This window comes from Lolium rigidum, unplaced genomic scaffold, assembly GCF_022539505.1.
Source record: "Lolium rigidum isolate FL_2022 unplaced genomic scaffold, APGP_CSIRO_Lrig_0.1 contig_30137_1, whole genome shotgun sequence".
Lineage (NCBI taxonomy): Eukaryota > Viridiplantae > Streptophyta > Magnoliopsida > Poales > Poaceae > Lolium > Lolium rigidum.
In genome coordinates, this window is record NW_025900129.1 from 10,832 (window position 1) to 82,920 (window position 72,089).

The 72,089-nt window shown below is 43.2% G+C and overlaps 4 protein-coding genes across 4 annotated transcripts; 1 reads left to right on the forward strand and 3 right to left on the reverse strand.

Moving 5' to 3' along the window:
* Positions 1-11,161: 11,161 nt before the first annotated feature.
* Positions 11,162-15,167, reverse strand: LOC124680873 (cell cycle checkpoint control protein RAD9A). The gene is made up of 9 exons (XM_047215907.1): positions 15,059-15,167; positions 14,677-14,938; positions 14,210-14,461; positions 13,996-14,111; positions 13,551-13,615; positions 13,227-13,468; positions 12,679-12,826; positions 11,901-11,941; positions 11,162-11,800 (listed from the first exon to the last, which is right to left on the reverse strand). Exons 1-9 carry the CDS (start codon positions 15,161-15,163, stop codon positions 11,676-11,678), a joined length of 1,356 nt encoding a protein of 451 aa, XP_047071863.1. The 5' UTR covers positions 15,164-15,167; the 3' UTR covers positions 11,162-11,675.
* Positions 15,168-15,379: 212 nt separating this feature from the next.
* On the forward strand, positions 15,380-17,017 carry LOC124680872 (40S ribosomal protein S21). The gene is made up of 4 exons (XM_047215906.1): positions 15,380-15,474; positions 15,952-16,034; positions 16,121-16,253; positions 16,750-17,017. The coding sequence occupies exons 2-4, from the start codon at positions 15,985-15,987 to the stop codon at positions 16,810-16,812; spliced, it is 246 nt and encodes an 81-aa protein (XP_047071862.1). The 5' UTR covers positions 15,380-15,474; positions 15,952-15,984; the 3' UTR covers positions 16,813-17,017.
* A 2,960-nt stretch (positions 17,018-19,977) lies between these two features.
* LOC124680874 (desiccation-related protein PCC13-62-like) lies at positions 19,978-21,535 on the reverse strand. Its single transcript, XM_047215908.1, has 3 exons — positions 21,080-21,535; positions 20,639-20,864; positions 19,978-20,563 (listed from the first exon to the last, which is right to left on the reverse strand). Exons 1-3 carry the CDS (start codon positions 21,499-21,501, stop codon positions 20,165-20,167), a joined length of 1,047 nt encoding a protein of 348 aa, XP_047071864.1. The 5' UTR covers positions 21,502-21,535; the 3' UTR covers positions 19,978-20,164.
* Positions 21,536-47,494: 25,959 nt separating this feature from the next.
* LOC124680875 (heavy metal-associated isoprenylated plant protein 35-like) lies at positions 47,495-49,247 on the reverse strand. Its single transcript, XM_047215910.1, has 3 exons — positions 49,037-49,247; positions 48,839-48,914; positions 47,495-48,726 (listed from the first exon to the last, which is right to left on the reverse strand). Exons 1-3 carry the CDS (start codon positions 49,061-49,063, stop codon positions 47,765-47,767), a joined length of 1,065 nt encoding a protein of 354 aa, XP_047071866.1. The 5' UTR covers positions 49,064-49,247; the 3' UTR covers positions 47,495-47,764.
* Positions 49,248-72,089: the final 22,842 nt, after the last annotated feature.

Here is a 72,089-nt window from a genome sequence, read left to right on the forward strand (position 1 = left end):
AAGATGATTAGACGAAGACAATGGGGTATGAGGAGCCGAGGACTAGAGAGCTGCTGCTGCTTGTCGTATATGAGAAAAGAATATCGTAACTGCTACTGCATTTCATAGGGAGAAGAAAAATCCTAGCTGCTGCTTCGACGGTAGGAAGTAAAATCGAGATATGTCCACAGGAATTGGAATTTTCGTAGGAACTCCGACTAATCCTGTTTCCTTTGATCTACGGAACGATGCTGATACGAGCCATATCGCTTGTACATTCACCGCCACCAACATCAGAATCAGGAGTAGTAAAAAGGAACAAAACATCTCTCCAATAGCAAAACCACGCGCAAACACGTACATGAGGTCCCAAACTAAGAACAAATCGACGGAGCAGATCTGCAACAGGAGAGAAAGTGGCGGCGCAGCGCCGGCTAGCTAGCCGCGGCACTGCGTGATGGCGGAGCAGCCGCGCGAGTAGGGGTTGGCGTCGCCGCCCGGCTCGCAGTTGTAGTAGGACGCGCCCTGTATGGAGCACGGCACCGAGTTCCTCATCAGCGCGGCGTAGCTGATGTACTGCGGCTGCGTCGAGTAGCCGCCGTCACCGCCCTCCTCCTCCTCGTAGTAGTTAAGGCGCCGCCTCAGCCCGAACCCGCCGCCGTACTCGCGAAGGCACTCCTCCTCCGTGCCCCCGCAGGAGCTGGGTTCCGGACGCATCCACCCCGCCGCGTCCGCCGTGCGCCCGTGGACGACGAGCTCCGCCGCCGCCGTGGCTGAGACGGCGAGCGTGAGTACGAGCAGGAGTGGTGTGCGCCGTCCCAATGCCATGGTAGAGGCGGGACTGAAAATGGATGTGTGAGCTGGTCGCCGGCCGGTGGACGAACAGAGGAAGGGGGAAGCTTTTTAAACGCGAGGTTGTGGGAGTGGGACTGAGCTCTTATCTGGAATTACAGGATTGTGCCACTTATGTTGACCCTACGTGTGTTTGTAACATTTTGTTGTTTCTCTCCATTTCCTGCAGCGTGAGCGTCGTTAGCATGAGCTTACAGGTTTAATATCAGTCATATATGCTCTGTAGTTACTATTTAATCCGTTTTAGAAGTAATAAATAAGGCTTATATGCGAAGACCAAACCGGTACGTACGGGACTCATGCAGAAGGCGATCGAGAGGCGACCAAGCAAACCGGTGATGCCGTTGGTCCGCTTTGCTTCTAGTGGCCTTAGAGCCTTGAAGGTGTGATGTATCACGGCCTCTCACTGGCGGGAGGGTTTCTGTCCTTTGTTAGGTCTTTTATCTTCTTTGGAATGGTGGTGGCGACTACATCCTGCAGTCAGAATAAGGTCATCCTCGCCCCATCCTTGCTCCGGTGGTGCGTCTAGCATCAACGGAGGGTGCGTGGAGTCGTGTGTCCGACGGATCTCCTGAGATCTGGTCCATTTTCATATTCATTGGTGTGGTTTTAGGTCAGTCTCCTATCGAAAGGCTCCGGTAGTAGAGCTCAATTCGGAATGTTGATATAAAAAAGGGCAGATACAGAGAGTTAAGGAACAGATGTGGGCGCTCGTCCACCAAGCGCTTCTTCTTTGGCCATGTGCTGCTCCTGTGCCCCATTTTGAAGCTGGAGAAAGCAAGTGCGTGCAACAACCTTGAAGGCATCTTTGCCCTTCCGATCTATGGTTATCATTGTTGGTGACCATTGCTACTCTTTGGGGCCTTAGCACAACGACTTTCTGTTTTTCTAGTACAACAAGCTCTACTACGACAAGATTTACTCGGCTCCGATGATGAGGGGGGGGAATGGCGGTGCACCTTCGGCTCACGTCGATGTTTGTAGTCGTCACTAGCTGGTCCAAAGATCTACTTGTATTTTTTATTACTTTTGAATCTGTTTGTACTGCTACTGATGATTATTAATAGATTGGTCGAATTTTCACAAAAAAGGCTTATATTTTAAACCATGTAAATCTTGACCAAGTTTTTTTTTACATAAACATATTAATATGTAAAATATAAAATCAATATCATTAGATACAAATATAATATCTATGGTATATTATATTTGTTGATAGCTTTTTCTAAAGATTTGATCAAACTTTACATGGTTTGATTTTTTGAAAAAAGTATAAATATGGAGTAATATATACTCCCTCCGTCCCACGAAAGTTATCAGAGATTTTGTTAAAATTTAAATATATCTAGATGCTATTGAGTGTCTAGATACATCCAAATTTCAACAAATCTAAGACAACCTTAGTGAGATGGAGAAGTACTACTCGTGTGCGTATATGTGTGTGTGTGTGTGGGTGTTGTAACCTAAAAAATCTCAAAGATTAACCAATAAAAAGCAAGGAAAAGAAACGGAAATCCATTTTGATCTAAGGGTGCATATGCTCCTATTAGAAAACCCGTACATGTCGATATTCTATATGCGCAGTTTCGCGAAATATCGACATTTTTTATGTGCTACGTAAAAAAGATAAGAACATGTCCTTGTGAAGAGTTTTTTTAGCACCAAAATTTATCATTACACATGACACAAAAATATCAATTTTTGTTTGAAACAACTTTGCGAGCACATAGAACATTAAGATATACGTGTGATATTTTTTATCTTTTTTTTCAATATTTTAAAATATATTTAAAAGTTATTTTAAAAATCAGGAGCGGTCCTGGGAGCAAAAACGCCACATCAAAAAAGAAGGGCCGTCTCCAGTCTGCAACTCTGCATCGGACACCGACCAAGGCGACGATTCTAAACGAGCTGGGCTGCAACATTGACAATCGTACAATATGGCCGCGATTGTGGCTGCAGGTTGACCTAGGAATCTCCCCCCTATGTACTCTTTTCTATTCTAAACCGATGCGCGCTGGGTTGCCATTGCTTTGCTCAGAGCGAAAGCCGGTGCGATGCAGACCTTCTATAGCACATTCTGGTTACAGCAACAAAGACGAAGCCATGTTCGTACAAGTTCTTCCTGCAGCATACCGGCTTATCACCACCTTGGTAGATATGTAAGCGAGCAGTGCCAAGAGTCACAAACAGCAATTGCCTTACGTTCATCCGTCTAATTGGAAAAAAAAGGGAACTAGACCGATTAGAAATAAGGTACAGTACCGCAAACTCCAATGACAACAAGTGAGCTGCTTCAGCATGGCAGGATACATCTTACCCTTTAAAAAACAAGCAGGATACAGCATACTCGGAAGAAGCAAAACCTCAGTAAAAGAAAACCTCCAATAGTAAAAGGAAGCAATTTCCATGCCGGATCTCACTTTCGATTACCATCTCCCAAGGCCTAAAAGTAAAAGCACCATGCATGTGGAGCATGTGGCTCAAACATAAAGGCTACAGCCACAGTAGCAAACAAACCATACAGCCACGCATATGTAACATAATATCATCATGAAATACACTGATGAAATTGTAGACGTGACAAGTACTGACGAACTCATTCGCAAAAAAAAAGTACTGACGAAATCATGAAAAGAACAGAGAGTCCAGGCGATGTGCGAAATTTGTCGCCATAGAATTCAAGATTTCTGCAATGCGACAATTGAACTCACAGAACCCGCATCTTTACATGCACATCGTATTTATTTAGAGATGCAAACAAACAAATAGATAGATATATGGTATTACGGTTGCACACCCGAAAAAACACTGGGACTGCAGACATACTAGTATTCCAGCACGGTGAGCGCACGCCTCGACTGAAACAGATTAAACGAAACATATTGCAAGCATAACAAATTTAGAGAACACATTAGACATATTATTATGACACATCAATAAATAGAGAGGTCTCTGGAAATTATGATAAACTGCGTAATACAAAATTCCCACATTACACAATTTTATGTCAAAACTTCCATGAAAATAGCATGACAACAATGCACTACACTTGGGCGTATGAGATCGTGTAACCCAAGAGAATAAAAAAGAGAAGAAAGGTTAGGAGTGACTAAATCGAATCAACCAAGAAATAGATTTGGGAGCCCATATCTGAAAACAAAAGGATTAGAGCATCTCCAGTCGCGTCCCCCAAACCGTCCTCCAAAGCGATTTGGGGCGCGCCGGACAAAAAAAGCGTTCCAGCCGCGTCCCCCAAAGCCCTGTTTTGTCCGGCGCGCCCCTATATGGTGTCCGGCGCCCCGAGCCCGTCCCCGTCCCACAGGGGACGCACCGGGGACGCCGGACACAACGAAAAGCGAGGCGGGGAGTGGCGGGGCCGACCCGTCGGCCGGCACAATTAATTTAAACCTAACCGTTGCCTACCTCGCGACGGAAGTTATTGGCGCGCAGCGACGGTGCGGTTCCCGCGAGAGGGCGCAGCCGACGCGTCCCGTCGCGCCTAGCTCTGCGTGCCGGCGTTAATGAGCGCCACCGCTCCTCCGCCTCCCTCCGGCCTATAAAAAGGGGCGCCTCTCATCGTCCCTCTCACACACAAACCCTAGCGCCTCTCTCCCAAACCCTAGCCGCCACCATCTCTCAACAAGACTCGACGCTATGTCTGGTAGAGGCGGAGGCCGACCTCGCGGCCGCGGCCGTGGTCGTGGTCGTGGTCGTGGCCGTGGCACAGCTGAACGCTCGCCGTCGCCTCCCACGCCGTCGTCTTCATCGTCGGAGATGGACGTGGAGCCGGACGTCCTGTTCGAGGTTCGTCCACGTCCTCAAGGGCGACCCGCGCGGCATCCGGAGGCTGCCGGACTCCTTCGCCGAGTACGTCGGCGGCGTACGCCCGCGCACGATGCATCCGCGGGAGCATTCGTGCGGCTACGCCGGTGGATCGTCAAGGCGATCTACGACGCGCGCGGCAAGATGTACCTCAACATCGGCTGGGAGAAGTTCGCGCGCCACCACAGCCTCGAAGCCGGCTTCATCCTCGTGTTCTCCTACTTCGGCAACAGGGACATGAGCGTCAAGGTCTTCGACGAGAGGCGCTGCCTCCGGGACTACCACGTCGACGGGGACGACGACAGCACCGACGAGGAGGACGACCGAATGAGTGTTGTTTCTTCGCAGCGAATACGTGCACGGAGGTTTCGCCTGTTCGCCTCATCGGTAGAACCAACAAGGGCACCATCCTCCCGCTGGATTTTCCAGTTTAGGTGATCGGGTGTGCCCTCGAGTGTTCTTTCTTAGCAGCGAACACACGAAACCTTCGATGCACGGCCTAGTTAGGTTTAGTTTCTTTGCAATATTTTATATTTGTGTCCACCATGGTTCAAACTATGTATTAGTTTGTGGAAAACCATGTTCCAAACTGTGTTTTCGTGTAAACCACGTTCCAAATTATGTATTAGTTTGTGGAAATTGAAATAAAAATGCCGAGAAAAATTATTTTAAATGTTTGGGGGCGGCGTTTGGGGGACGCGGCTGGGGAGCGACGTCCCCCAAACGCGGCACGAACGAAACACGTCCCCCAAACGCTCGATCCGGCGCGGTTTGGGGGACGGTTTGGGGGACGCGACTGGAGATGCTCTTACATTGCTTCATTTTTTTCTTCTGTAATCAAAAAATGAAATAGTTTATGTTATTCGAGCTTTGTAATGGATCCGGTGTCTCAGATGAAAGACTGTCCTTACATACAATGTGTAAACATTGAAGAAAGTTCGCAGAAAAATAAAAAAATCAATTCATGTATTTTGCTACAACAATTGTTTTGGCGACTTCCTGCCAGGAAAACCACGCGCAGTAGAAACACTCACATGATTTGTACACTTAAGAAAAAAAAAAGTTATTCCTTCAAGGCATTATATAGGCAACCGGAGATGATTATTTATCCCATGCACAATACATGGAATATATAATCATGAAATGGTGGCATGTTTTTGCTACACATCTTATAAAGCCCTGTCATTCAATTGTTTTTAGTATCCCATGTAGAAGATTGTAATTTTACCCAAGCATCAAATTAGCTAAAGCCCAAAGCTTACTTCCAGCAAAGCTCTACATACATATCCTATTTATGAGCTACAACTCAATTTCCCCCAATAAACCCAGGATAACTGCAATCTAAGTGTGAGCATAGTTTCTTTAGCCACCATACTATGGAAGTGTCAAATAATACCAATGGTGGGTGAGTTGGCTAAATGAGTAGTAAAAACCAGTGAATGTGGTATGCACTATTGAAACGTCTAACAATTGGATTAAGCAGCCATAAGGCAAGAGAAAAGTTATGCATTTGTTCATCCTAAAATTTCTCATGATTAAAGAGGCATTTAGATAACCAACCAAAACGGAAGTAAGACAGTCACATGCCACAACAATAGGCTAAAGAACCTAGATAGAACAAAGTTTATGTGAGCATGAAATAAAATCGGTAGTTGTCAGAATGAAAGATGATGCAATTAGCCAGGAGAGATAAAACATATCTGTATCAGGAAAACCTCCAAATGTAAGAATGCAAATTTAACAAAAACGATGTAAGCAATAATAGTTGCTTTTACTTTGAAAATGCACCCAGCATACCAGTCCAAACTGAAATACGTTACGCAAAATTCATCATCAGACTACCGCATGCTGACACCACCTTGATCTCTACACCGACGCCAGATTCCACTATTCCCTGGTAAAACCTGCATGCCGGCTCTGCCATCACCTGAAGCTATCATCACTTTAATACTGAGTTTCACCATTGACAATTTGCTCCTAACAATATTGGACCGGCCATTTTACACTAGACCCAGCTGTACCCTCTCCCGCTCTTTGGAAGGAGTTGGGATTCGGGAATGGCAGAAGTAGGGTTTCAGTAACAGTCGAACCAACAATCTACCAGAGAGCCTTTTACATTGCACAAAATTGTCCATTTCCTCTTCGTAGTAACAAGCTAAGTAAAAGCTTGTGAAGATGGTCTTAGGGTGCAATCAAAGTTGAACTGGCCAAATACCAGCACATTACAACGGAATAAAAATAATTATATCAGCATATTGATTTATTTTTTTAAAAAATAGGTTGCTTCTTTCCTACAAAGCAAAAACCAAATCACAGCTTTCCTTTTGTTTTTCGCAATCTGAGATAAATTCAACTTCTTTTATTTTTTGCCTTTCTTTCAGTACTGAGATGGGATGAGTTTTTTGTTTGCCAGAAGGGGTGGTGCATGGGGAGGTGGGATGAATGGCTGGTGTCAGATTAGATCTAACGGAGCATAATAAGTTTGGGTATTATAAAGAGGGGATGGAAAGTGGGATGAACAACTGTGACCAACTCCCCTTTAATAGTAAAGTTTTGCAAGAGAAATCGCGAGTCTTCAGGTTCTGGTCGGATGAATTACATCAACCGACGGATGAAGCGGATCTATCGGCCAGGTCCTCTGGAGGCACGCTTCCATTCCCCTTGTTTGTCCACACCTCCCTACATCATTTTTCTCCACAACTTCTTTTCATCTATTGCTTCTCATGCACAACACAATCTCCCTCTGCTCATTCGTGACCCACCTCCTTCATCTATGTTATTCCTCCACCTCTGGCCCAACTCCTTCAATGCTACCTCCCGTCTGGCTGAAAGTCGCCAAACTTACTGCCATGAATGAACCCATGGGCCATGACAGACAGAGGTCGAGTTAGAGCGCGAAAAAGGGACTTCCCCACATGCCATCATGCTCGAGGAAGATGGTCATGGGGTTTCAAAATCCAGCTCTGGCGGGGCTTCAACAAGCCAGATTCATGCCTAGCGAGCCTGAATCGGCAAGGTCGGTGCCTCCACTAATGATGGTGAGAGGTCAGTTATTTTTGAACAAAAATGCAAAGTGTTTTGCCGCGCCATAGTGATCCTAGATGTAAGCTGCAATGATTCTAGATGTCAGCAGTGAAGTTGCAACAACGCACTTTTCAACAGGTCTCTTGTAATAAATGGGAATTAGTTGCATACCCTAGTTTGTTTGCGGGTTTGCAGCATGGACGTATTTGAAATGCTGAAACATTTTTTTAATAATGATCTTACCAAAAAAAATGCCGATAACTAATATAGAGGATCACTTTTCTGTACCATGAAATACATATAATGAATATAGAGGAAGACATACGTAAACTCAGTGTTGCAATATCAGATACTTGTAATTCCCTTGTGACATCAGTAAGTTCGTCCTCCGGCTTAGACAACCTAGTTCAAACAGCAATTTTTGTCGTAACAACAGATCTCTTACCAAACAGAAATTTTTACAAAAGGTCTCTTGTGACAACAGGTCTCTTACCAAACAGAAATTTGGAATTAACTTTTCATCAGCATGCCTTTGCTTGCTGCCATGGTAGGATGAACATTGGTAATGTTGTTTGGTTCATTCTGAGCACATATATTCATGATATCTTTACAAAAGCTAGATGCCTGAGTCACAAGAAAGCTAAAATGAAATAGTTCCGTATGGAAAGTTACTACTCCTCCATCTAGCCTACCAGAATTATAATCATCACTACCAAAACTATATGAAACACTAGTTAATGTGTGGAGAGTAATGCACCATAGGAATATTTCTAAGGCTTATCTACTGAATGTGAACTAGTGTTGTACTACTTGTAGCATAGATTAAATTTCATGAATAACGTGATCTAGTTGTTCAAAATTCCAGATGGAATCTAAGAAGTGAGTATATGTGAAACATCCCCAATTAAATTTTAGAATGCCCACCACATTCTCAGCAAGGGTCAAATATTCGGCGCCGCCACTCTTTTGCCGTGGATGCTAGAATAGTGTCAATGGCGACCAAAACGAATTGTCTGATGAAATAATCATTAGGAATTGTGGAGGTTATGATCAACTGCTCAAGGGTATTCAACATAAATTTGTTACCAGTTTGATAAGCATTAAACAATTCATTGTTTTTTTGCTTACGGTGTACGGATATTTATATCATCCCCTTGTATGTGAAGAACCATAGCAATAGACACATCCATTGGAGTGATAAAATAATATTTGCCACCGATGTGAAAAATTGCGTCTTGGTGATATAGCACTTGGCAAGCCTCACCAGCATTATAAGTCCTCCAAAGCTAACTTTTTATTTGGTGACTTTATTTGCTCAAAAACTGGTTTTGGAGGATCATACAAATGTATACAATGTCTCTACGACGTAGTCTTGTGAAGTGCTATATCACCAAAAATAATCTTTTGGCCTTGATGATAAAGAATTCCTATCACTCCAATGAATGTGTCCCATATAATGGACCTTCTGACACAAAAGGTATGATATAAATATCCGTACAAAAAAAAGCAAAAGAAAATGAATTGTTCAATACTTACCAAACTAACAACAAACTTATGATTACCCTTGACAGGATGATTATAATCTCCACATACACTGACAATTTGTTGTATTCGCTATCGCCACCCACAGCAAAAAAGTATGTCCACACCAAATATTTGACCGTTGTTGAAAACATGGTGGATATCCTTAAATTTAACTAGGATGTTTCGAATTGAATCTTCCAACCGGAACTTTTAGCAACTACTAGATGAAGGTACTATTCAGAAAAAAATTACCTTTGCTACAAGTCCTACAACAATAGTTCACATCACTAGATAAATCCAAGAAATATTCCTTTAGTGCATTACTCTCTACATTAACTAATGTTTCACATAGTTTTTGTACTCGGAGGACGCCCTTGATAGGTCGGTTCCCTATTCTCCTAGACCCCGTTCGTCGATGGCATGATGATCCAACAAAGATAGACATGCACATGAAAATTTTAGCTATAAAGCACAATCACGAGATTGGATTATGAGTAACCAACAAGATCATCAAAGAAATATCAAGGTTAATACCACATAAAGGTCGCATTGACCCTTAATCATTTAGCTTCATACATAATTGGGTTGCTATTTATGTCAGAGATAACATGATAATGCAAACTATCACCAAGAATCTTCAAGAACTAGGCAAAAAGTTAAGCAGACAAAATTGCTTCCAGAATTCTTGCCCTAAACAAGAAGTTTGGAGAAACTAGGACAGAAACTGCTGCTCAAACTTGTGACTTGTGAGGATAAACTTACCGATACCGAAAGGGAATTACAAGTATCTAATATTGCAACGTTGATTTTACGTACATCTTCCTCTATATTCATTATTTGTCATGTTTTTTTATCTCTACAACGTTGCCACAGCCCCTTGAGTTATTCTGTTGTCACACTTGTTTACATTTGTAAATAAAACGACCATGAATATATAGAAAATATAGCCACGTAGAATTCCAAAAACATTAAAGTTTTCGCTTCACATAATTCAAATGAACATATATCAAATTTGTTTAGAACACTTACATTTTCAAAGATGCCACTAACGTGTTATATGGAAGCTGCTCAAATTTGGTCCAAGAGCATAAAGTGCTACAGACTTTCTTGTAGACTATGTTCTGCGTGGCCATTACTAAGGGCTCCGTCTTTTACGCTTCTTTGAATTCTTGATCTGGTCCTTTCCTTGTCCTTGATGGAGAATATCTTGATGTTGCTCTTTGCGGTGGCTTGGGACAATGTAACGTAGTGCTGACAATGAGAGAATGTCGGTCCCGGTAAGTACACGCCAGCAATCAGGATGGCCTGCCCTTACGCCTTATTGATCATCATGGCAAAGCTGGGCCTGTTGGGAATTGTTTCCTACAGAATCTAGACAACGTCGCTGTAATAAACATGCATATGATTGAGTGTTTTCTAGACGAAAATTAGATCTACCATAGCTTTGACAGTGCAATGGACAATCCACATGACTTGCTACCTTGCCAAGTTTCTGAACTAGCTGACTCCTATCGGATAGTCCCGCACACCCTTGAAACGAAGATAAACTACCATGTCATACCCTGAGGAACATTGACCTAACTAATGGGTTGTGTAATGGCACGAGGCTTGTGGTTCTTGGGTTACAAAGGAACAGCATCAATGCGGAGATCGTGATAGGGTAGCACGCTTGGTGGAGGGTGTTCTTCCTCGGATACCTCTCCGCCCCTCCGATGATGGCATGTTCCGGTTCAGATTCAAGAGGAAGCAGTTCCTAGTCAGGCTCAACTTTACCATGAGAATCAACAAGGCACAAGGGCAGACTATTTCGATTGTTGGTGCTTACCTATCAGGATTCAGGACCGGTATTCTCTCATGACCAGCTCTACATTGCGTTGTCCCGAGCCACCGCAAAGAGAAACACCACCATCAACGCCATCAAACACAAGGCGAAGGACTAGATCAAGATTTCGAAGAAGCAAAAAAGACAAACTTAAAAAAACCATTTATGACGTGGCCATTATCATTATGACTTGCTAGGGGATCTGGGGAATTCAAATGCTTAAGTTTTAAGAACAAAACTCCTATCCAAGGATGGAACCGTTTGTGCAAACAAGAACTCACCATGGTTATCCATCAGGCAAAGCTGCCTGGATAGATCTATAATTGCAACATATTGTCTTTTTTTCCCTTTTTGCACGTAAATATTTTTTTTATAATATATATACAGTAGGACACTCTCTTGTTTCGTTGGGAAAAAAGCAGAGAAAGAAAAGACCACGTATGCAAACTAGAACAGGTTGCATTTAGTATTCTCCATATTGTGCAACAATGAAATAGCCACACCTGAGTACAGACTAGGTACGGGGTAAATAATGAACTAATGTTGTTAACTCCATTCATGAAATACAAGGTTCATTATATAATTCCTAGCTCATCCATGATGTACTTGGTTGGAATGTACCTAAATTTTTTGGAATCAGCATCGATCCTTAGTCCATGTAGTGAGGTGTTGTTTGGACAAAAAGTTCCTCATCTTCTTCGTCATCATCATCTTCATCGGCCCCTACCCAGTTGCTTGGGTGATGCTGCGAACGAGGGTTATCACTCACAACATCTGTGGCAAAAGAAAACCAGTTAGCTAGACATTCAGTTGCAACATAAATACATCAGTAAATAATGATTGATATGTATTGGTTTTTGCTCAGATAATTAACCAGGAGGCTCTTCCAAGTGATCCTTTTGCACAGGCTGCACTCTGTAGTACAAATTAGTTAAAGAAGCAAGTTTCGGAAGTAGGAGAGCAGACATACTTAATAAAAACATCTATGACTCACATAGAATGAAAAATCTACATTAACATCATATATATTGGCACAATTGGCTAATTACTTGAGTAGGATTTAACAAATGGTTAGTATAGTGACCTAATTGCCATAGCAAGATGTGTTTGATTACTTCATCAGTAACCATTCCTCACTGAGTGTCTACAAGATGATTCTTTTGTGGACTCCAACATTTTGTATCAGATAGTCATCAGTCATTAAATCGGAGCAGTGTATTTATCAGCATATCCCCTTCAAGTAGAAGAATACCAGGTATGACTGTGATTTCACACCCTATCAGAAGTTGGAATTATATGGTTTGAACTAGCTGAAATGGAGTGGATACCCAAAAACTCCGAGGAAGATAGGTAAGTGAGGCAAGGGTTTGGTCTGCCTAGTTCTACAACATGTGGGGCGGAAAGATGCCATGTTGTGGGATGCTGCTATAGTGGCATTATAATCCCACCTTAAGCACATGTCAATTATACTGGCCCAATTTCCTAGAGAGGACAGGGAAAATGTGTTCTGTTATGGCGCCAGATTAGCTAAGTTGACAGCCAAGAGATACGCCAGATAATTATATAGCTGCAAGTCCTGACGTTTATGGTACCAATTTATATCACCTAAATAAATTATCAAAAATAATAAGTGAAGCAACTTAAAAGGATACATATAGTTTGCGTTATCTGTGACTGGCAGCTTGCAGGGAGCATTGCTAATAGGCGGCATTGACGTGTCATTCAGTACTCGATCTCTTCCATTTCTTTCCTTCTGGGCACGTGTTTCGGCGTTCGCCTCATGGCTTTTGGGAGTAACACCTGTTCAAGAAAGCTTGCTTACCTTTAGCTAGCTTTGGTGATAAATAAACAGGATAATGCTAGGATTCAGAGATGAAAGAATTTTTTCAGTCATAGATGATGGTGGTTTTCAGGCAAAAGAAAACCAGTAAGTTCTAAGTACACCTAGGCATGTGGAAGACCATGCACTATGGTCTGACATTGACCTGACAAAAGTGGCCAAGATGTTTCCTACATGCGTTTTGGCCGTGCATAGGTTCTCATCAGACCACAATGGTGCACAGTTTGATATATGTATGCATGTCTCAAGTGTGACCATATCAATGGCTAGCAAGAACAACAACAACATCAAAGCCTTTTTCCCAAGCAAGTTGGGGTAGGCTAATGGCTAACAAGAACAATTTGCCAAAAAGATACACACCTGAAAGCTCTGACCATACTCTTGTGTGGTTTGAGAAATTTTCCGGAGCTGGTGATGGTACACCAGCAGCAGCAGCAGCAGCAGCTCTTGGTTCTTCTGCATGATGTGCCGAAGTAGGTGGTTGCTGAGGAACATTGCCATCATTCAGTTGTGAAACAAGCATAGTGGCTAGAACTAGAGTTGCATCGAAATCAGAACTTGATCCATCATCCAATCCAAATCTTGGGGCCAACAGCACAGGTCTGCAGTTCAAATGAAGCCTCACATGTCACGAGTGAGAAGCAGTCCAAAAACATATCAAGATTCGATCAGTAAATTGCTTACTCGCCAGCCTTCTCGTAGAATAGGAGAATATCAGCCTCACATCCTTCACAAAATGTTAACAGTGCCTAGATCGAAATAAACAGACAAAAACATATCTCTCAAGAGTCAACACTTGTGCGAAGAAAGGTATAAGAGCAAAAGACAGAACCATTATCTTCAACTTCAATCTTCAACTTCAATAAATTGCCAAACCCTTCTTGTATATTGTTCTAAAAGTAGAAATGATATAGTGTTGCTTGCATTCTGAGCTTGACTACAAGTGTGGACACATAAACAATTATTTCCTGAAAGTGAAACCACTACTGCTTTTACACAGAAATATTTCTGGATTCATATAAAAGCGAATAGGTTCCAATTTATTTCCCATTTCAAAGGAGTAATTCTCTTAGTTCTTATATGCTCATGTCCTAAATCTTTTCTTAGAAGAGAAAAGGGCTAGAACCACCTTCAATTCCTTCACCCCAAAAGTGACATCTACCGGATCACCGGCATGCACATACTCCAAGAACTCCTCTGCTGGGTCGATCCACAGCTGCGTGTGCAGCCTACTGTCGTAGTCATCTGCAACCCAAAAACCACATCACAGTTCACAACCCAGTCACCGGCAGAATTCAAGGCAAATTTCACCACCACGCCAGCCACATAAAAAGGAATGGCACCTTTGGTTGGGTCGATGTAGCTTAGCAGCTCGACTGCCTTCCCCCCGATGTCATCATCCACGCAGGGCAACCCCGCAGCAGGCTCGGTGGCGATGATGGTGAGCTCCTGCAGGGAGGACTGGAAATTGGAGAGCAGGCGCGTGAGGTCCCGCGGCCGTATGGCGAGGCGGCTGGGGAAGCGGCCGCGGTCGAGCGCCAGAGTCTGCACCTCGGACTCCGCGGTGCACGAGATCCGGTACGTCTTCTTCAACCCTTTGACAACACAGCGCGCCAAAAGGCGTCAGACTCCTTCAGAGTCGCACGGAAATTTTGGGGAAAGAGCGCCCGCGCCAAACGGCGAAACTGGCGGGAAAACGGGGGAAAATGCGCGCCGATGCGAAACTGGGAGCAGTAGAGTGTCACCAATGGCGGAACCCTAGAGTGGGGTAGGGCGTAGGGGGGCATGGGGCTAGGGAGTATGTATGTACCGTTGAGGCAGTGGATGACGAACTCGAGCTTGGAGGCGTCGTGGTGCGGGAGCGAGGCGTTGATGCGGTCGATCGCGGCGGTCGGCGTGCGGAGCACGGCCAGGACGGACTTGAGGAGGACGCTGCACTGGAGCGGCGTGGACGACGCCGCCGCCGCGGCGGTGGTGCCGTCGGTGGGGAGGTGGAAGTGGTCGAAGAAGTCGCGCTTGAGGGAGACGGACGCGAACGCCGACCTCGAGCTGTTGAGCGTGTGCAGCTCCAGCTGGAAACCGAACGAAAAAGCATCAGATTAAGAAATCAACAGAAGCGCAACAAAATCGCGCGCGCGCGCGCGCCGGCGAGGAACTGGGGTTGCGGGGAGCTGCGATAGACGACGGCGGACCTTGTCGGGGTAGGCCTGGAAGACGAGCTCGGAGCCGATGCGGGCGAGGCAGGTGACGCACCGGCTGAACGTCCGCAGCGCGCCGCCGCTCATCGACAGCTCCATGGCCGGCGTCTGGTTTGGGTTTGGGGAAGTTCTGGAGGAGCAGGAGGGAAAAGGGGAAAAGGGGCCGGTTACCAAAAGACGTGGGCTTCGGTTTAATGGGCCGGGCCTCAGCAAATACCTCGCTACGGCCCAAGATGAGCCGTGCGTTCCAAACGGCGTCTCGCTGCCATGTGGGCCCACGACAGGATACTAGGGTTTACGAAGCCATCCTCCCCCGTCTCCTGCTATAAAGTCCTTGGCCTCTCACACCCTTGCGCCGCCGCCGCACCAGCTCCTCTTCGTCCTCCCGCAGCCGCCTTCGAGAGATCAAGGTGCGTCCGTCCCTGCATCCTGCGCCCCCCTCCTTTCTGTAATCTCTCGCTCGATCTGCTATTCCACCGTTTCGCCCGTTCTCCGGTTCGTTGATTCCATGGCGTATGTTAGGGACGAACTGTTTAGTTATTTGGGGTTTGTTTTGGAGGATCTATGATTAGTGTAGCACGATGCTTTCCCTGGTCCGCAAGATGGACTAACTCCATAGTGAATATCTGGATGTAGCAACTATACTATGGAATTGCTAGTTAAGCAGGGAGCTTGCATACCAGATCTTGTTTGTCTTGTATTTTACACAGCAATCGATTCCCATGATTTTGTTAGAGCCAGACTTGATAATATCCTTTGCGTGGATACGAGTTTCGTATTGCTGTCGCTAGTTCAATGAATCGATAACTCTGAAGATTTCCTAATTAACGGACAAAAGTCGATTTCCTGCGAGCCTTTGTCTAACTGTTGTCTTCTCCCTTCTGCAGTAGCTGTTGTGGTCTTCCCCTCCAGCCGCCACCATGCAGAACGAGGAGGGTACGATGGTGGACCTCTACGTCCCCAGGAAGTGGTAGGCTTGATTGATGCTCACTCCCAGCGAAATGGTCTATGTCTTGCTTTGAGGAATGGTTGACAATCCCTTGCTTGTTCTTGCAGCTCGGCCACCAACAGGATCATCACGGCCAAGGACCACGCCTCTGTCCAGATCAACATCGGACATGTCGATGAGAATGGGCTCTACGATGGCCGCTTCACCACCTTCGCTCTCTCTGGATTCGTCCGTGCTCAGGTAGTTATCTTTGTCTACCTGATTCTGCTTGCTGAAATGCGTTTGAGGTGTAATGTTCCCTAGTCATCAGATTAGTATCTACCTATGTGAATTAGATTTTGTTGTGGACCCTGATTTATGATGCCCTGACATGGAATTCGAATTCAGTTTATGCTTTTAAATTCAATATTCAAACATGCTTGCAATGTGTAGACTCAATGACTCGTCTTATCTATTGCTCTGTAAACATTGTGCTGGCAGTTTACCTAAATGATGGCAATTGTGTTGTCTTTTATGTCTTGCACTGAGGCAACCTGTATTGCTGTTCTTCTATTGCAGCATCTTAACTTTTGAAAAGCACATTTTTGACATTAGCTTCTTGCATTAGTCTTACACTGAGTCCAATTTCTCAGATGTGCCCTAATAAGCTTCATTTCAGATTGAGGTGTTTATTGCACCATGTTTTATCTGATTGTAGTCATGCAGCATCAGTACTAATGATATTTCATTGTTGCAGGGTGATGCTGATGGCTCTCTGGACAGGCTGTGGCAGAAGAGGAAGGCTGAGATCAAGCAGTGAGATCAACCAGCTCTAGATCTCGCTCCTAGTTTCACCAGGAACTCGTTTCAGTTTAATGTCTATCTAGCTCTTGCGTACAATGTCTGTGGTTTCAGTTGTTACTATGGAATCTAAGAATTGATGTCACTTGGCTCGTTTTCATCTGAGCATGTTATGTTTAATTCTGTGTTGAATGATTGATATATGCTGCTGCCAATTCTTACAAGTTGTCCCTTTCCCGATACAAACAGATATTTAGTGTAGGACTGGTGTCCTGCATCTGAATCATCTATGTGTTTTACCATCTCTGTATTTGTATGTCTGTGATGCATAGCCCTTTCTGCGATGTCGGAAATGCCTATCTTTTGTTCTATTTTTGGTTTCACTGTCTCAGCCCTGTTGTGCTGTCTTGTGGCAAGCAGCATCCGAAGCCTGTTGATTGATGCCTGCTATCGTAGTCTGTTAATTTGCAGGCAGCTGCATGTGGGGCGAAGCTTAGATGAGAAGCATCGTGCGTTGCAAACGAGCTCTGTTCCAGTTTGTTGCATATGAGCCCAGTTTTATGCTTACCACTTATTCACAAAGCTTGGCACCACACTGGTGCGGCGTGTTGCTTGGAAAGACTACCATACACTTGTTGGCGGTGGCCAAGGTGGTTTTCGCTATCTACATACAAGATACGCAATATAACTAGGAACACCTTTCAAAATACCACACATGAGTTTGATGCTATTTGATATTTTAGTAAACGAGAATCAACAAATTTGACTCTGCCTATTTGATATTTTAGTATACACCTACATGGTTGCCATCATGCTTTTGCCAACGGCGGTGGCAACGAAGGTTACCGCCATGCCACCGCTTACTGTGGCTACAACGGCTATTACCATTGATTACTTCCTCTCACATACCACAATCATTACCACGCCGCTGAGCTATATGGAAGGGTTAGCATGGCGACACGTGGAAATACCACCATGATGTCGACGATGCTGACGGTGGCTGCCGCCATGGATTACCACCTCTTACCTACCATGACAATGTTGCTGTCCACGAAGTCGGGCACAAGATCTACCACGATAAAACCTGGACGACGACGGTGGTACCAACATGGATTAAGCTCTCTCACCTCTTACGTCATACACGAAGTTGGGCACAATGCATACCACGACGGCGCATGGAAATACCACCATACCGGCGAGGGTGGTTACCACCATGAATCGATGAACAAGATGATCAGGAAGACAAGTGGAATTTGAAGCAACAGGTTACATTACACGTGAACTACCCAGTTGTTTATCTATCTTCCCATGTCGATCGAAACGATAAACTTACAACAAGAGAGTTGTGCGTAATGGTGAGGTGAACCTACTCGTCGAAGGAAATTCATACGCTCGATTGTGTGCGACGAATTTGGCGAAATTCAATCAAAAAAGCTGTGCACATGAACATGAAATTTGCGATTTACGGCTAACGAAACTCGAAACCGATTGTCATAATGGACTCATATCATCGGCGTACATCTTTGTCATGTACATCTTATTTTAATTCAAATCATGGTTGTGTTGATTCAAAGGAAGGAGGTGAAGGAGTTTAAGTAGGGTGAGCCCAAACAACTCATGTTTGCTTAGGTTTCATCAGGTGCAAGCTAGCGCAATAGCGAAGGCTTTAGGGAAATGGCCGATTCGACTGTTCCTTTGGAGCCTGGACCAAGGCCGGTTTTGGTGCCTTAAGAACCACGCTGGCCACAATGTGGAGTCCAACCAGGCAACCAATCAAACTATTTTTTGCTTCACCCAATCTAGCCTATGTCCAGTCGACCTCAGTATTGGTTGGTGGCTATCACCATATCATAGTTTTAAAAACCGGACCAGTGATCGAACCGGTAAGGTCGTTGGTTCAGGTTTTTACCGGTCGGACCATCGGTTCACCGGTTCACTGTCTGGTTTTTTAAGCTATAAAATAATATATGATTACTAATAAATGTTACGATAAATAGTAAAATATGTATGAAAAATATGATCGTGTGTCTAGACTGAGAATCTATATGAATAGTAATTCATATAACACGTTGTGGTATACTGTTTTGTACGAATACAATATATTCTAGAGCCTAGTTTGGAGAACGCACCACCACCATAGTTCTGAAACATGATAGTCACGTCTAACATGTTATGGGAATAGTCTATTTTGGAAGCGTCACAAAACTTATCAGAGACACGACCATATAGTATAAAAAATCCATGTAGAGTAGAGTAGTAAACTGCAAAAAGAAGCGTGCAGAACGATAATAAAATGATCCCATCTCTCTAACTGACAAGAAATGTTCACAGTTGAGCTGGTTATCTTCTTTCAAGAGCCGCACTAGGTGCGCGGATCGAATCCCACACAGCGCACCATCTTTTTAAGATACTACTGTACGGGGGAGCTGAGCCGGCGGTTAAACCAGTTTTGGTTAATGTCTAAAACCGGTGGTTGGAGCGCGGTTTGTCCGGTTTATTCCGGCTCACTGGCGCATGCGGTCCAGTGCGCTTAAATAACCGGTGGAGACGCTGGTTCTGGTTTTTCCCGGTTCAACCGGCGATCCGGTCCGGTTTTTAAAACTATGCACCATATGCACCCTGCGCCATAAATTGACACTGCTACAAAATTCGTTGTTAATAAATCAAGTTCCTGCACACATACACACATGGAGCGGTAGCCCACCACACAAAATGAAAGCTTTTCGATAGCTGGAAATGGCTTCTTTCTATCTTTCAATTGGCATCTTTTTTCCTTACTGAGGCTTTCTCAGTAGAGAACAATAGTGCCATTTTCATTGGGGCCAAAAACCTCTAAAACGCTAACAGAGGGGAGAGGACTGCCCCAAATCTTAGGTTGTAAATGAACATTTCTTAACTCTAAAACCCTAAATAAAGGATGCTACAATGTTTGAAATTATCAACTTCTGTGATCTTTAGGCTATAGAACATGGAGCGGACAGAGAGATGATAGAACGCCTTCTCATGCTTGCTTGATCCAATCTATTCACATTTAGAATGGCTGAGCTATCTTTTTTTCTTCTTCTGACGAAAACATATTTTACTATTTTATGGAAACGGACGTGTGTGCACACGTACTTTTCACGGGCATAATCTTGTTATATCCTCTGAGGTGAAGTAGTTCTAACTACGACTACGACACGAATTATAGAACAGAGGAAATAGGGATTAAAAACAACACAAACTTGTTTTGCGGCCTACACTTGGCTTTCAATATCTTAGACCTTCAACGCTGAAGGGTCGACTGTGTTATTGCAGTCATAATCCATTCACCTTTTAGTTATTCACTCTGATGATAGATGCCGCTATGGGCTATTAATTTGCAAGGCCCTTTAGTTATCCCCAGCTGCAAATGGCTTGCCAAGAAACTCGCGCGCTATCTTCCCGTTGGCGCCCTCCGGGAAGAACCCGCCGGGCACGTGCTCGTCACCGGTGAGGTACAGGATCCTGAGCAGCTGCGCCGGTGTCCGAGGGTAGGAGAGCGAGTCCTTGTCGGCGGAGAGCACATTGGTGCAGATCTTCCCCTCGGCGCCGAGCTCGGGTGGCACGGTGAGCCCCTCGTCCTTCACCCCGCACTTGCCCAGCTGGTTCCTCGTCGCCGATATGCGGTCGGTGAACTCTGCCACCGTGATCCCCTTGTAGGGCGGCACCGTCTCGCGCTGCCGCTCGAAGAGGAGCGCACGGAAGACGGCGTCCTGCGCGGCCTCCGTGCCTAGCAACCCTGCAAGAAGCTGCGCAGATACACCGCTTACCAACTCCGACAGATTTCGTGTCCATTTGCATGGATTGTTGTGATTCGATTATACCTTTTTACTGTCGTAGCCGTCTATGATCGGGTTTGTGCCGGTGTAGCCGTTGATGCCAAGGTAGGGGATCACGTAGGAGGCCATCAGGAAGTTGAGGCTGTTGACGTAGGGGTCGAAGGGAGGGTTCAACTTGTACCCAAATGCTGCGTCCATCACCCTTGCAAAGTTCTTGGCACTTAGGTCTATCTTTGGCCTTGGGAACCCACCAACTGTCCTCTGGATAGCCCTGCCATGGACAAAAATGTGAATTTTCAGTAGCCAGGTTTCAGCTCCTGTCACCGAGGAGCAAATGCATTGCAATTCGAAATGGTGAAGATGAATTTGCATGTTATCGTAGAAAACATATCGGATTTGCCTTATTGCTGTGGTGTACAGTTCTTGCTTCTGTCTGTTAAGTAACGACGCACTGTAATACTAGTATAACGTCAGAGCTTTACAAACCTCAGGTGGCCAACTTCTTGCAGACCAAACTCCGCGACGACGCGCCAGGTCACCTCGTCGAGGTTGGCCTTCATGGCGCCCACCGGCGGCGGGCCTCCCAGTGTCAGGTTCGGCGCGATCTGGTCGAGCCCCACTCCATACGCCGCGTGCAGGAAGAACTCGGCCTCGATGTACTCCAGGTTCAGCGCGAACTGCAACGGATCGACGTCGTACGGGAACACCGGGACCGGAATGTGCGGCGCCGATGGCTGGCACTGAGGGGCGCTGCAGCTGGAGGTCTCCGCCGTCGCCCACACTGCCGACGTCTTCGCCGGAGGACAGGTAGGGTCGACGGCATGCTCCGACGACGCCTTGCACGAGCATGCTAGGAGGAGCAACAGTAGGAGAGGAGTGTAGATGTGAGATGATGATGACATTGCCATCTTAACTGACGGTTTACGCAGCCGACGAGGCTGGCCGAACTCTGAACTCTGAAGGTACACGGTGTGATGTTTGCTAAATTTATAGTGAATTAGCAATCCATATCCAACCATCTGGTTACCTGCCGTCTGCTCTTTTCTGGAACTAATAGCTAACCACCATTCGTCAAGTGTCATTATTGTCAAAGAAAATATTGTGTGAGAAATCTTGCTAGCTGATAGATACTTGAAGGTATCTGCAAACAGATTACTTGCTTGAACCGAGAAGCGAGCCATTGAAGTCCAGATGTACTAGCAGATAGATCACTTCTTCGAGATGATTGAATTCAAATTGGATTGCCATGGCTTTTATGGCTGCCACTTTTCTTCAGCCTATATCTGGATCATACCATATGCAGGCCGCAGATGCTATCACTAGGTGAGAGGTGAGTTTCTTCTGATCACTTTGTCAAGATTTTCTTCGCAGATGATATATTTACACACGGCAGTTAACGCAGTTGTTGTCACGGTGTGCAGAGAATCAATTCTTTCCTCGTTTATAGTTCCCCATGGGGGTTACGGGTTACCCTTTCCTTTGATGGAAATCTTAAGGTATTTGGAAACCATGCCTGCAATTGTAACCACATGAACCAGCTACCTTGCTGACTAAAATGAATTACTGACCTCCTGACTTAATGTTGTGGTTGAACTGGAACTGCTACCTTTTCCTTTAGATTGGGCGTGATGCTTAAAAGATGAGATCAAAGCAAACATCTGTACAACAACTCTATGATATATCAACCATGTAATTTGTCTTGCTATCGAATGGTCTTGTGATTACGCAAAGCGGGCATAATTATCTCTATATACAGCGCTAGGAGAAAACAGTTAGCCAGATTACCTCTATAGTTAGTTAAGCATAAGTAGGCTGAAAAACAGCTAAAATGCTTGCTTGCAGGCACAAATTCCTAGGCTGGTTGAGAATGCACCTACACTGCTTTCCTGAAGGCACAAAGCAAATTGATCATAGATTGGAGTTCTTAAAATTGACTGTGTTTACAGTTGGTTTTACAGAAGATGGAGTACTAATGAATATCTAAAGACCTGGCATGATACCCTAACAACACAAATGAAAATGACTCACGTAAACTGAAGTCTGAGCATTTGAAATCAAATTCATGTCAATTCTCAACTTTATCGTTGTTTTGTAGATCTTGACGAATAAATCAAAATCATGTCAATTCTCAACTTTAATGTTGGTTTTTAGATCTTGACGAATAAATCAAAAGCGTGCCAATTCTTAATTAACTTCATCGTTGTTTTGTAGGTCTTGACGATATCCTGATTTTCTTGATGTTGTCTATGTCATTTCGACATGTTGCAAGCTCATGTGTGTTTTACTGCAAACACACAAGAGGCATGCTGCGACGGCTCCGGATGTCTGCTATAAACATTTATAGTGTGAGAAATCTTGACAACTGATAGATTACTTGCTTGAGCCGGGAAGCGGGCCATTAAAGTCCAGGTGTACTTGCAGGAAGATCACTTTCTTCAGATGATTGAATTCAAAGTGGATTGCCATGGCTCGTATGGCTGCAACTTTATTCAGCCTTATCTGGATGATCCCATATGCAGGCCGCAGATGCTATCACTTGGTGAGAGGTGATTTCTCTCTGATCACTTTGTCAAGATTTTCTTCGCAGATGATATATGGTTGTTGTCAGGGTGTCCAGTGAGTTCATTTCTTTCCTTGTTTACTGTTTCCCAAGCATGTCTTCAATTGTAACCACATGAACCATCTACCTTGCTGACTGCAATGAATTACTGACCTATCGACTTTATGTTGTGGTTGAACTTGAACTGCTACCTTTCCCTTTACATCGGGGGATGCTTAAAAGTATAGATCAAAGCAAACAAATGTAGAACAACTCTATGATATGTCAAACGTGTAATTTTGTCTTGCTATCTAATGGTCTTGTGGTTACGCAAAGCAAGCATAATTATCTCTATATACAGGGCTAGGAGAGAACAATAAGCCAAATTACCTCTATAGTTAGTTAAGCCTAAGTTGGCTGAAAAACAGCTAAAATGCTTGCTTGCAGCCACAAATTCCTAGGCTAATTGACAATGCTCCCACACTGATGTCGTAAAGGAACATAGCAAATTGATCTCTGGCTATAAGTTGGAGCTTTTAAAATTGATTGTATTTACATTTGGTTTTACAAAACATGTAGTATTAAAGAATATTTAAGTACCTGACATGATAATCTGACAGCAAAAAGTATTTCACAGTAAACACAAAGGAAAATGACCCACATAAACTGAAATCTGAGCATTTGATTTTTTTTTTACCCACATAAACACAAAGGAAACTGAAACCAGAGAGAAAGGGAGCTGAGGAACTTCCCCCTCCTACACTCAAAGCCTCTTCCCAAAGAATTAAAATACAGGTTTCTTGATAATACTAATAAATATGTTATTGTAATCTCTAATCTTTCATAAAGGGAGGAAGAGAACTTTATGATAGTACTAAGAATGCACAACAAGGCTCTTGGTTATTCCATGGATGACTTGAAGGGGATTAGTCCCTCTATAACCACCCATAGAATACTTATGGATGAGGGAGCCCAGCCGATCGCAGATTTTCAAAGAAGACTTAAACCTCAAATGAAGAAGAGGTAAGAAAGGGGATAATCCGTCTCCTTGATGCATGAATTATTTATCATGTGGGGAGAAAAGTAAATGGGTAAGTCTTGTTTGTTGTTTTCCAAAGAAACGTGGGTTTACTGTAGTCCCTAACGAGCATAATGAGTTCGTCCCTACTCGAACTATTGTTGGTCCTAGGATGTGCATTGATTTTAGAAAACTAACCAAAGAAATAAGAAAGGATCATTATCCTTTACCATTCATAGATCAAACATTAGAGAGACTTGCTATGCATTCCATTTTTGTTATTTAGATGGATATTCTGGTTTTCCCCAAATAATTGTTCATCCTGAAGACCAACCTAAAACAACTTTCACATGCCCTTTTGGTTTCTATGCTTATCGTCTTATGCATTTTTTGTCTTTGTATTGCCCCTGCTACTTTTCATGCATGACTACTATATTCGCTGATTATGTTGAAAAGATTATGGAAGTATTTATGGACGACTTCTCGGTCTATGGAATTTCATTTAACCATTTCCTCTTTAATCTTCATAAAGTTTCGCGGAGATGCGAAGACACTAACCTAGTGTTGAACTGGGAAAAATGTCACTTCAAGATTCAAGAAGGTATAGTGCTCGGTCATAAGATCTCAAGTAAGGGCATAGAGGTCGATGAAGCTAAAATAGAAGCGATAGAAAGGCTACCACCCCCTCGGGATGTAAAAGGTATAAAAAGATTTTTAGGTCATTAAAAACTTCTCTAAAATTGCAAGACCATAAACCAACCTTTTGCAAAAGAATTACACTTTTAATTTTGATGAAACTTGTCTTAATACTTTCACCATATTAAATCAAGCCCTTCTTAATGCCCCTATTATTAAACCACCGAAGTGGAGAAAACCTTTTGATCTATTTTTAAGGAAAGCCATGAAGCCGTTGGCGCTGTTCTTCGTCGGTGTGATGGTGATGAACTAAATATTATTCATCATGCTAGCCACACCTTAAATGATGCTCAAAAGAACTTCCCAATGTCAGAAAAGGAACTCTTAGTTGTTTGTTTTCTCTTGTGATAGATTTAGATCTTATATATTTGACTCAAAAGTTAGAGTGCATATTGATCGTAATGGTTTAAAGGAAATTCTTGAAAGAATTGATGTTAAGGTAAAGATGATCTGTTGGACTCTACTTTTGCAAGAATTTGACTTGTAGATCTTATAGAGATAAGAAGAACATGTTGACACTCCCATCATAATTGAAGCGATAAGGCCACAAGAAAGAGTGTCATCAATATTTATACCTTTGGGAACTATTTGTCTAGAAAAGAAAATTATGTTTCCCTTTGTAATGGCTTTAGAAATTTCTTGCAACCAGCCATATTCAAAGGGAAGAAGAAAAACAATGCAAAGTTGAAGGCAGGAAAAGCCCCAAAACAAAATTCGTAAATGTCAGGTAAGTGAGGTATTTATAACCTTACCCTTATGTGGTTTTTAAAGTCTAGTTTACTATTTTCATTTTCATTTTTGAAGTCCTTAGCTTTTTTTGAGTGTGCTGCCAGGTTTTCGATCTTGCTATGGGCGGGCGGTATGATCGCATCTAGCATGTACCACAGGTTGTTAGACCCCTAGTACTCCTGCTTCGTTTTCTTTTGTTTTGAAGGTTTGTTAGGACCAGGCCGTACAGTCCGTCTCCCACCATACGACTGGTCGTTATTTTGTTTGTAAGTTTCATCTCGTTTTCCGATTTGGTCTTGATGGCGCTTGGCGAGGGATCATCTTGGCGTCAGAAAATATGCTTGATGGTAACAACCCCGTGTGTACCAATTCGTTGGGACTCCAAGTGCGGAGTGGTGTAGCAAGTGTATTTTCCCCACAAGGCTTACTTGAGGGTTTATATCAAACTCTCGAGGAATATTCTTAGAAGTTTTATTCTTCTTCGCCTCTTCAAGCAACCTGCAAAGTAAAGTTTTTCCTCGTGTTCCCAACTCCACCGTCTGGTGGTCAAGCACAAGGTTTTTTATTAGTAATATGAAAGTCAAAGTAAAGTGCAATAAGTAAACTAAGCAAGCTAAATAAAAGCGGTAAAGCCTAATGGTTTTTGGGTTTTGTGTGTGAGTGTATGTGGAGAAAGTATTTTGGTATTTGAGGATTAAGAAATAACAACAAATGTAAAGTGTTGTAAGGAAAGGTGTTTCTAAGGATTTAAAATGGACCGGGTTCATGGGTTCACTTGTCTACTCTCTTTTTAAGTTGTAGTGGACACAAAAAAAATTCATTAGTAACATAATATTGGTTGAACTTCAAGATGTGTTTGATAAGCATTCATATGGGAATTACATCCTAACATACAGATGATGCAACACATATCTCTTATATTCCTCAAGAAAGGAAAACTCCCACCAATCTTGAATTAAGAATCAACATAGTAAAGCCTTAAGTAATTTGACATAATGTTTGAATAGCAAATATTCTACCTTGATCAAATTAGATCATCACACTGTCACATGATAATAATAGCACATGTATTCACTTTATCTCTAGCGAGGCAACAAAAAAAGGTAAATACCATACTAGATTTTGAATTTGTTGTCACTATTCAATTACTACCACCATGCTAATCCATCTAATACACACTTCTCCTCACACACGTTCTTGCATACAAGTTGGATGAGAACAAGTACTTAAGAACGGGGTGCATGATATACATCTATCAATACATATTACACATAATAGGTTTCACTCTCATATATCAATATCATAGAATAAAGATACACCACATAGGAATTACATATATGACCATAATCATGTTGGACAGCTCATATGGTACTACATCTGTGAAGAACAAGAGAGATAGATCGAGCTACTTCCACAAACCCATAGTCCAGAGGTGGAGTACTCCCTCTTCATCATGGTGATGATGGTGGAGACGTTGGATAAGGTGGTAATCCCACTCCAATCTTCGATGGTTCTGGCTCTATTTCGGTGTTTCTCTATTTCCGCTGCGCTCTCTTTGAGGAAGCCTCAGGAAGTACTTTATATAGGGGTTTTTAGGTCAAACGGGCGAAAGAATCAGGTGAATCAGATGGCCAAGGAGAGAAAGAGGTAGGGTGGCGCTCCCCCTGGTTGGGCGCGCCACCTACCCTACTTTGGCCCTCCTGGCCCTGATACGTTTCCAACGTATCTATAATTTCTGATGTTCCATGCTAGTTTTATGACAATACCTACATGTTTTGCTCACACTTTATAATGTTTTTTATGCATTTTCCGGAACTAACCTATTAACAAGATGTTGAGGTGCCAGTTCCTGTTTTCTGCTGTTTTTGGTTCCAGAAAAGCTGTTCGGACAATATTCTCGGAATTCGACGAAACAAAAGCCAAACATCTTATTTTACCGGGATGGACCAGAACACCGAAGGAGAGACGGAGAGGAGGCCCAGAGCCTCCAGACCACAAGGCGGCGCGGCCTAGGAGGGGGGCGCGCCCAGGTGTGGTGTGGGCCCCCCAGGAACCCCCTTGCGCCGCCTCTTCGCCTATAAAATCCCTCGCGACGTAAAAACCCTACAACAATCGACGATACTCCAGAAAGACTCCAGGGGCGCCGCCGCCATCGCGAAACTCCGTTTCGGGGGACAGAAGTCTCTGTTCCGGCACGCCGCCGGGACGGGGAATTGCCCCCGGAGTCATTGATAACCCACAAGTATAGGGGATCGCAACAGTCTTCGAGGGAAGTAAAACCCAAATTTATTGATTCGACACAAGGGGAGGTAAAGAATACTTATAAGCCTTCCCCTCCAGTTGTCCCAATTTCTGTCACTTTGGGGCCTTTGGTTCCGGACATAGACATGTGCATACAACTTGTAGATACAATCTAAGCAATAATTATAGAGCTCAAATCTAAGATCATGCCACTCGGGCCCTAGTGACAAGCATTAAACACAACAAGATTGCAGCAACAATAACTTCACAACTTTATAGATAGACTAATCATAATGTAACAATCCATCGGATCCCGACAAACACAACACCGATTACATCAGATGAATCTCAATCATGTAAGGCAGCTCATGAGATCATTGTATTGAAGTACATGGGGGAGAGAATACCAACTAGCTACAGCTAGAACCCGTAGTCCATGGGGGAACTACTCACGGAGCATGATGGAGGAGATGGCGTTGATGGAGATGGCTTCCGGGGGCACTTCCCCGTCCCGGCAGGGTGCCGAAACAGAGACTTCTGTCCCCCGAAACGGAGTTTTGCGATGGTCGCGGCGCCCCTGGAGTCTTTCTGGAGTTTCGTCAATTGGTATCGCGTTTTTAGGTCTCCAGGGCTTAAATAGGCGAAGAGTCGGAGTCGGAGGTGCCACGGGGCCACCTCACACTAGGGCGGCGCGCCCCCCTCCTGGGCCGCGCCGGCCAAACGTGTGGGGCCCCCAGGGCTCCCCTCTGGTCCCCCTTTGACTTTCTGGAAGGTTCCGGGAAAAATAAGGTGTTGGGTCTTCGTTTCGTCGAATTCCGAGAATATTGCCCGAACAGCCTTTCTGGAACCAAAAACAACAGAAAACAGCAACTGGCCCTTCAGCATCTCGTTAATAGGTTAGTTCCGGAAAATGCATAAGAACATCATAAAGTGCAAGCAAAACATGTAAGTATTGTCATAAAATAAGCATGGAACATCAGAAATTATAGGTACGTTGGAGACGTATCAGTCATCTCCATCGACATCACCGCCATCTTAATCGCCGTTCTTTGTCTCCCATGATGAGGAGGGAGTAGTTCTTCCCCGAGGCTGAGGGCTCTACCGGTAGCTATGTGGTTCATCTCTCTCTCCCATGGTGTGATCTTTATGTGATCATGAGCTTTGTATCACTATTAATCTATGTGCTACTCTAGTGATGTTATTAAAGTAGTCTACTCCTCCTCCATGATGTAAAGTTGACAGTGTGTGCATCATGTAGTACTTGGCGTAGGTTATGATTGTAATCTCTTGTAGATTATGAAGTTGACTATTACTATGATAGTATTGATGTGATCTATTCCCCTTTCATAGCTATTGTTGACAGTGTGTATGCTATGTTAGTACTCGGTCTAAGTTGCAACGGTATTGTCTTGGATTATGATTTGATGAGGATATCCCTATGAGTGGTGTTTGTGAAGTACTTGATGAACTTTGAGTGGAGCTTTCGTAGCCGCTACATGATTAGTGATTCCAATAGGAGAGTAATTCAGAGTAGCACAAGTAAGGAGAAGTTATTTATTTATTATGTGATCATTGTTGAGAGTGTCCACTAGTGAAAGTATGATCCCTAGGCCTTGTTTCTAAGCATTGAAACACCGTTTCCAACAAGTTCCGCTACATGTTCGCTTGCTGCCATTTTTATTTCAGATTGCAATTACTACTTACAATCATCCATATTACTTGTATTTCACTATCTCTTCGCCGAACTAGTGCACCTATACATCTGAAAAGTGTATTAGGTGTGTTGGGGACACAAGAGACTTCTTGTATGTTAATTGCAGGGTTGCTTGAGAGGGATATCTTTGACCTCTACCTCCCTGAGTTCGATAAACCCTGGGTGATTCACTTAAGGGAAACTTGCTGCTGTTCTACAAACCTCTGCTCTTGGAGGCCCAACACTGTCTACAGGAATAGAAGCGTGCGTAGACATCAGGCCCATCTCATGAGGTCCAAGTGCTCCAGATGCTTTTCTCGGTGAAATATTGATATCCTCGGAATCCTAGCTCAATTTGACTTCGTTTAGATCCCTCAAATTAAAAATACTCAAAACTGAGTTTTTCTTTCCCACAGAGTTATAACCAAAATAAATAGGATCATTGGTAAATCCCCAAAAATTAATATAAAATATGAATATAACATCATATATGTTGCAAATACGTGGGAATATGTGACAACAAACTATAGAGTTCATGGATGCCTTTTACATGCATTCGGTCTATAAAAAAACTTTCTTTTTACCGCCTCAGATAGGCCAGTGGATATCAATACGGGTGGACGTACGGGGAGATCACACCCATACCGCATTTTTGGAAGGATTTTAGCGACGTCGGTTGTTTGAGAATTTTGGCAGGATGCCGGGTATGGCGCGCCGTATGGGCAGAGCCTGTACCGGAGGTCGTTACCGCCTCGAATTACCTCTCTTTTTTCTCTCGTTTCTTTCCTATTTTGTTGTGATTCTTTTGTTGACTGTCTCTTTCGTTTTTATCACGAGTTTTTTCCTGCTTCTAACTTATCTTAAGCCTTCCCAAAAGTCTTTCTTGCTCCTATATCAATAGATCTAAGCTACATAATGCATTACCTAGCTCCAAACAAAGGCAAACCTCTAGGTCACATGGCTCCTTCATGGGACAACTTCCAGACTTCCTCCATTGAAGATGATGATCGTGAAGCTCAAGGCCTTAGCCCAAAGACCAATACGGACTACTTTGACTCCGATGATGAAGAATTCAAGATCTTCACTGGTCAAGGTGCTCGAGGTTGGAAACAGCCTAATTGCCTCTCCATGGAGAGGCATGAAGATGAAGAAGAAAGAAGGAAACCACATGGGAAGGGATGCGTGGAGTCGCTTAAGTTCATCGCCACCAACTATTCCTCGCCCAAGCATAAGAAAATTAATCAAGTTGATACAACAACTTATCAGGAGACCACGACACACACTTCAACCACAAAGAAGATCACATTGAACGCCCGCATGAATGAAAAGCCTCAAGATGATTGGGGTTTCAACTTCACCGACCTACCAGCCGCACCACTCTCAGAAACCGAGCGACGCCTCAACAAGATAGATAAAGGTCAGAAGGAAGAAGGAGAACAAGAAGGAAGTCAACAAGGTGCTTGGTAAGGTCACGGATGCAATGAACTCCATGCGTTCTGACCTTCCGAACTCTCTTCGCCACATCTCTGCTTTGGTGGAGATGAACAAGAAGCTCCGTACAACCATCTCCAATGACATACCTCCACCTTAGAGAGTTCAACGGTATCGAATAATCACGAGGGATTATTTGATCCCACCTCGCTTGATTCCAAGCTTGGGGAGATCTTTAACACCTTGTAATCACTCTTTTAGTTTTCAGCATGTTTACCTTTTTGTACGCATGTTAGGTTTTTGATTCACAAAGTTTGCATTAATTGCATGATCAACTTATTTGGTCAAGGAAATAATTATATCCAATGAGTTTTGAGACTTTATAATATTTGAAGTAATTTCAGTTTATGATTATTGTACTATATGTATGAATTAGGATGGGTGCTACTATGCTTGTACCACTGATATGGTTTTAGGGTCTTCCAAACCAATAAAGTATTTATAAAGTATAAGAAGAAATTTTGATAGCATGTTATAATCATTGGTTTGCATTACCAAGAGCCATATAGAGTATTAACACATATAATAGAATGTTGTTGATGAAACAAAAGGAAATTTATGCTATCAAAGCATCAAAGTGAAAGTTCAAAAAAATGTGCTCCAATAATAACATGAACTGTCCATTACTCAAATCAAGTGCTCATCTATAATTTGCTAAGACTATAATCTTCATACAAACTATTGATACAAAAAGGTGTGGAAGCCTCTCAGTCATTTGATGTGTGAGACTGTGATATAACTCACAATACGGTTCTACATCTGATATTGTTATTCTTGCTTCAAATGCCTCATGTGTTGTAACAACTCGTGCCTCATGAACACGATGACCTTGTCCATTAAGTCACTATCTTGGTCGGGGACGACCAAGAGTCCAGCTTGACGAAGTTGATGAGTCCATATTTGAAGCATATTTTTATCTTGTTTTTGCAAAAGTAGACATAGGATTTTGGTATTCTACAGCGCTCGCACACAACTTTTACCCTTGTTTCACTAGGATCCCAAATTATCAAGTCTTTTATGAATATATCAATTGGGATTGTCATGTTATATAATAATATGATATTTTTAAGTGACAGAAGTCATTTAAATAATTTTCCACGTACATGGGTGAAGAGAGGATGCATGAGGAAGCTCCATCGGTTTTTAAGACCACCGGTACGGGCGAAGCCCGCCCTTACCGTCTGCCCGTACGACCCGCTAGGAGAACCGCCTCGTCAAATACTTTCACCTTGTGAAGACGGATCTAAGATCCAACATACGCAGACACCACCAGCCACGGAACACCACGTTAGGAAGGGATTTGGAGGAATAACTTAGGGAAGGGAAAATCTTTGTTGCTTCACGGATCATCGGAGGACAACGCATCATCACCCTCAGCATCAACCGCTACATCTCCATCAACATCACCATCCCATCTCTCATGCATTTAGATCTTGTTTTAATTCCAAGTACTATTGGGCTTCCACTTGATACTATCTTTACACTTGCAATCCATCCATATGAATATGATGATGTTGTTTATTGTCTCCATGTGTGAGTAGTTCTAACCTTGTTCCTGGGGAGATGGTTAAACCCTAGCATTATTACGAAGTGAAATAAAAATGATCTATAACTTTGATCTTTGATCATTACTTGATCTATGATATTGTGTTAGATCTCTCTCTTTAGATAATATGTGAAGTCGACCACATAATATTTTCCTACGGGACTAAAGAGAGGGATCTACTTCTTGGATGTGTATGGTAGCATGCTCGGTGCTACTTGTGACTACAAGCATTGGCTTAATTACAACCTGCACCGTCAAAGGGGGATAATGACAGATTCACATGGGAGAACCCTTAATTGTGACGGTCTGTAGAAGTGACTTTCTCGCAACATTGCAGTGGTTATTTAGAGGTGACCTCATCAGATGACTCTAGAAGTGGCTGCTCGTGAGACTTGTTGGTAAACATCTTATTATCGAGCTCTCCCCACACATATCACGACGAAAGATATAGGTTATCCTAATCATATTATTTTTCACATGCTAGTGGTGTATTTTACATCCCAAGAACATTTAAGCCTTATTGAGTTCCAACACCAATCCCAACACACTTGTTACTTTACTTGCTTTCATTTACTTTTCTTGCAAACAAACACAATTCTCTTTAAACAATCTTACTTGAGATCAAAGGCGACTTAGAAGTATCCTTTGGTAGATAGTAAAGAGGGGCATACATACCTCTACCAATAGTCTCTATGGTTTGATACTCTTATTTCGAAACTAGCTACAATCGATCTATGCACTTGCAGACATCATAGTTTTGCACACGTACGGTGCTCAATGACGCCCCCGGCTACGATCTAGCGAAGTTTCAGAAGTAGATCTTCTGGATTCGGATCCTAGCATTGCTCTCGCTTACTAGGTAGGGTTGTCTCCCTCCCTGCGCAGTTCTTCGGGGAATCGGCGCAGAGAAAAACTAGAGAGAGAGATTTCTCTATTTTATTGTGTATTTTCCTCCCTCCACCTGACCACTATATATAGTGGCAAGGGGGACTAGCTAGGGGCTATGGTTGGCAAGGTGGGACAAAAGGGGAGGGGGTGGTGGTGCGCCGTTCGCCCCCCTCTTGGGCCCCGTACGCTCCCCCCCACCTTTGGCTCGACCGGCCCCCCTTTTGCCCATGGAGTGGCCGGCCACCCTTCCCTAATGGGCTCCCCTTCCGGGAGTGGCCCATTTAGGTGTAGGGGGCCTTTTCAACTAAATAAATGATACTTTAATATATTAATTAATTTAATTAACATATTAAACATATTATTTATTTCCAATGATCTGAGACACCTCCTGAACCACTCCGAACATCTTTTGGATACTCTCGGAACCCTTTCCGGATTTCTCTCTCTATTTCCAATGAATCTAAAACTATCTTTCGTTTTGATGAACCCTTAAGGGTGTTACCCTAGGGTTCGAGAACAACATAGACATGATCGAGACGCCACTCCGATTAGTGATCATGAGGGTGTTCTAGAGAACAATAATGACCCGTCTGTATTCTACAAAGATGTGATCGTCATTTGAACCATTTCGTCAAGTCCCATTCCCTTTGTTCTTCGACATCGGCGCTCCTCCGAGATATGATCACTGGTATAATGATACCTAGTTCGATCTTGTTACCGACAAGGCCATTCAACTTGTTTACGCGTAATTCCATCCCCATAACCTAGTCATACGATGCACAACTTTATGGATGTAATCTTACCGAGTGGGCCCTGAGTATCTATCTGCCACGCAGATGAAAAAATCTCGGTCTTGATACATACGCCTCAGCCTACCCCTTCAGAATACCCGAGAAGACCTTTATGATGACCCTATCACGAAATGATGTTTGATACCAGTACTGCAGCCTCGAGTGATAGCGATTAGATGTGATCTCACGGTCTAAAGATTTAGGTCTCTACGTTTTCACAAACATCGTAACGTTGACATGACCGCGTTACAATACTTATATGTTGGGTAAGTACATCATATCATTCACCTAATGATATGACTTCATTATCAATGACATGTGTGGCCATGATGACCCACAAGTATAGAGGATCGCAACAGTCTTCGAGGGAAGTAAACCCAAATTTATTGATTCGACACATGGTGAGGTAAAGAATACATATAAGCCTTAACAGTGGAGTTGTCAATTCAGCTGCACCTGGAAAAGCTCTAGTAACAGGGGTGATGTGAAAGCAGCAGTAATATGAGAGCAATAATAGTCGTAACACAACAACAGTAGCAGTAACACAAGGAGATGGCACCAGAAAATATTCCAGTGCGGAGTTAACTGTAGAGCAATGATGATGACTGAAGGATCGAGGTTCCCAGCTATCTACACTAGTGGTAACTCTCCAAATAACATGTGTTGGGTGAACAAATTACAGTTGGGAAATTGATAATTGTGAGGGCATGACAGTGCATGCTATGATAAGATAAAGGTTACTGTAGTTTTTAATTGGCATTACAACAAAATACATAGACTGTAATCTAACTACGTCTATGACTAATAATCCACCTCCAGGTTATCATCCGAACCCCTTTCAGTATTAAGTTGGAAGCAACGGATTATCGCATTAAGCAATGTGTGTAAAGTAAACAATAGAATTATCCTTAGACAAAATATTGTTGTTTTCTTCCTAGTAGCAACAACACATCTACAAACTTAGAAGTTACTGTCACTCTTCCAGATTACTAGAGGCATAAACCCACTATCGAGCATAAATACTCCCTCTTGGAGATACATGGAACTACTTGATCAGGGTAACTACAAGTACCAGAGAGCATGCAATATCTTAAGTAACAGTAGTATGATAATATGATGAACAATCTGATCACAACTCCACAATTTATCGGATCCCAACAAACACATCACCAATTACATCATATGGATTTCAATCATGTAAGGCAGCTCATGAGATCATTGTATTGAAGTACATGGGAGAGAGAGTACCAACTAGCTACATCCGAGAACCCGTAGTCCAAGGGGTAACTACTCACGAACCATCATGGAGTCAAAGTGGAGGCGGTGGAGTCGATGGAGATCTCCGTCCCGGTAGGGTGCCAGAACAGGAACTTCTGACCCCCCCAAAATTGTCTAGATGATGGCGGTGGTGACGGAACTTTTCATGGACGAAGGCTGGATGTTTTAGGGTTTTTGCGTCGAAGGGAATTTATAGGCGGAAGGGCGAGGTCGGTGGCCGCCTGGGTGGCCCACACCATGCCATGGTGTGGGCGCACCCTTGGCGCCGCCATGGGGTGGTGTGGACGACATGTGGCGCCTCTCCGCCTCTCCTCCGGACTTCGTCTTTGTTACAAAAAAATAAGATCTTCGGCTTTTCGTCCAATTCCGAGAATATTTCCTATACAAATTTTCTGAAATACAGAAACAATAAAAAATATGAACTGGTACTGTGGCATCTTGTTAATAGGTCAGTGCCGGAAAATGCATAAAAGTGCCACGAAGTGTAGACAAAATATATATGAATTAGTGTAAAACAAGCATGAAGCATCAAAAATTATAGATACATTTGCAACGTATCAGACCATTTCGAGAAACCTCGATCATCGATTGACCTCAATGAATTAGTTTGCCTATGCTCACTAGGAACCCTGGTTTGTTTACAATACCACACATGTATCAGTGTTTCCTATTAATAGAGTGATAGCATGTCACGAAACTATTTTGCAATAATGAGATACAACAATAAATACTACTTATTATTTGCCTCTAGAGCACTATCTCCAATAACACGGCTTCAACTCTTCTACAAACCGTGTTGCGTCTTGTTCTTTCACCTCCACCTCCACCACCCCGTTCCAGATTATTTTCGGCATGTTGTCCCTTTTAGATCCAAGCATGTGTGGACATTGGCGGACAGTACAGACGCAGAGAATTGCATCCATGGCGTGCAGTACCATGCCCGGAGGAGGATGCCGCACACAAGGAGGATGCTATCCATGTCGTCGTCGCAGTTTAGCAATCGTAGAATATCCTAGAATAAGTGGAGAAATATAGGATTTCCGCCGTGTGCCCTCTATCTTTTTGGACGTAGGATTAGATTTTCCTGTATTTGATTTTCATTTTCTTTAGCAGAGTATCCAAATAATAGAATTTTATAGCTTAAATGAAATGAATTTATGATTTAACTATAACTAACCATGGATTTGTTACCAAATTATAATTAAATGTTACGCAACGCTAATGGATACATAATTATATATAACTATAGGAAAAGATGTGGGTCGCACATGTCCATGTCCCCCATGAGTTTCAATTTTAGCATCGCGGACAAGAACTCGGGCGATGTGCTGAGCAAAAAAAAGAAGCATCGGACCAGCACATTTCCCGATGCAGTTATCCCTTGGCGGTATTGTTTTGTCGTGCTAGCGCGAACGCGACGATTACGGGTGGGCATTGGCGTTTAAAGCCACCACGACTCCCGTGATGTAGTGTGGAGAACGGTACACACTAAATATGAGGAATGGACCTTGCAAGAAAGGCGAAGCGCTAGATGATGGATGTCTACCCGCTAGTTACCGACTCCGTCAAAAAGCACTTTCTGATCAATTATCTTCAATATTTCAAATTTTATATTTTTCGTATTTTCAAGCAAAGCTTAGGGTGGGAAACCGGAGTTACAAGCTACTCAAGATAGTGAAACTAGAGTAGTAACGACACAGGACCAAGAAGATTGTTTGGGATGCTATACACCGATCTGGTCGCTTTATACCACACACCGCACACCCCGGGCCACTTTATTGGGCCGGCGTAGTGCCTTTTTTCTTCTAATTTTTGTTTTTGTCCTTTTGCTTTTTCTGCTTCTTTTCTTGTTCAAAATTTGTGTTTTCAATCCGACATATTTTTTGAAACTATAAAACATTTTCTTAGCTTAGAATTTTTTTTTGTTCAAAATTTGAACATTATTTTTAGTATAAACATATTCTAAATTTGAACATTTCTCAAATTTGGAAATGTAATTTTTCCAAAATTTTAACTTCTTTTAAAGTATGATTATTTTGCATTTGAACATTTTTAAATTTGATTTTTTCTAAAATTTGAATATTTAAAATTTGAACATTTTTCGAATCCTAACAAAAAAGTAACTTTTTTGAAGTATGAACAAAATTTTCAGATTTTAAAATTTGAATTTTTTGTATTTAAACATTTCATATTTAAAGATTTTTGAGTTCTAACATTTTTTGCATTTTAATATTTTTGAATCTGAAAATAAAAATAAATAAATAGAAAAGGCGACAAAAAAAAGTAGAATACAAAAAAACGAAATAAAAGGGCGAAAAAACTACCTGGGCCAGGCCCAAATTCGCACAGGCATGGCCGCTTGTTTTTTCCTTTATTTTTTACAGTTTTAAGGCTAGCAATCATAATGAGCTGGCCGAGAGGATTTAGGCACCGCTACACTGTAGTCAATGAGGCCTTGTCCTGCTGGGCCGATGCCGAATCTGTAGCGAAATCCTGTTTGTATAGACCCAAAAGGAGGATTATTTGCAAACTTGCGAGGAAGGAGATGTTATCTTCTGTATTTGTCCAGTTCGAGTAGAAGAAAACTGCGCTATTTTTTTCCGTATACATAAATCCTCCCTATAGCGATCGCTATTTCGTGTAATTGGGCAGCGCAGAAGCGACCACGAAATCACTGAAGCCCTCGTTGCAACACTGTCATGATGATTAGATGGTATATAAATGCTAAATGGACAAGTAGACTTTCTATACATCAAAACTCGCTTCAGATCAGAGGACCCGGTCCTCAAAATAGAACCGCTAGTGCATATTTCACACATCCACAGCGATGTTTCGTCTATCGGGATGGAGATCTCAGAAAACAAAAAATGCAGCGCTTAGGCACACGGCGTGTTCAACTGGACGAGATTGCTCTGCCACACACACATGCTTGGTCCTTGAAAATCAGACTGAATTATTGGGGGGAGGAGGAAATGCGAGGAGAGCGATGTGGTTTAAGGGCATCTCCAACCGGCGACCCAAACGGACGCGCTGGGCCGTCCGTTTTGGGCCGTTTGTGTGGCCGCCCGGACACGCGGACAGCGCCCCGCGTCCGCGTGTCCGTTTGGGTCGCACGCGGCGCCCAACGCGGCGACCCAAAGAGACGCCACGTGGTTCGTCTTCGTTGCGCGGTGCTGCGCCATGGCAGGCCTCGACGGGACAGCCATGGTGGGCGGTGGAACGCGCGGAAAAGATCCCGCGCACCAAGGTTCTCGCGCGCGCGAAAACGCCATTGGCGCGCGCTCGCGCCCAAGTTTCCCGCCTGACCGCCGGCTATAAAAGACGGCGGCGGTCCCGCCCAGACCGCATCACCGTTCTCTCCCCCTCCACCCTCTCCGGCGCCATGCCGCGCACCCTTCGTACCACATGGGCCAAGCTTCCTCGCCGCCCGGCCAGGTTCCCGCGGACGGACGAGGAGGAGCGCGCGGACTCGCGGTGGGTCGCCGACGACGAGGCGCTCCGCGTCGCCGCCGAGGCGGCGGCAAAGAAGGCCGGTGACGCGGGCGGGCGGCACGAGACCGCGGACGGCCGGGTACGAGGCCGCGGAGGAGGGGCCGCCGCGGAGGAGCCCGTCGCCGCGGAGGACCTCGCGCCGGCGAACATCAACGCCGCCATCGAGGAGCGTCTCGCCGACCTCACGCGCGTGACGAAGGAGCACGAGGGCATCCGGCGGGCCGGCCGCCGCCGCTAGGGCGACCCTCCTCGGCCGGAAGAACGAGCCGCTCGCTATGCGAGCAGCCCGTCACCTCATCCGGATGCCGCCGCCCGAGCGGCGCGCCCGGGAGGATCGCCGCGTCGGCGGAGCGTGGCCGGCAAGAGCGCATGCGCCGGCGGCAGGAGATCCACGAGGGCCGGGCACCCGCCCGCGTCCGCTCGGAGGCGCGCACCGCCGTGGAACGCGCCGCTCCGCAGAGGTGGAGCTATGCGGGAAGCGGATGATTCCGCCGCGAGAGGCGGAGCGCGAGCGCGCCCGAGGTGCGCGGGACGGAAAGGAGGAGGATGATGGCCTCCGTCCAAGCCGCCGAGGCCCGCGCCGCCGCCCGCGCCGCCGCCGACGCCCGCGCCGCCGCCGACGCGCCACCCAGCCCGTAGTAGGCCGGGAGTGGAATCCTCACGCGCACGAGCCGCCCGCGTCGAGTGAAATCCACGGCCCCGACGGCGAGCCGGCGAGGAGTCGCGGCGAGGCCGGGCGGCCCCGTACGTATTTAGGATAGAAGTAGTAGCTAAAAAAAAATTGTAATGAGTTCTATTTAATGAAAAATATTAGTTATGCCTATGACACGCGGGCCAGGGGCGGACAAGGGGCGGACGCGAGCGACCAGCCTTTCGCGTCCGCGGCCACGCAAACCCGGCCAAGATTTGGGCCGGGTTTGCGTCGATCCGGACGCCGCGGGCATCCGTTTTAGGGATGGGTCCGCGCGCTGGGCCGGGTTTTTGTCCGGCTCGACCCATCCGGACGCACGGGCGCGGGATGGGTCGCCCCGTTGGAGATGCCCTAAGCCCGTGACATCCGCTCAAGGTTCAGATGAATGCGTCCGAGTGTCCACTCGAGTATTGTCGGATATCACCTGTAGTGAGCTTCTAATCACTTCACATTAGTAACTGAATGTGGCACCAAGCGCACTGCTGACGGCAGTTTGCTGCTACTGCAGTTCCACAGCTGAGTGATCTGACTATATAATACACTCCTTGGTTTTACAGTTGATACCAACGCATTTCGCATTAGGTTTTGAATGGTTGCATCAAATAGTTCTTAATAACTTATGTGAAAGTTCGGTAGCTGAAAGGAACCTCTATGGTCTATTGCCCAAACATGCCTTCAGTGCATAAGCAAAGCAAAGTTCAGTACTACTCAAGTTCAGTACTGCAATGTGGTTTGATGCAATGATCTTGAAATGTGGGTTATGTACATCGCACAAGAGCATCGGACATTTGTACTGCGAAAGAGGAGTATGTACGAGATTGATCATGGCCAAACACAAGTTACACTGCCTGTACTCGTGTACTGCAATGACTGACCGAATGTCTGAATCTGATGATACACACACCGCCACACCGGCGTCAGGTAAGCGTGCTATGCTCCGTGGCGGCAAGTACAGGCGGGCATCACCTTCACGAGTTAATTTCACTCTGATCAAGTCCTAAACCCTAGCAGTGCCGTGCCCCACCACCAGTCCATTTTCAGGTATCAGCCCACTAGGCTTCTGGTTTCAGGCACGAACTTCCAGTTGGCTATCGCATCCATAGCATAAATTAGTACTACAAAGTGGTGTGATCTACGGAGTAATCTGAATTCGCCAATTCGGTTAAAATTATGCACCTGACAGCGATGTCAACCCCAAGTTCAGTTCTCCTCCGAGCCCCATTGGCGAGCTCCTGTTAATAAACAACTACGCTGTCTCCCCACAAATTTCTTTGCCAAAAGCACTGGCACTGCAATAAGATATTGATGGTAAACCGTGGTTTGCTCGTTCCCTTGCGCAAGTGTTAAGTCTGACACGTCCACGACGCCGCCGGCTGCGGCGGCGGCGACGGTCTACGGCCGGAAAGGTCGCCGGTTGTTTTGCCGTCGTGGAAGGTTCGCTCTCGCGCTCGCTGCGTCTGCCCTAGGCCCCAACCGTGGTCGCTGATGGCAACGTCGCGGCACGGGCGTGGTAGATGGATGGACGTCAGCGATGAGCCGTGCACGCAACACCGTGCCATCTCTGCAGACTACAACGTCTCGGTCATCAGCGACCCCGGGTTGAATTAATTAAGCTGCGGATCGTGGCGTGGGGCCAAAAACCTTGGGAAATGCGCACGACTAGTTGAACTAAAACCCACATTTCAAGATCATTGCATCAAACCACATTACAGTATCAGCGATCTCATGTCAAAGGAAACATTGCCAGTGATCTCCCACAAGCAGAGAGCAAAACCCTTTGTCTGAAATTAGGCTAGAATGTCGGCACTGTAATTTTTTCATTCCTGATCATGTTTGATTCTGAGCTAAGCCTCTTGAGCTGACAGCTAGTATGAATGATCGAACCGGGTTCAGAAACCGAGGGCTCCTCCGACCGGCAAGATCTCTCTCACAAAAGGGCCTTTCCAGCCGCGAATTGTTAAGGTAGGGCGAGGCGAAAGCAAGGTCGGCCATGGCTTCCCGTCATGGCCTCGCTATCGCTGCCTACACGGCTCCATGTCAGACGCTCGCCTCTTTCAGGTGTAAAGTCGCCACCTACCTACTGCTGCTCGTTCTGGAATATGCACGCCCCATCCGTCTGCTGATTCACCTCTGAAAGGATCTCCTACCAGAAATGCTCCAGCCTGTATTAATTCTGCGCAAACCCTCACTCTTCCTTCTTACTTTTCTATTCGGAAATTTGGTGTTGCCTATCGCCTGATCTCACCTGGTTAGGTCGGAATTAAAACGAGCGGTGGCACACAAGTTAACTGCAAACTTTGCCGGTTTTCTTCTTTCCTCAGAGCGTTTTCAGCAAGCGAGACGGCAACGCTACCAACGAGGACTCGTTATGTATCCCGTCAAATTAAAACCAGATAGGACGATAGACAATGACTGGAATGTACTTGCGGCGAAGGATGGAAATAAAATGTCACGCAAATGGCAGCACTGTGAGAGTGCCAGTGACTCGGATTCCCATCCATGAACCAGGAACAGTCGACAGTTTCAGGCAATCTTCAGTAAAAGCTACAAGTAGCCGTGGAACTTCATTCGAACATCACTGTACCACCAGCTGTAGTACACTTGTACTATCCTCATCACAAGAAGAAAGAAAGAAAAAAGAGAGAAGTTGTACGATTCAGAAATTTCAGCGTTGAGTAGTACGTTCATCGAGAACGATGCTACGCAGAATCGGCGCATGAGGCGTAACTGGTACACAGTAAAAATATCTGCTGGGACATCAAGTTGTCAATTCATGGAATCCTGAGGAGGAAATTCAGCTCCATTCCCGGCATTTTTTCCAAAGGCAATTTTTTTTTTCCTTAATTCATTCATTCATATAAAAGAAGAGTTTAGCCGTGTGAATTGTAGTCGTAGAACCACATCGAGGAATAAAGGTTTATTTACACTGAACAGACCCAAGTGCTTGGCACCGGCAATAGCCCAAATCCTACCTTCTGGCTTGATTTTATCGAAAACGATTGTTGGCATGTTGCTTGTTGTGAAATGTATATGTGGATTGCCTAGTCCTTTTCATCAGTTTGGACTTTTGGTTCAAGTGGCTAGTGCATAAAGCTTAATATGGTATCAAAGCCCTAGGTCTCAAGTTCAAATCTTGGCTTTCACTGGTTTTTGCAATTAAGTATAAAAATTGTTGTTGTTCATGGTTTTCGCAATTAAGCCTAAAAATTGATGTTGTCCCCCTCTTTAGCCACCGATGATGCTCCTGTTTGCTAGTGATCTTCTTCTTTCACGTGTTGACTTTCTCTTCTCCGCGCACACACGAGTGGGGGTGTTGTGAAATGTATATGTGGATTGCCTAGCTATTTCCATCAGTTCGGACTTTTGGTTCAGCGCTAGTGCATGAAGCTTAAGAGTGCTCACATGCTTGAAGGTTTTTGCATTTCGTTCATTCCAATTTTTTCATGCCACAGCCACCAACATAAGAAAGGAAAATACCCATGCAAATCAAACTGAAAGGAAATTCTTCCATCCATAGCACAGGTTTATTTCCCGATCGGCAGAACTCCCCGACAAATACATCGTGATCGACCTATCATCCCCAATTCCTGACATTACACGCATTACCTATCTATATCGATGAGGTTCTCTCGCGTCACAGACGATTTCAGAAAAGCCAAATTTCGATGAATATACATGGAAAATATTCCAGTCCACATGCTAAGGACAGCGGCAGACATCTGTGCCGTGCGCGGCGCCTCCGACAGGGATGCCACGGCTTTGTTTCCTTTCGTTCCTTTCTAGCAGCAGATCGATCGCGAGGTTTCGATCGGGGCCGGAGCGCTGCGAACGACCTAGTGATCTTCGCTTTAGTTAGTAGTAGTACAATTAAAAAGCTGGTGAAGAAAGGTAAGTATATGGAGCACATTGGGCTAAGTACATGGCAAATCATGCTGGCCGATCAATCTCTTGTTTCATCTTCTCCTCGTCAGCTGGCAGTGGAGTCGAACGGTACGTTCCAAAACTGTAATGTGCCTTTCGCGTCGGTTCAGCTGTAGCTTTTCATCCTGTACTGGTCAGTCCGGAATCTCTCTCTCTAGTCATATTTTGGGCGTTGTTTGGCGCAAGCAGATAACCCTGGCTCTGTATCCAAAATCGTGAATCTTCTGGGTGACAAGAAAATCATGAAAGGTGTGAGGAGATTGCTCCGTTTGCTAATTGCTCCAGGCAAGGAAGGTATTATCACGTGAACATCATTTGTGGTTGCAAGAAGATCCAAACGCCCTATGCTTGCTTTCACCGAGAAACGCAGGCAGCTAGGGAGATCTGGAGATTCGTTACTCCAAACTGGCCATTTCCGGTGGTTGGATTGGACGGCCAGGGATCTCCGGAAAAAGGCGCGCGCCAACTAACAGCCATGGCGGGAACCTAGCTAGGTCGTTAGACGGTGCCAAACCGCTAATCCCATGTGCTATGATTACGCGGCTGTTGTATCTATAATCTTCTCGTCTACTCTATCATGGCGACCAAGAACCCAGATGCTTGGCGGACGCACGAGAGGCGCAAGCCATGACTCGAAAGGGCGGAGCATGTGGTGGTGGTTGCCATCATGCGAGCCATGGAGAAAGGGAGAAAAGGAACGCCATTGCTTCCAAAGATCTTCTTTGCCACTACAGTAGGGGCTCAGCCTCCTCTTTTCGAGCTTTCTTGGGGAGCGGATTTGACCTGAGCTTGCCGGTGCCGGGCCCGTTTGCGCTTGGGCCCGAGTACCACATGGGCATGGGCGGCCCTGTTCGTCCTCCCGAGGAATCTGACGCGGTGACACGTACCATAGCCACCAAATCCAAGTTTTGCTGTGCTGCCCACACCCGGTTGTCCTCCACGCCTCCATGGCTACGACCTTGAGATCGAGTAGGCGCGTGAAAAACCTGGAAGAGCCGAGATATTCAGAGCCACTGTGTAAAACTTTGGAGAGATAACACCATCCAACATCGGTGGTGGCGGGCAATTGCGCCAACCAATGTCATATCCTTGTCCCGCGTGCGCCCACTTCCTCCCTCTCTGCACCCAGAATTAGGCTCACGCTCAGCGGCAGTGACAGCCGGAGGAACACTGTCGCTGCTGGTGGCCAGGCAGTGATGCGCAACAAAAATGGGACGGATCCGGTGGACCAGCGCTAGGATTTGCACTTGGCCGCGTCCCGGAATCGAGATGGCAACGAGCCTCATTGCCTCAAGCTTTGGCGTCGGACGGCCGATCTTTCGCTGCCTGAACCGTTGTCTGGGCATTATTTACGCAGCTATAGTTCCCGCCCTTGGCGCCATTAGATGGCGCGGCGAGCATCATCCTGATGGATGCCACTGACATTTCACGCGCGAATCACATTGCCGCATTTTGGTTTTCTTCGTTCAGAAAAGAAAAAACCTCAATCAGAGCTAGTAGCGAAACTTGGGGAAGCTTTCGCTGTTGGGCGCTTGGCATGCCATGTGCCGGATCAGTGATGCAGAAAGGGAAAGCAGTTTTCAGGTACATATGACCTATTCTTCAGCAGTAGCACCCTCATCGCGTGCACAGAGAAATTAAGTACACAACCAACCAAACCAAGAATTTTCAAGACAACCAAGAATATATTTGACTTGTTAACCCATGCATGCATACTCGAAAGAGGAACGACGATTTAATCTCCTAGCTACAACAAGAGGCTAGTTACTCAGAACGAACAACCCCCACTGTCCGGTGTTGAATTCACTTGAACTGAATTGAATAGTGTGGTAGTGATCAAGCGGAGTTGTTGTCTTCTTCTTCTTGAAGGAAAAGAAAGAAAACACACGAGTTTACACATGGCCAACATGCAGGAGCCAAGGGCGGCCAAGTCGGGACGCTGGCTTTCTGAGTCATTGACACGAGCAAACCAACAAACACATGCCCTAGCCTGACCTGATCTGATCCACGTACCAAAGCACATCGACCCCTCCCGGTGGAGACCTGCCCTACCTCCATGGCTCCATCCATCCAACCCTGACATTGTCCTAATCCCCAGTGGACAATTAACAAGTACCCAAAAGCATCAGTTTATGATAGACTATTTTATTAGCATCTTCTGCTGACATACTAGAATATACTACTGGTATCTGGTACAGTCTGAGGCCCACTATCTTCCATGCCCTGGATACTTATTTGAGCACCACTCCCCCATTATGCTCATCAACCCACAATATTGAAAGCAGGCCAGCTTATTTTAATAATACGAATATAAATAAATCAGGTTAGCTAGCTTGGTGATCATAAAATTGTCAAACTCCCTCTGCTTTTAATAAATAAGGTTTATATTTTTCTAAAGTCAAGCAAAAGAAACTACAATCAAACTTTTAGAAAAACATATCAGGAAGATATTCAATAGGATTATTTGAAACTATAGTTCATCATGTAGGTAATTTTATTGATTTTGTAGTTTGTACGATAATGATCGGAAAGTGCTTTTGACACATGAGCACCGGTGCTCCCGATTTTATATAAAAAAATTCGGTGAGACTCCAAAAAAATCTAAAATTAAATACGTGCTTACATATATACTTTCCAAAAGTACAAAGAAATTTAGGGCAAAATATGTCGTATTTTAAGCTATACAAAAAACAAATTTCTGAGAAAAAACTCAGATTTTCGCACCAATATTGATGACATGTATATGTATTCATGAAATAAAATTTATGATTTTTTGAAATAGAAAATATACAATTTTTAAAAAACTTAATCAAACCTAACTGGTTTAGCCTTTTTAAAAATATAATATAAATCAGAAATTCAATTCGGCTCCAAGGTGCATATTCTCCGTGTACCAAAAAAATATATTTGAAAGTGTCGAAAAAATCTTACAAAAAATTCGACATGTACATCTCCATAGTATATGTGAGTTTGCCAAGTTTCATGATTTTTTTTGTGGTCTATGTAAAAAAGAGAAAATTTATCTTGTGAACAACCTTATTCTCATCACTGATTTTTTTCTTTTTACACACGCCACATGATAAGTCGATTTTTCCTGAAACGACTTTGTGAGCGTGTAGCACGTGAAGATGTACATGTAAAGTTTTTATTTCTGCTTTTTTAAAATATTAAAATGTGTGTAAAGTGCATTTTAAAATGAAGAGAGCATATGCTCCGATGTTCCAAAACACCACCCCGAATATAAACCTTGTTCACTGAAAGGAAGGTACTATGTAAATCGTAAAAAATCACATAGCCTGGGCTGAGCAACCAAGGGCAAATCATTAACATGTGGACGAGCACAACCCCTCGCTCATATTCAAAAGCCCTTCTTTTCGAAGACAAATGTATTTAAAAAGCCTTGAGACAAACCGGCCAGCTAGGCATCACCCCCCAAAGCTCCAGCTAAAAGCTCAGTTTGCTGAGCTATCTGTCACACTAAATTATTGAAACCATTATCGTGCTAACATCATCACTGGCTAGAAAGAAGCATGCATGATTAGGCCTTATATCGATTACATTATGGCCAGGAGCCAACCAGCTGAGAGTTATCTAGAGAGTAAATCTATGGACTACCGGCTTCGGTGAGGTCCCATGTAATGTCATGGCTTAGCACCTAAGAGTTGACGCTTAGCGCCAGCTTAGCTTTTCCTTTGGTTGGAACGCGGAAATTTCGATGGGGTTCTAGCGGGAATGGCTTGTTTCGCGCGTAATTCCTGTGTTGTGGTTTGTGAACTTGCGTTGAAGAATCAAGAGGGATATCCTCTATGATATGATTAGGGTACAACGACCTTTCTTAATTTCTCTAGAGAAGATTCTTTGTCTACCAGGGAAGATCTCATTGAAGCTACAGGTAAAGGCGTATCTCATATTCTCATTAAAATTACATGCTCCATTTATAGAACAGTAATATACTTACTACTAATAATGATAAAAAGAAATTAAAGAAGAAGGGAAAAAAAGGATTGGTCAGGGAGAGCTTTGACCTCCCGAGCGATCGAAGAGAGTAACAAGCTACTCTACCTACAACCAGAGAGGTCCCGATCTGTTACCGCGAAGCCGCCGGCCTCACGCCTCCTCAGCTACTTCCCCGCCGGCGGCCGGCCGTTTCGATCACATCACATGACGCTGCAGGAGTTTGGGTTCTCGTCGTCGAAGAGGCGGTACGAGTCCTGGAGCGGCAGCGGGGGCGCCGGCGCCGGCGCGTGCGTCCCCGGCGGGCTGTAGTAGTCCTGGTAGTAGGACTCGGGCGACGCGTGCGGGTACGGCATGTACAGGTACGACGGCGACCACTGCTGCATTGGCTGCCCCTGCTGCGAGTACGCCTCCTGCGGCGGTGGCATCATGTTCATCGACGAGGAGTACCCGTGCTGCGGCTGCGGTGGTTGCTGCTGCATGGAGTACCCCTGCTCCGGCTGCGGCGCGTAGTAGGAGACGCTCGCTTTCGGCTGCGCCATGTGGTAGCTCATCACCGGCTGCGGAGCGTAGTAGGGGCTGTACTCCTGGTGCGCGTGCCGAGGAGGCAGGGACCTGTCGGTCGCGGCGACCTCCTTGGGCTTGCTCTGCTTCTTCTCCTTCGCCTCGCTCTCGCCATTGCCGGCCTCCTTCGTGGGAGCCTCGGCAGCTTCCTTGGCCGGCTCGGCGACCTTTTCCTTCACCTCGGCGGCCTCGCTCTGGCCGCCGTCCTTCTTTGCCTCGTCGCTTGGTTTCGCCTCCTCTTTCACAGCCGTCTTCTCTGACTCGGTTTTCTTGTCCTCTGCTTCAACCTTTTTCTCCGAGACTGCCGGCTCCTGCTTCTCCGCGCTCTCGGCCTGCGGCTCCTTCACCGGCTCCTCCGCCTTTTTCTCCGCCGGAGCATCATTCTTGCCGCCGTCCTGAGCGGCAGGCGCCGGCGCCGGCGCCGGGGCCTTGGTCGCGGCGGGCGCAGGCTCGGGGTCCTTGGCAGGCGAGGCGTGCAGGTTCTGCCAGTGCAGGGCCTGCTTGCCCGACTTTTGCAGCCGCTGGATGAGCGTCTGGGCGTCCACGGTGCCGGTCACCGTCACCTTGTGCTGCTGCGCGTCCACCTTCACCTCGTTCACGCCTGAACAACCAAAAACGACGACCGCTCCATTAATCTAAGCCCAAAACCACACGGAAATGCGACGGAAAGGAAGGACAGGACGAGCGAGCGAGGAATCGGAGAGTGACTGTACCTTCGATGGCCTTGAGCACCTTGCGGACCTTCTTCTTGCAGCCATGGCAGTGGATGGACACCCTCAGCACGAAGGTCTGCAGATTCAGGAAGACGGCGTCAGAAATGTTACATTAGCGAGTGAATCTGACGGTTGCCTGCCGCCTCCGTCTGCTGACGGGAGAACTAGCTAGCTAGGAAGGGTGGAATGGTGGCGCACCTGTAAGGCCTGTTGACCCGACGCCATGGGAGGAGAGGCGCGCTGCGCTGTAGACTGGTCGCGCTATCTCGCTGCTTGCCTGGGGGTCTCTCGCTGGAATCTGTGGCTCAGCTGACGACTTGTTGGGAACTCAGGGGAGGCCGCATCTCCGGTGGTCTACTTATAGTGGGATGGCAAGAGGCGGATGCGGGGATGGGGCGATGCAGTCCACCACTGACTTCTCGGCCCGGTTGTTATGCTGACTGTGCCAGTATTGTTGCTGGCGGCGGCGGTGGGTACGAGTATCCCTTCCTAGGTACCAGCCGTCGAGAAAGAATTCTACACCGCTACCTGGTGGTTCCGCCGCACCTGGATTGGATAATTTGTTATTGAATTCAGGTTTCTTTTCGCGTTACTGAGTGATATCCATCGTTGTGGAACCCCCTCTTCTCTCTCGTCGTTTCCTTTTGGTGACCGAGAGGGGAAAACCCTAACCCCTGCTGCCTCTTCCCTCACATCTCTCTCTCCATTCCCTTGCTGATCCCGGAGGCTACGCCCGATACCGGCCTCACGCGTGGCTTGGAGGCTAGACACGGTTCCTTACAAGTGCGACAATTTGCTGGTGATTGGCGGCTTTTACATATCGATGATGAAGGCTAGACGGTGAAGGATCGCGGTTTCGATCGGGGTTGGTGGAGATGGGTCTCCTGGCGACTAGACGAGTCTAGTTGAGAGGATCGACTCACATTTACATCAATATCGTCATCTACAAGTTTCGCTAGATTGATCAACGAGGGTATGATCTGTTGCATTTCTCTCTTCGCATATGATCTTAGTGTTGGTGCGGTATTTTATTTTTTTGCGCAGCGATCTCCCCAACATATGCACCACGATAGGTGGAACATAGTCGTTTACCCGACTTCGCAAAGTCTTGGTAGTGTCTTCAACACAACCTCAAATAATAAAGGGCATACATTGCATAAACTAATTAAGCACAAAGTTCCATATTCGGATCACATCAGGCTACAGCTGCAATAGTTTATAAATAGACGGCTTATAATATAGATACGACTCAGATAGTGCAACCTCTAGGGCAGCACTCCTAACATACGTGACGTGTATTTGGTTTATTTTGGTTCTTAATTTTAGTTGATTTCCAATTTTAAAATCTAGAAATTTCAGGTTTGAAAAGTTGTTGACTGGTATTCGGTTCAAACCTAAAACTTTGAGGTTTTTTGGATTCAAAGGATTTTGCGTAGGAATTTTGGAGGATCCAAATCATTTAGAATCTTTCATATTGTTGTTGTTTAATTTGTAGGATTGAATCCTATAGGATTGTAGGAAATGTAACATGCACTCCTTTTTAGAATCATTTGCTTTCCATGTGATGAAATTAAACAAATGTTGGTGCACATGAAATCATATATGATTGCAGGTATAACATTGCAAACCTTTGTTCATGCATTTTTTCGAATCCTACAAATCAAAGAGGTCCTAAAATATTATATTTCCATTTGGTAAATGGAGTTTTTAAGTACAAAAATAATAAAAATACGGTAGAAAGTATTATATGAGGAGGATGGATTTTTGTTAACGAGCTAAAAAGCTTTGACCTATTAGATTAATTAAGAAGAAAGTTTACAAGATTGTAAGAAACTTTGCTATTGAATTCTACAGCGCTACCTAGTGGTTCTGGCGCAACTGGATTGGATAATTTGTTATTGAATTCCGGTTTCTTTTCGCTTTACTGGATTTGGACAATGATATCCATCGTTGTGGAAACCCCTCTCCTCTCTCGTCGTCTCTTCCAAGTGGCCGAGAGGGGGAAATCCTAATATTTACTATAATTCCAACGTGAAGATGGTAGTATTACTTTCAGTACTATATAAGCTCTTTTGCATGTTCTCTCAAATTTCATCATGCAGACAGTATACTTTTCAGTCTGAAAAAATTGAGATATACGGTCTATCTACAATCACTATTACTAGTACTTTTCTTTCTCAAGTTAATGATTGTTTTTTATTCAACACAACAGATTAACTCAATGATTTCTATTGAAATATGGTCCCTCTATAGTCACTGTTATTACTTTTCTTTCTCAATTTAATTATTGATTTTATTCAACATAGCAAATTAACTTGACAAGAGCGGTGCGGCCCACCATGGTGTTAAACTTCCCATTCCAAATTTGGATTTTCCCAACCATCTTATCCTAAAGGTGTTGGAAATCGCTCTTCGAGGGCACCACACCGAGAGGGTCAAACCAAGGTACTTCGGGGGAAAATAAGCCCTCTCAACCAGGATGCCACAAAGCACATCATCAAGGTCAATGTCACCACAACAGATAGGCACCACTTGGCTCTTTTGGAAGTTCGTGCAAAGATGGGTGACTTCACCAAAGCCATGGAGAACGGATGCAATGTTTCGTATGCCTTGCTGTAGTGGAGCCACAAAGAGGGCCGCATCATCCGCATAAAGAGATATCCTCAAGAAGGATCCACGTCTTCTAATGTTGTGGAGAAGGCCATGATTGGTATCAACCTAGAGAATTTGTGAGAGTGGGTCGATAGCAAGCACAAAGAGGAGTGGCGAGAGAGGACCCCTTGTCACAATCCACGACCATGCATCATGGGGAGGTTGGCCACCCCATTAAGGAGCACACGGGAGGATGAAGCCGTGAGCAACACACATATCCAATTTGGGAATCGACTAGGGAAACCATGTTTTTGGAGAAGGTCGAGGATGTAGTCCCATCCCATGCAAGTAAAACGCTTCCCGGATATCAAGCTTGAAGAGAAGAGTCGGTGTTTTGTTCTTGTGGATCCCTATAGCAAGGTTTTTGACATAGAGGAAAATGATCTAAAGGAGCTCAAAGTAACAACTAAAACTAGGGATTTGATCTAACATAGAAACATGTAATACTCTGCGACTGGGGACACACCCAGCGAGTTCATGCATTGATCCCCTACTTATCCTTCGACATTTAGGACACTTGCACCATCCTGAGAAATCAGAGCCACGAGCTTGAACAACGCTCTCAGAGCCTCGATGACCTGAGCAGGAACCCTAGCTAGTCTCAAACCGACAGGCCAACTCCTGCAGGGTGTGCTCCGTGACCGCCTAACTATTACTGATGATTTCGAGAGTTTGAGTGTTTGACAGACAAGCGCCTCCGCCTTTTTGGCCACTGGCCTTTCCTTGTTATGCTCCTTGATCCTTGCCTTTTGGACCAAAGGATCTCATGAACTCATCTTTGTAACTCATGTGCATGAATACGAGATCACAACACATTCTAACTTAGCGCACTAGAAGATGAATATATTAATGAGATCACAACCATGTTCAACCTTAGAAATACACAAACTATGGAGAGATGAGGGCGTCGATGCAGATGGCGATGATGGCCGACACCCGGTGGTGTTCCCCTTCTCCTCCTCTTCCTCTTATGTGTTGATGGTGATGGTGTTGATGAACTATGGAGGTGTCAAGGTGGCAGGGCTCCGCCGTGTGGAGATTTGTATGAGAGTGGATCTTGTGGAGGCTGTCCCTTCCATTAATAGGCCTAGGAGGGGCTTTAATGCTCCCCTAATCGACCTTAACACCTAAGAAAAGTCCAAAACGGGGACGAAATCCATGGTGAAACGCATCAGTTTCGGAAATTTTCATGACCCAGAACGCGGTGTATGGTCATCCGTATGGTCATGGATGGACGTACCGCTCATCATTAAGTTCTAAGGATTTTGTAGTAATTTGGGCGACATTTTTTCATACGAACTACGATTTAGGTGTTCATCGGCTCATTGGATTCGTATGGACGAGGGAAACAGCACCATGGTATTGAATCTTTATTATCTTGTGATGGAAAAATTGGGTTCTTGGGTTCCTTTCGCCCAAGTCATGGTGCGTGTGACTCATCCATATTGCATCCTCTTGGCTCCTTTCTTCGTGCTTTATCCATAAAGGTTCAAAACACTTACACTCACATCAAAGACAATTAAAAATGATAAAATCCTGATAAAACTACGAGTTGTATAAAATTCTCATGAAAATGGCTCAATACTTGTAATCATGCATTTAGGACATAGTTAAAGCTAGATTGAGCATGTAATGAGACAAAACGTATATGTTTATGTAATTAAAACTAATTTTCTTTTTGGACTCATCAACATCCCCCCAACTAAACCCTTGCTCGTCCCAAGCAAGATGGTTTATAAACTCATGCTTTCATCTAGCTAAAAATAAGGTAGCTCATGCTATCAAATCAAGGCTCTACAAATTGCAAACTTTTAGTTGTTGAACTCCTAGAACATCTATTTCTCAGTAATGAGATCATGCCAAAAGATTTGAACATTACACGTCCACTTTGGATCTTGCATTTTGAATGGTCACTTTCATTTCTTCTCACAATTGTGTACACGTCTACTTGCTCATTGCACTTTTTTTTATATTTCTTCTCTCATTTTGGGAGTTGTGCAATGGGATCAAGACATGTTTAGCTTTATATGCAAGGGGATCACAACATGTATGAAGTATTTTTCTACCATTTTTCATGTTCTTCACCTTTGGCATATATCTCAAAAACTTAAAATATCAATTCCAATTGTCAACTTCCTTTGAGAGCAAAATATTGAGTCTATTATCTCCAACACAATGGGTAGAAGCTTAACTACTCCATAAACATTTACTGAAGAAAAACTGAATGGTGATGCATCTAAAATGCATACATGTACTTTGTCCTTTATCATGTTGAATTCCCACATATTTGCAACATATATGATGATAATACCATGTTTTACGTTGATTTATGGGGATTTACCAATGATCCCCTTTATTTGGTTTATAACTCTGCAGAACATAAATTCTCTATTTCACGTATTTTCACTTTAAGAGACCTATACAGAGTCAAATTGATCAGGGATTTTTGGAGCATCGTTGTTTCATCGGGAGAAGCACCATTAAACCTGGAAACACACCTGGATGGGCCCGAGGCACAAATGAGACCAGGTGGCGCATGCCCTACATGTTTGGACAGGCCACCCGGGGTTTTTCGGAAGTCGATCGTCCAATTCACTTGATTCTTTCGCCCACCGAAAGAATCACTTTTGACATGATATTTGAATATCAAATATGCTACCTTGAACAAACAAGATCATCACTTTTGTCGCGTCACGAACATAGAACATGCATTCACTTTATCCCTAGTGAGGTAGCAAAATAAAATGCAAAACCATAATAGCTCATGAATTTTTTATCACTATTCAATCACTAAAAACATGCATGCTACTCCATCTAATAGACACATCACCCCACACGCTCTTGCATATAAGTTGGATCAGAACAAATACTTAAGAACGGGGTAAATAATATGCATCTATCAATACATATTGCACATAATACGATCAGATCTAATAGCACAATATCATAGAATAAGGATCCACCGCATATGTACTACAAATATGGCCATAATCATGTAAGGCAGCTCATATGGAACTAAGAATTATGAAGAACATGAGAGAAATAGAACCAGCTACTGCCACAAACCCATAGTCCAGAGGTGGAATACTCCCCTTTATCATGGTGATGATGATGAAGACATTGGAGAAGGTGGAGATCCCTCCGGCGGTGATCCCGACGGAGTTCCCCCCCTCTAATCTTCACTGTTGCAACATCTGTTTCGTGTTTCTGTCTTTGATGACCCACAAGTATAGGGGATCGCAACAGTCTTCGAGGGAAGTAAAACCCAAATTTATTGATTCGACACAAGGGGAGACAAAGAATACTTGAAAGCCTTAACAGCGGAGTTGTCAATTCAGCTGCACTGGAAACAGACTTGCTCGCAAGAGTTTATCGAGTAGTAACAGCTTTATAGCAATGATGAGTAGTGAAATAACAGCAGCAGAGTAACAAAGACAGCAGTAGTGATTATAGTAAACAGCAGGATTAAAATACTGTAGGCACAGGGATGGATGAACGGGCGTTGCATGGATGAGAAAAACTCATGTAACAATCAAAGCAGGGCATTTGCAGATAATAATAAAACGGTATCCAAGTACTAATCAATCAATAGGCATGTGTTCCATATATAGTCGTACGTGCTCGCAATGAGAAACTTGCACAACATCTTTTGTCCTACCAGCCGGTGGCAGCCGGGCCTCTAGGGAATCTATCGGAAATTAAGGCACTCCTTTTAATAGAGCACCGGAGCAAAGCATTAACACTCCGTGAACACATGTGATCCTCATATCACCGCCATCCCCTTCGGTTGTCCCAATTTCGTCACTTTGGGGCCTCCGGTTCCGGACAGCAATACGTGTATACAACTTGCAGGTAAGATCATAAAGCAATGAATATCATAATGAATTGATAACATGTTCAGATCTGAAATCATGGCACTCGGGCCCTAGTGACAAGCATTAAGCATACCAAGTTGCAACAATATCATAAAAGTACCAATTACGGACACTAGGCACTATGCCCTAACAATCTTATGTTATTACATGACCAATCTCATCCAATCCCTACCATCCCCTTCAGCCTACAGCGGGGGAATTACTCACACATGGATGGGGGAAACATGGTTGGTTGATGGAGAGGCGTCGGTGATGATGATGGCGATGATCTCCTCCAATTCCCCGTCCCGGCGGAGTGCCAGAACGGAGTTTCTGGTCCCGAGACGGAGTTTCGCGACGGTGGCGGTGTACTGGATGGTTTCTGGCGATTTCGACTTCTCCCCGTGCGTTTTTAGGTCGAAGGCAATAAGTAGTCCGAAGGAGGGCGTCGGGGGCCAGCCGAGGCCGCCACACACTAGGGCCGCGCGCCCCCCTCCTGGGCCGCGCCGGCCTAGCGTGTGGGGCCCTCGGGCCCCCACCTGGCTTGCCCTTCTGGCTCCGTCAGTATTCTGGGAAAATAGGACCTTTCACATAAATTCCGAGGATTTTCCTGAAAGTTGGATTTCTGCACAAAAACGAGACACCAGAGCAATTCTGCTAAAAACAGCGTTAGTCCGTGTTAGTTGCATCCAAAATACACAAATTAGAGGCAAAACAATAGCAAAAGTGTTCGGGAAAGTAGATACGTTTTGGACGTATCAACTCCCCCAAGCTTAGCTTATTGCTTGTCCTCAAGCAATTCAGATTGACAACCGAGTGCGATAAAAGAACTTTCACGAACACATTTGTTCATATGATGTAAATATTCTCATGATATGGCAAGTACTTAAGCAGTTCATAATAAGATACATGTAAATAAAATCATCTAATAGCTATGTCAATCATGGAAAAGGTACCAACAAATTAATAATGAGCATCATGAATCATGTCTATCAGCAGGATTGCAATGTTCATAGAATGATATGATAAGGTGGTATCTCGCTTGCCCGTAATTGTACAGAAAAACATAAATGCTTGGGCACCTTTGAAGTTCATGAGAAGACTGGAAATAGAGATTATCAAAGATAAAAGCATCATAGTTATACCACAATTAATCACATTTTGGGACAAGCATATTATACTAAGAATGACAGTTGTGCTCTCAAGAAAGTGCTCAAAGAAAGGATGGAGACTCAATGTAAAAGTAAAAGATTGACCCTTCGCAGAGGGAAGCAGGGATTAACATGTGCTAGAGCTTTTCATTTGTAAAAAAGGAGTAAAATTATTTTGAGAGGTGTTTGTTGTTGTCAACGAATGATAGTGGGTACTCTAACTACCTCGTCAACCAGACTTTCAAGAGCGGCTCCCATGAAGGACGTTATCTCTACCAGCAAGGTAAATCATCCCTCTTCTCTTTTGTTTACACACGTATTTTAGTTTCATTATGGATGACACTCCCCCAACCTTTGCTTACACAAGCCATGGCTAACCGAATCCTCGGGTGCCTTCCATCAATCACATACCATGGAGGAGTGTCTATTTGCAATTTAAGTTGCTTACTGATGAATCGGGGCAAAACATGTGAAGAGAATTATTAATGAAAGTTGATTAATTGGGGCTGGGAACCCCGTTGCCAGCTCTTTTTGCAAAATTATTGGATAAGCGGATGTGCCACTAGTCCATTATGAAAGTCTGTCAAGAGTAAATGACAAGATTGAAAGATAAACACCACATATTTCCTCATGAGCTATGAAACATTACACAAATTGAGAAGCATTTTGAAGGTTTAAAGGTAGCACATGAGAATTTACTTGGAATGGTTTGAAATGCCATGCATAGGTATTTATGGTGGACACTCTGGAATAACTTGGTTTTCATGTGTTTGGAAGCACGAGCAGCGTTCCCGCTCAGTACAAGTGAAGGCTAGCAATAGACTGGGAAGCGACAATCAAGAGAGCAGGAACTGTCATAATCATGCTTGCGACAAAAATAAATTAACAGAGGCATAAAAGTGATACAAGAACTCTGAGGTAAAGTCAATCATCGAGGCTTAATTGACATTTTGTTCAGTCATATGCATGCGTGAGCATGTGCCAAGTTGATTCAAGAAAATTATTCAGAGGAGGATACCACAATGTCATACCTATCTATGAATAAAGCAATGCAAGCAAATATTTATGACATGCTACTCATATTAATAAATTGGAGCTAATCATGAGAGATCATGAACTACTAGACTTCTTAAATGACATATACCTCACATGAACCAACTAAGCATGCTCACATGGATGAGTATATGTACAAAAATGAAAACAAATAGAGTTCATACCAGCCTCTCACCACAATCAGATCGTCGAATATCGTCATTATTGCCTTTTCACTTGTGTAGCTTGAATAATATGGAATGAAAAATCACACTCCAGCCACCGAAGACCATTGAACTCATAATGAACTTTACAAAACCAAAGAAGAACAGAAAATATTTTTGGTGTTTTCGAATTTGAAAGCAAGAGCAAAAGGAAACAAGCAAACAAAGCAAAATCTTTTTGGATTTTCTTATAGAAAACCAATGATAGCAAATAAAGCAAGATAAAAGCAAGAAACTAAAATAAACAAGTGATGAAGAGAAACAACAGAAATATTTTTGGTCTTTTTGTGTTTTAGGAAAGAAACAAAGCAAGAATAAGAAAATGAAAACTAAAAGAAACACAGAAAAGCAAGATAGCAGAAATCTGCCAAAACTTGACAGCAGTACAGTAATCGATTTTTAAGAAAATCTTACGCTGCTCAGCTCGAAAAATGTTCAACTAATGAAAGTTATATAACAACCTGGGGAACATGCACAAAAATTGGCAGCTCAAAATAACGTTCTGGCTGTGCGCACGATTTTTTTTAGTAACAGTCCAGAATCTGTTTTCAGGCAGCACTTCCCCAAATATCATCTCCCTCTCATTAGAAAACCACTCAAAGAAACTAAACAAGTATATACAAGTATCCAGAAACCATAATATGCAAAGAATGAGTTATGCCGGTATACCTCCCCCCAAGCTTAGGCTTTTGGCCTAAGTGGAGATCAATCCCATGGTGCCCATGAAGTAGCACCTCCGTAGTACGACGAAGATGGATCATATTCCGGGTATGTGCTGGAAGAAGCACCCGGATAAGTGACGGTGTAGTCGTAAGAGGGCTCGGCGTCCTCGGAGTCATGCTGCTGGTGGAAGCCTTGTATCTTCAATTGCTCATCCACCTCCTCCTTAGAGCGCGACCACGGTTTCCTGTCAATACTGAACAAATCTGGCTGCGGCAAAAGGACTTCCCTCTCTTCCCCGTCAGCAAACAAAATTCTATAGACAATATTATCTAAACTAGAGTCAGCTGTAACAAATTGGTGACTCTTCATGGCAGCAATATCAAGCCTCATAGGAGTTATTTTCATATCAATTGGGTTAACAGGAAGCTCTAGATATGCTAAAATGCGCGAAGCAATAATTTCTCCAAATATCGGCCCCTTGTTAGACAAGCGGCGAGCAACAAGAGCACCAAGATGATAAGGCGTGTCCCCAGTGAGTGCAGCAATTAAGAAGCCAAGGTGATAGCTAGATATATTACTAGTGTTCTCCCTACCAAGAATGCTAGTACCGATTTAATAAGCAAAATACTTAATGGCGGGGAGTTGAATGTTTCTTATCTTGCCACGCTGAATGGTGCGACAATCATCATTGGTGATCCCTCGACAGAGCTCCAGCAATTCCTTGGGGTTTTCCTCGATCTTCCTTGCTGTACCTACAGGGGCAATACCCAATGCAGCACAAAAAATTTCCAACTTCATAGTAATAGGTTTATCATAGATCTTGAATGCAACTATCGGGCGAAAGTGCTTATTGTTGGACTTGAAGCTCTCCACAAAGATTTTAGTGAGCGTGTAGTATTGCTCACTCTCATCTCCCACATAGGTGGTTAAGCCTGCCTTACCGACGAGGGTCAAGAAATCATCCAACAACCCTGCATTACTCAAAAAGTCATAACATGGAAAGGATGCAGCATTGGGGACTCCATTGTCCTCTTCAGGTGCGAAGCTTGGTGCGATGAGGTCCTCATTATAGGATTGCCTGAATCGGGTAGATGACCTCGAGGGCCTCCCCATGCTTGTTGTCTCTCTTTCAAACACTTCTCCAAAGTTACAATTATCCATCTTCCTTTTCTGAAATTTTTCAACAAACAATATAAAATTTGATTTGGTGACATATAATCGAGGGAAACTACCATAGGAACTTGCTAGAGTACTAATCATGCATCAAAAATAGTTTCTACCACTTAGAACAAGCATGCAAGCTCACTAAACATGTTACCTACAGCAGCAAAATATTCAAGATATACTCCACCAAACAAAATTCTACTTGGATAATCGGAGGAGTCACATACCGAAGAGCAAATGTGCCAAATTTCAGACAGAAATCTGGGCTGAGCAAAGAGATCGAGAAATCTGGAGCTCTTGAGCAAAAACGCGAGTGAGAGGAACCTGGTGCGAGTTTTTTCGGGAGAGAGAAGAGAGTGGGAGGAAGAGATGATGAAGTGGGGCAAGGAGGGGCCCACACACCAGGGTGGCGCGCCCCTTGCTAGCCGCGCCGGCCTGTGGGGTGCCACCCTGGGGTGCCCCACTGGTCATCCCCAGGTGTTCCCAGGTGCCTCGTCGAAAAATAGGACCAATGGTATAATTTTTTTGAATTTTTGAAAACTTTGAAAAATGCACATTTCTGGGTGTCAAAATTATTATTACTGGGCAGGAAATTTTTTGAAATCTCTAATTAACTAAAGAACTTTGCAAAACAAAAGTGCTACAGCAAGTAGATCAAGTGGAGGAAGAAAGAGATGTTGTTTAGTTCTTCTATGCATATAAAATGAATTTGTTAACAAGGTTGATCAAGTCTTGCCACCAAATAAATTTTACATAACATAAGAAGAATTAAACCTCAAATCAATCATGTTACCTTGTATTGTATTGATATGGATCCAATCACAAGAGTTTGATATTCTTCTTTAGGCTCATATATTGGACAATCAATAGTTCCTACTTTGATAGTCTTCACATTAGAAATTGTATTAACTCCACATGCTTTCTCAATCCTCTTGGGAAAATAAACGGTATGCTCCTTGTCATCGACATTGAAAGTAACTTTTCCTTTATTGCAATCAATAACAGTCCTTGCGGTGTTAAGAAAAGGTCTCCCAAGAATAATAGACATATTATCATCTTCAGGCATTTCCAACACAACAAAATCAGCTTAATATCAAGCAGTTATTAGTAACTTGAACAGGAACATCCTCACATATACCAACAGGAATAGCAGTAGATTTATCAGCCATTTGCAAAGATATATCAGTCGGTATCAACTTATCTAAATAAAGTCTCTTGTAAAGGGAGAGAGGCATAACACTAACACCCGCTCCCAAATCACATAAAGCAGTTCTAACATAATTATTGTTAATAGAACAAGGAATAGTCGGTATACCTGGGTCGCCAAGCTTCTTTGGAACCTTACCATTGAAAGAGTAATTAGAAAGCACAGTGGAAATCTCCTCATTAGGAATTTTCCTTTTGTTAGACACAATATCTTTCATATACTTTGAATAAGGAGGCAATTTAATAGCATCAGTCAAAGGTATTTGCAGGAATAAAGGTTTCATCCAATCACAAAATTTATTATAGTGTTCTTCTTCCTTTGATTTTAGTTTCTTAGTAGGAAAATGCATTTGCTTTTGAACCCAAGGTTCCCTTTCACTACCATGTTTCTTAGCAATAAAATCTTCTTTAGTATACTTTTTATTTTTAGCATGCTTTTCAGGTTCTTCTTCAACCTCCTCTTTATCAGAAGCATCATTCTTATCATTATCTTTATCATGTTCATTACCACTTTCAGTTTCAGACATCGAAATAGAGATACTATTAGGATCATTAACAGTGCTCAGCAGGATTCTACAACAGCTTTTATGTTTCTTTTTCTTTTTCTTAGATGGAGCACTAGTTTCGGCTCGTTGAGAATCTTGTTCAACTCTTTTGGGATGCCCTTCAGGATATAGAGGATCCCGGGTAGAAACACCGCCTCTAGTTGTTACTTCATAAGCATGTTTTTCTTTAGAATTATCTTTTAACAAGTCATTTTGCACTTTAGTGAGTTGATCAATTTGAGTTTGAACCATTTGAAAATGTTTAACAAGCATCTTAACATCATTGGAGGTTCTCTCCACAATACCATGCAATTCACCAATAGCTCTAGAATTTTCCATTAAATGATTCTCTACTCTCATATTGAAATTACTTTGCTTAACAATATAATTATCAAACTCATCTAAGCATTGAGCAGGAGTTTTTGAATATGGAATATCTTCTCTAGTAAAGCGTTCAAGAGAGTGTACCTCAATCATGGATGAAGGGGGAGTGATCTTACATGAATCTTCTATGGGAGGTAAATTCTTCACATCTTCGGATTTAATACCCTTCTCTTTAAGAGATTTCTTGGCTTCCCTCATATCTTCATCATTTAATTTAATCATACCCCTCTTCTTCAATATTGGTGTCGGGGTTGGTTCAGGTGTAGACCAATCATCATGATTCCGACCTATTCTCGCCAATAATTCTTCAGCGTCGTCTGGAGTTCTTTTCCTGAAAACACAACCAGCACAACTATCCAGGTATGCCCTAGACTCAATGGTTAGTCCACTATAAAATATATCAAGTAAATCATGCTTTTCCAAATCATGGTCAGGCCGAGCTCTAATGAGAGAGAAAAATCTAGCCCAAGCCTCAGGCAATTTCTCTCCATCTTCCTGATCAAAATTATAAATTCTCTGCAAAGCAATATGTTGAGCACTAGCAGGAAAGTACTTCCGGAGAAAACATCAAGCAATTCTTTTGGACTATTAATAGAATCAGGTGGCAAATTATTATACCAAGTTTTAGCATCATCCTTTAATGAGAAAGGGAAAATTTTAGCAACGAAATAAGTACGCTTCTTAACATCATCAGAAAACAAGCTACTAAGAGTAGATAGCTCAATCATGTGTTCTACAAAGCACTTTCTTTTTCAGTACCACAAAAAGGTGTTTTCTCAACAATAGATATATGAGACAAATCAAGAGAAAAATCATAATCCTTATCCTTAATGTTTATAGGAGATGTGGCAAATTTAGGATCGGGAGACAGCTTTATATCTAACAGTATGTTGTGCAAGCAACTTTTTAATTTTTCTTGCATCAATAGTAGCATTGCATTTATCAATAAAATCATCATCAAGTTCTACATAATCCTCATCAAGATCATCACTAGAGTATTCAACAGCACTCGTGTGAATTAACAGGTGTAGCAGCATTTTCATTAGGAGTTTCAGCTTTTTCAATTTGTCTAGACCTAGCAATTGTAGCATCTAGAAAAGATCCCAATGAACCACTATCATCAAGCACAGCAGAAGCATCATCAATATTATAAGAATTTTCAGATCTAGCAGAAGTACCAACATGTGAAGCATGTGGTGGTGAAACAAGTTTATCAATCACAGATGGTGAATCAAGAGCAGCAGAGGTACTCAGAGTTGTACCTTTTCTTGTAGTGGATGGTAATATGACGACTTTAGGATCGCGAGGTTTACCCATGATGGAGAATTTGCAGCGAATAATATCAATCCAAGTGAACTTCCAAATAAAGCTATGCTCCCCGGCAACGGCGCCAGAAAATAGTCTTGATGACCCACAAGTATAGGGGATCGCAATGGTCTTCGAGGGAAGTAAAACCCAAATTTATTGATTCGACACAAGGGGAGACAAAGAATATTTGAAAGCCTTAACAATGGAGTTGTCAATTCAGCTGCACTGGAAACAGACTTGCTCGCAAGAGTTTATCAAGTAGTAACAGTTTTATAGCAATGGCGGTAGTGAAATAACAAGCAACAGAGTAACAAATACAGCAGTAGTGATTATAGTAAACAGCAGGATTAAAATACTGTAGGCACAGGGATGGATGAACGGGCGTTGCATGAGAGAAACTCATGTAACAATCAAAGCAGGGCATTTGCAGATAATAATAAAACGGTATCCAAGTACTAATCAATCAATAGGCATGTGTTCCATATATAGTCGTACGTGCTCGCAATGAGAAACTTGCACAACATCTTTTGTCCTACCAACCGGTGGCAGCCGGGCCTCTAGGGAATCTACTGGAAATTAAGGCACTCCTTTTAATAGAGCACTGGAGCAAAGCATTAACACTCTGTGAACACATGTGATCCTCATATCACCGCCATCCCCTTCGGTTGTCCCAATTTTTGTCACTTTGGGGCATCCGGTTCCGGACAGCAATACGTGTATACAACTTGCAGGTAAGATCATAAAGCAATGAATATCATAATGAATTGATAACATGTTCAGATCTGAAATCATGGCACTCGGGCCCTAGTGACAAGCATTAAGCATAACAAGTTGCAACAATATCATCAAAGTACCAATTACGGACACTAGGCACTATGCCCTAACAATCTTATGCTATTACATGACCAATCTCATCCAATCCCTACCATCCCCTTCAGCCTACAGCGGGGGAATTACTCACACATGGATGGGGGAAACATGGCTGGTTGATGGAGAGGCATCGGTGATGATGATGGCGATGATCTCCTCCAATTCCCCGTCCCGGCGGAGTGCCAGAACGGAGTTTCTGGTCCCGAGACGGAGTTTCGCGATGGTGGCGGCGTACTGGATGGTTTCTGGCGATTTCGACTTCTCCCCGTGCGTTTTTAGGTCGAAGGCAATAAGTAGTCCGAAGGAGGGCGTCGGGGGCCAGCCGAGGCTGCCACACACTAGGGCCGCGCGCCCCCCTCCTGGGCCGCGCCGGCGTAGCGTGTGGGGCCCTCGGGCCCCCACCTGGCTTGCCCTTCTGGCTCCGTCGTATTCGGGAAAATAGGACCTTTCGCATAAATTCCGAGGATTTTCCCGAAAGTTGGATTTCGCACAAAAACGAGACACCAGAGCAATTCTGCTGAAAACATCGTTAGTCCGTGTTAGTTGCATCCAAAATACACAAATTAGAGGCAAAACAATAGCAAAAGTGTTCGGGAAAGTAGATACGTTTTGGACGTATCAGTCTTCTACGGTGCTCTCCTCACGAGAACTCTTTGGGGCTTTATATATAGTGATTTTCAGTTCAAAATACGTCGGTGGGTGAAAGAATTAAGTGAATTAGACGATCGACGGTCGAAAGACCTTGGGTGGCGCGCACTACATGTTTGGGTGCGCCACCTGGTGTATTTTGGGCCTCAGGCCCATCCAGGCGTGCTTCCAGGCTCCAGAGTGCTTCTCCCGATGAAAAAATGATGCTCCAGAAATATATCCCATGTCAATTTGACTCCGTATAGGTCTCTGAAAGTGAAAAATATACAAAATAGGGAAATCATGTTCTGCAGAGTTATAAACCAAATAAAGGGGATCATTGGTAAATCCACATAAAGCAATGTAAAACATGGTATTATCATCATATATGTTGCAAATATGTGGGAACTCAGTAGGATAAAGGACAAAGTTCATGTATGCATTTTACATGCATCAATATGGTATTTCTAGTTTCACATGCTCTATTGAGTGATGATTTGCTATGTGCCTTATTCAATGCTACTTCTTACTAGCATACATAGATGTTTAATTTTAAGTATCATTGTTTGATGATGAATGAATAACTATATGGATACTATTGCATGCTTTTAGACCTCTGGATAGCCAAAAGACATTTGAATTCTTACACAAGCATAGACTTGTTTCCAAGCTCAACTCAAATCCAATGTCTATCATACCTACCTATATAGCACTTGCTATTCCAAGTACAATGTGTGTGTGTTATGCCTCCAACCTTTTTGAAATATCCTTTTTGTGTAATTTAAAGCTCATAAGAAAGTAAGGCTTGGAAGCAAAATACCACTATGCATGTTGTGGGTTTGACTAATTATGAATAATGAGCTAGACCATAACCACACTTACTAGAAAAGTCTTTCAACATTGCACCATCGGGGTATTGCACATTACGTGGATCATCATTTATTTTGTGTTGTTGATGGTTATCTCTTGCGGAATAAGTGGACGTTATCAAGAGTAAGTAAGTATGCATGTTAGAGAAGAGCAACGGGCTGCTAATGGAAGACATGCCTAATCATGGTGAAAGTTTCAGCAAAGAGCATCCTCAATAGGAAGAGAGAAAAAAAGTGAGAGAGTGGAAAAAGAAAGAAAATAAAAAGAGTCGGTGAAAAGAGAGAGAGAGAGAGAGAGAGAGAGAGAGAGAGAGAGAGTGAGTGAAAAAAATAAAAAGGAAAGAAAGAAAAAAAGAGTTAGAGAAAAAAGTGAGAGATATTTAGAGAGGATGCTCAATGTATATTGTTCATGTTGTCCCGGTATGGATGATCTATAGTTGAGATATTGATAACCCCCAAGTGCAGGGGATCACTGTATACAATTCGATAAGTATTTGAGCGTCGAACCCACGGGGAGCTGAAGGTAAACTATCGATTCTCTAACCTTATAACCCACTTATATGGTCTTCTATGCAAAGCTAGGAGATATGGTGTGTGTTTGTGTAGAATTTTCTACTGTAAACTATAAGTGTTGAAATTAAACTGCAAGTACAACTAGTGCAAGAAAAATAAAGTGCAATAAAGTTAAATGAGATGAAGTGGAGTGAAGTACAGTAACTCAAGGGAGTAAGTGTTCTATAAAATTGCTACTTCATTAGTGTGGTTCTCATAATTAGTGAAGCACAAAGATAGTCTTTTTATTGTTTCTTCTAGAGAGGAGGCATAGATAGGTGTAACCATTGATATGCGCAAATACGACCCTAGTGACTGATCCTAAAGCCATATGTATAAGCAAACATAGGAATTATTAAGATATAAAGTCCAGCCACCGTTGTAAGTTTAAAGGTCCCCATAGTGAAACCCCCCGTTTGATTAACCATGGTAACACTACATCCATATATTTAAGAATTAGGACAAGGTTTCTGTCAGCTCCCGTCGTCCTTCTCCCTATCATCATGTAACAGTGATAACCTCATGCATTCCCCAACATATGTGTGCACTCATATATCAGTACAAGATATCATCATAGAATATAACAATTACTTATATGAAACCATCACAAACTATCTTACAATTTCCGTGAACACGTTACTACTCAAACAAATACATAGAGGTACAATACATCATGTGAAAACGATAGATTGCCTCACACATCATGTTTGCCAAGAGATTACAAGGGGTAGATGAAGATGGTGCAACTGTATATGATGATGAAGATGGTGTTGATGCCTTCACCGGAGGGGGGTGGAGTCCACCGGAGGCGATTCTGACAGTGTTGCCCCCCTCCGATCTCCACCGGCGGCAGCCTGCCGACTCTCTGTTTATCTATTTTTGATCTCCGCCGTCGTAGCATCGACGAAACCCCTGGGAGGGTGTATATATAGTGGTTTTAAGGGCAAAAGCAAGTCGGTTCATGAAAGATTGAGGCGAAACGGATGCTCGAGGCGAGAAAGAGGCCTAGTGGCGAGCCCAAAGGGGGTGGGCGCGCCACTGGCTCTCTTTCCCAGCCTGTTAACCTCCTGGTGGCCCACTTCAGCTCATTTATTTTGTCTCGAAATTTCCGAAGCATGGCCCCTGACCTTGCCCTTTTTGGAGTCCCGTAGCTGCTGTAATGTCAAGAACACTAAAAGATGTGTCTTTTGTCAAATAGAATTAGAATCGGAGGAGAGGATATTGTTTAGAAAATCTCCTAAAACATGTGAATAACATTATATAAGATGGTAATATGCTGCAATAAAGTGCAAAATTAATGTATGCATTTTACATGCATCAACATCCCCAAGTTTAACCTATGCTCGTCCTCAAGCATAAATGTGATAAAAGGAACATGGAGTTTAGAGTTTATTGCATTGCTTCTATGTAATCATACAAAGTCTTACAAGATTCAGTCAATAAAGAATGACAGTAAGCAATATGAAGTAAAAAGTGATATCTCTTACATTCTACAAAGAATGCATAATAGTAAATATCATTGTAAGAAACATGAATGATAATTAAGATGAATCATAAAGCATGCTTAGGAGAATTCTATAGAATTGTTGTAAGACTCTTTTCCCTCTCTTTTATTGGATATTTCTTTTGACTCTTGAACACAAGAAAGTAAGCAGGGAATGTATGTGCTAAACCTCCAACAAAATAAAAAGTAGAGAGAATAAAACAAGTTTTGAGATATGCAATTCATGTCAACAATAATAATAAGGATGGAGTACCATGCATCTCTTGTATGAAGATATATATGTCTCATGTGTTTTACCTCTTATGAGTAAATGTTGCCTCATTTTCTTGATTTCTAAGGATTACACCTCTTGTTACTGAGCTCTGGGTTACCAAGACTTTTGAACACACATGTTTCAACCAAGTATCGCAATGGGGTACCTTCATGGTGCCTATACAAAGTACCAAAGGATATTGGTATCTCAACTATAGGCCATCCATACTGGGACAACATGAACAACAGACATCGAGCGTCCTCTCTAACTCTCTCTCACTTTTTTCTCCAACTCTTTTTCTTTCGTTTTTTTATTTTTCCACTCTCTCTATTTTTCGCTAACTTGTTTTCTTTTACCCTTTTCACTTTTCCTACTGAGGATGCTCTTTGCTTAAACTTTCACCATGATTAGGCATGGCTTCGGTTAGCGGCCCATTGCTCTTCTCTAACATGCATGCATACTTACTCTTGATAACCTCCACTTATTCCCCAAGAGATAACCATCAACAAAACAAAATAAATGATGATCAACACAGAGTGCAATACCCCGATGGTGCAATGTTGAAAGACGTCTCCAGTAAGCGTGGTTATGGTCCAGCTCATTACTCATAATCAGTCAAACCCACAACGTGCATAGCGGTATTTTCCTTCCAAACCTTACTTTCTTATGAGCTTTAAATTAGATAAAAAGGATATTTTGAAAAGGTTGGAGGCATAGCACACACATTATATTTGGAATAGCAAGTGCTATATAGGGAAATATGATAGACATTGGATTTGAGTTGAGCATGGAAACAAGTCTATGCTTGTGTAAGATTTCAATTTTTTTGGCTAAAAGAGGTATAAAAGCATGCAATAGTATCCATAGAGCTATTCATTCATCATCAAACAATGATACTTAAAATTAAACATCTATGTATACTAGTAACAAGTAGCACTGAAAAAGGCACATATTAAATTATCACTCATTAAAGCATTTGAAACTAATAGTACTATGCACAATATGAATTCCCGCTTGTAATGCATCCCTCTTCATCTTTCCATAACATGCAACTTACTTTCATGGAGGCATTCAAGAATAGGATAATTTATTTCAGTATCTCTTTAATAAGAATGCAAGACATTTGTCATGATGATAATATTTATTTCAAAGAAAAACTAGACACAAAACTAATAAAGGACGCTCCAAGTTTTTGCGAGAATTCTATGTTGCTCAAAAAACAAAGTTTAGAAGTGTGCAAACCAAGAGATTTAATATGACTCCAGTGGGGTGCCTTGGCAATCCCCAAGCTTATTGTCTTCACCATTCTTGGATTTCTCTTGGTGTGGTGTTCTTCCATTCCTTGTGAAAAACTTCAACACAAAACTTTCTTCCCATTCTTTTCTATGGGGTGATATTAGTGGTACAACAACAATATGGTTGCTGTCATTATCTTTAAATATAAAGTATTTATTTTATGTACCAGAGATAACATAAAGTTATACACATTCTCCTCAATTCAAAAGATTCAACAAAATTCATTTTGGAACTCAAAAGAATAGAGCAAACATAACAAGACAAAATCTTTCAAATTTTTTGACAGCATCAAAACTGAACTTTCTCGACAACTTAGACATGTAAGGAATTTTTGCAAATTTTTGTGCATATAGAGGATGCAACGTTGTGACTACTGTGAATTTTTCATGATTTTAGGAGTTACGAAAAATATCATAAAAATCATGCACTAAAAAGTGCAGCAACGAAAACAACAACTCCCACTTTTGTTTTGCAACTTTTAACATCCAAATGGGTAAAAACTTCGTACTTTATTTAGAAACTATAGAGTAAAAAAATAAAACTAACATGCTACAGCAAGCGTGCATAGGAAAAACCAAAAACATTCAAAGATAAATAAAAACATGGTCCCCGCAAACATTTAAAGGGATCATGAAGATAAAAGTAGAACATGAGTTTGAAATGATTTACTTGAGATATTTGAAAGAAGAGGGGGATGCATGGGCATCCCCAAGCCTATGATCATGATACTTCTGGTCCTCTACTTCTTCCTCATCATATCATGTTACTCATCTCAAACAAAGAAATATTTTCATCTCCATGCATGATACTACAATGCTTACAAAATTGTTAGTTCTCGAAACAAATGATATGATCATTTCTCCAAGATGGGAACTGTAGGAATCACTGGGAAACCACTTTATTGGAGAATCTAACATATACAAATAAAGTAAACACTCTTTTTATTATGTTTTACTATAGGAAGAGTTTTAATGATATAGACTTCGCAATGGTTCCATTGGCATGAACAACACATGCTCAAGGTCGACCCCAATTTCTTCATTGCTCATCCTTCTCATTTACTCTTCCATTCTTTATATTTTTCTTTTATTAAAACTTATGAACTCATTGATATGTAATAATTAGTAAAGCTATTTAACAAGGACATAAATGGGTGCTCGAATTAAAAGTTACTTGAAAGCATATGGAGCTCACCACAAGATTTGAAACCATTAACTTTTAAGTCTCACCCCTTCCTATCCATTGGCATTTTATATATGAATAAATAACATCAAATAAATGGTATCAAATTCATATAATGACCAGTATGTTGCATTTTAAATAACATGAATACATAAAGAGGGCTCTTATCTCTTTCTCTTTCATAATATTTACAAGCATCAAGAGTAAACTCAATAACATAGTTGTGAGCAGAATCACCACACATAGACAAATCATCTAATGAGCTTATGGTATCATATATTTCTTTTAAATCATCATGATCCCCATAAATTAGACAAGCTTATATCACATAGAGGATCATCGTCAATATTATAAGAAGGGGTGTTCATAGGAATTTGTGTGTTACCATTGTTGGGAGTTGGAGATGGGTAGCTACTCCATTATTTCTCCACTTATTCTTCTTCATGCTCTTCTTGGGGTTGCATGGGAATCCCAAAGCTTATGCTTTTGTCATCCTCCTTCTTTTGTTCTTCTTTGTTTTCCTCTTGGGTGTATGCATGGGCATCCCCAAGCTTATGCTTTCATCATCTTCTCCCTGTAAAATATCAGTGCTCTCTTGGGTAGCCGTGCCCCCCTTCTTAAATTCAACAACATTGATATTATCAATTTAGTTGGTTATAGAATAATTAAAGATACAATGATCGCACTTTTAAATTTAGAAACTACAAGGCAAGTTTCATGTTCACAAATGAAGGTGTCTAATTCAGAGGCTGCCATATAAATAAAAAATTGCTCTACCTGTTTCATCCCTAAATGAGCATAATCACACCTATGATAAGATGCAATAACATATTTTCCATGGGATCTACATTGAAATTCAAAGTGTCTAAAATTTTGTTCAGAGCAACAATTTTTATATTCATGATAGTCAAGCAACTCAGTAGCATTATACTTTAAAAATTTCAAGGTTTCATAGCTATCAAAGCATTTTATATTCATCTTCCAAAGTGTCATTTTTTCTAGCCTAGTATCCATACCATTAGTACTTTTGGTATTTTTCATTTTCTAAAAGAAAGGTACTAAAAGTAAACTAGCAATGCAAACAAGAATAGAAGCTTAGTGCCACGCTCCCCGGCAACGACGCCAGAAAAGTATCTTGACATCCCCCAAGTGCAGGGGATCACCGTAGACAATTCGATAAATATTTGAGTGTCGAACCCACGATGAGCTGAAGGTAAACTATCTATTCTGTAAAGCCCTATAACCCACTTTTATGGCCTTCTATGAAAATCTAGGAGATATGGTGTGTATTTGTGTAGAGTTTTTTACTATAAACTATAAGTGATGAAATTAAACTGCAAGAAGTACAACTAGTTCAAGAAAATTAAAGTGCAATAAAGTAAAATGAGATTAAGTGGAGTAACTCAAGGGAGTAAGTGTTCTAGCAAATTTCTACTTCATTTATTTGGTTGTCATAATTAGTGAAGTACAAAGATAGTATTTTTATTGTTTCTTCTAGAGAGGACCACAGATAGTTGTAGCCATGGATATGCGCAAATACACCCCTAGTGATTGATCCTAATGCCATAGGTATGAGAAAGCATAGGAATTATTAATACATAAAGTCCAGGCACCGCTGCAAGTTTAATGGTTGGCATATTGAAACCCACCATTTGATTAACCATGATAATACTACATGCATATTTAAGAACTAGGACAAGGTTTATGTCAGCTCCCGTTGTCCCTCTCCCTATCATCATGTAACAGTGATAACCTCATGCATTCCCCAACATATGTGTGCACTCATATATCATTACAAGAGATTATCATAGAATATAACAATTACTTATATGAAGCTATCACAAACTATCTTACAACTGCCATGAACAAGTTACTACTAAACAAAGACATAGAGGTACAATACATCATGGGAAAA

Coding starts and splice junctions, on each gene's coding strand:
- LOC124680874 (XM_047215908.1), bottom strand. CDS start 21,501: ATGGCAATGTCATCATCATCTCACATCTACACTCCTCTCCTACTGTTG. Junction 20,865..21,079: donor CAAGAAGTTGGCCACCTGAG/GTTTGTAAAGCT, acceptor TGTCCATGGCAG/GGCTATCCAGAGGACAGTTG. Junction 20,564..20,638: donor ACGGCTACGACAGTAAAAAG/GTATAATCGAAT, acceptor GTATCTGCGCAG/CTTCTTGCAGGGTTGCTAGG.
- LOC124680873 (XM_047215907.1), bottom strand. CDS start 15,163: ATGGAGCTGTCGATGAGCGGCGGCGCGCTGCGGACGTTCAGCCGGTGC. Junction 14,462..14,676: donor CGTCATCCACTGCCTCAACG/GTACATACATAC, acceptor GTGTTGTCAAAG/GGTTGAAGAAGACGTACCGG. Junction 11,942..12,678: donor ACAGATAACGCAAACTATAT/GTATCCTTTTAA, acceptor TTTGTACTACAG/AGTGCAGCCTGTGCAAAAGG.
- LOC124680872 (XM_047215906.1), top strand. CDS start 15,985: ATGCAGAACGAGGAGGGTACGATGGTGGACCTCTACGTCCCCAGGAAG. Junction 16,035..16,120: donor CTCTACGTCCCCAGGAAGTG/GTAGGCTTGATT, acceptor TTGTTCTTGCAG/CTCGGCCACCAACAGGATCA. Junction 16,254..16,749: donor CTGGATTCGTCCGTGCTCAG/GTAGTTATCTTT, acceptor TCATTGTTGCAG/GGTGATGCTGATGGCTCTCT.
- LOC124680875 (XM_047215910.1), bottom strand. CDS start 49,063: ATGGCGTCGGGTCAACAGGCCTTACAG. Junction 48,915..49,036: donor CGGGTCAACAGGCCTTACAG/GTGCGCCACCAT, acceptor CTGAATCTGCAG/ACCTTCGTGCTGAGGGTGTC. Junction 48,727..48,838: donor GGTGCTCAAGGCCATCGAAG/GTACAGTCACTC, acceptor TTGGTTGTTCAG/GCGTGAACGAGGTGAAGGTG.